Source organism: Xenopus tropicalis, chromosome 8 (genome assembly GCF_000004195.4).
Source record: "Xenopus tropicalis strain Nigerian chromosome 8, UCB_Xtro_10.0, whole genome shotgun sequence".
Lineage (NCBI taxonomy): Eukaryota > Metazoa > Chordata > Amphibia > Anura > Pipidae > Xenopus > Xenopus tropicalis.
Genome location: NC_030684.2, coordinates 86,587,180 through 86,659,268, shown reverse-complemented (window position 1 = coordinate 86,659,268; position 72,089 = coordinate 86,587,180). Strand labels below are relative to the sequence as shown.

General features: G+C 39.3%; 1 protein-coding gene across 1 annotated transcript; it reads right to left on the bottom strand.

The window, feature by feature from the left end:
* Positions 1-15,756: 15,756 nt before the first annotated feature.
* kcnk13 (potassium channel, two pore domain subfamily K, member 13) lies at positions 15,757-66,733 on the bottom strand. The gene is made up of 2 exons (XM_002933200.5): positions 65,615-66,733; positions 15,757-22,030 (listed from the first exon to the last, which is right to left on the bottom strand). The coding sequence occupies exons 1-2, from the start codon at positions 65,949-65,951 to the stop codon at positions 21,138-21,140; spliced, it is 1,230 nt and encodes a 409-aa protein (XP_002933246.1). The 5' UTR covers positions 65,952-66,733; the 3' UTR covers positions 15,757-21,137.
* Positions 66,734-72,089: the final 5,356 nt, after the last annotated feature.

The window sequence follows — 72,089 nt, the reverse complement described above, 5'->3', positions numbered from 1 at the left end:
ACAACTGTGAGGGTCTGAAAAGTTAATTGATTCCTACAAAGAATGAGAAGGCTATAAAAGGTTACAGCACACAATTTTCACTGTCTTTAATGTCATAAAGAAATGGAAGTTAAGTGGAACTGTGGATGTCATCCAAGGCCAAAAAAACTGTCAGAGAAAACTGATTGTATGCTGGCCAGAAGGGCAAAGGCAAACCCTCATATGCCTAAAAGGACCTTCAGAAAGTGAAGTGGTATTGTTCTGTTCAACAGTGTAGCGTTGCTTATACAAGTATGATCTACATGAAAGAATTATCTGTAGGATCTCATACCTGTGCCCTTATTACAAACTTCAACATCTTAAGTATGCAAAACAGCATCTACACAACTTTTGATCTCAAAAATTGATCTCTTTGCCACAATCTCCAAAGGTTTGTTTGGAAAGAAAAAAAGGAACAACGTTTGATGAAAAAAACACCTTGGCAACTGTTAAACATCAAAATGGATCCATTATGCTAGCTGCGCAGGAAACATATGTTTAAATTGAAGAATGGATTCACTAAATATCAGCAAATTCTGGATGGCAATGTGAAACAGTCAGAGTCAGGCAAGAAGCTATAAACAGGATGGCTCTTGAAACAGGACAATGATCTATAGGCATCAGAATATCATTAACTATTTAATCCCCTTTTACAGATCTTTATTGGAATATGCTGGAATGAAGTCAATATGCTTGCAAAAAGCCCTAACCGTGCCTCTAGTAACATAAATCGTTTTACAACATAACCTGCGGTAATAGGAACATCTCCTTTCTTGACCCCCTGTCACAGCAGTGCACTTTTCCTAATACATCATGTGGGAGTATTGGACTATTGGAGCTCATGCTCCTGTAGGGAGAGCGGCACCCAAAAAGACTTTAGAGGCAAAAGTAGCTTTCAGAAGAGAAAGGGGAATTTGTGAAGTGAGAATATGGGAGCAGGGAAAAAGAGGAAACAAAATGGTGAAGACAAAAAAAATGGGAGGTACAAAGAAAAGAAGGGAGCTAGCTGAAGAACAGAAAGAGACAGAGCAATATGTAAAAATGTAAAGAAAATGAGAAGTACATAAATGCTGAAAGAAAGAAAAAGGACAATAGTAGAGGAAAGCAAGACTGAGATAAAAGAAAATAAAGGGGAAGGAAAAGCAGATCATAGAACTAGAAGAGAAGGTTAGTAGTATGTTGCTTTTACATATTTATATATATGCACCTATAATGAATATTGTGGGATTTTGCCCTGGGTAACTTGTGTTCATAGCAATATACTTGTTTCTGGTGCAAAAGTGTCATGTGGGAACTGTACCTTTCCTTTTCTAATGACTGGACAGCATTGTTCTGACCTGCAGGAAGGAGACGCATTTATTGTTAGCTGTTTAAATGTGTTGTTTTTTGGCTGCAATCACAGTGAAGGTCTCCCTTCTGCTTGTAACACAGTACTATACCACCACTATACTATGTATTATATGCACCTGTACCCACTCCCCCTCAATATGCCCAAATTGCTTGGATTGCTAGTACCTAGGGTGAGATTTATTAATGTTTGAGGGTTTTTTTTTCTTGACTCGACTTTTTGCGCTTAAATAACCCTCAAATTCGAACTATGATTCAAAAACATGAATGTCTGGTATTTTTTAAGTGCAAAATCTCAAAAACTAAAAATTCTCTATTATTGGGGTGTGGGTATTCATGGCTTCTGACTATATAACTATCTGTGTATAATGTGTTTGTGGAAACAGTATCCACTGCTATCAGAGTATTATGTGCTTTGGATGCCAGTGGCAGCTTCTTCTCACTGTTGTTGTGCTATTCACTCTGTTTGAGATGTTAGTACCAACTGCTGGTAATGGTATAATATTCTTGGGTGCACAGGACCCACTACTGTCATAAAATAATATGGTAGAGATGCCATTACTCATATCTCTTATGGTATAATTTGTTGAAAATTAACAGTGTACATAAGCTGTCTCTGTGACAGCTCTATACTATATATACTAAAAGATACTTCCCCTCATATGTAATAAAAGAGAATAAGTTTGCACAGGAGCAGTAACCCAAAGCAGCAAATAAGATGTTTGCTTTTAAACCTGTGACCAGTAAAGTCTACCTGCTGATTGGTTGGCATGGGTTACTTTTACACTGTGGAACCTTTCGGGGATTCTCACTATCCCTTGTGGCCTTCACACCTTCACAGTGACTCTCCCACTCGTGAACACTTGGGCTTCCCACTTAGCCCTCCTGTCTTTCCCCTCCTGGGACACCAGCTCACCAGCCTCTGGAACACTCTGGCTTTTCTCTAAGCCCTGGCTCTTTGGCTCTCATACACTTGCTCACAATTCCCTCTGCTCCTTGCAGTGGCAGGCAGCACCCCCAGCCCCTCTGTGAGTTCCTCACATATGCAGGCAGCCTTCCTGCTCTGAGCGACCTACACTACTGAGTGACTCCTTTTACCTCTGCAGGCAGCTCCTCTCTCAGCTGCCACATAATTACCTGACTGAGAGGGATTATTAACCCCATGTGCACTAGGAATCCCTCTGCAGTCCACATCATGCACCTCAAATGCACACTTTTCTGTACGTTTTTTGGCAAGACTGTTGTGTTTCCTAAACACACTGTCACACCCCCTAAATGTCTAATAGCTTGTCCTAACACACATGGATATGTTATGCCCTTATTGTTTTTCCTGCTTGCCTTGAAAGTGTGCACTCAGCTTTAGGCTAATGAAATAAAATGTGCATGTGGCAGCCTGTTAAAAAGTGGGCACGGCGCTCAAGCTAAGGGAAAAGCCGAAAAGCAAGCTGAAGGGTTTGGCAGTGGCGTTACTATACAGGAAGCAGACCATGCAGAGGGCTCAAACCGTTACGCCACTGGGTTTAAATTTTTATTTAAAAATGTATTTTCCATTCAACAGTAGATACTAATAGGCCTGGCATAATGTATTAATTGTTTCAAAGCATGCACAGGGTTTAGTATCTATAGCAACCAATGCCTTCAAGATTGCTTTGGCAATTCTGTTTGATCTTGCTGCACTGTGTGTTGCCAGCAGGGTCGGACTGGGCCACTGGGGCACCACCCAATAAGAAAATAAGAAAAATAGGTTTTTGGCTTCCAGGGTCTGTAAAATATAAATAATTCAGAAAAAGTGAAGACTAGTTGAACATATAGGACATTCTATAACATACTAAAAGTTAACTTAAATGTGAACCTCCCCTCCTTTAACAAGGTACAGTACCTTGTTTGAATACACTTACCTATACATGCTGAATGTCAGGCGAACATGTAACAGCTATAGGGCCACAGGGGGGCCTGTGGCCCTTCTACTTTAACTCCAGAGTTCCATTTATTTTTTCAACAGTCATTGACATAGTGTGGTTTTTCCTTTCCTGATATAAATTCAAATATACCTTTATTATTCAGTGCCTTATTTAAAAAGCGTAAAATGCCATAAATTCATTTTTACCATTATACTTGCCCCAAAGCCTCTAATTTACAATAATGGGCATATTCCCTACACACTGTTAACATTTCTGCTCCCCAAAATAAACTGTAACCACAGCAGGGATTATGTATCTGGGATTTTTCAGATTTCTGCATAGAATAGAAAAATACAATATTCCCTGATTACTCAGAGCAGAGCATACAGGTTTTGTTCAATTTAAAATGTTATGTAAATGTAATGAAAATGAAGAGATTGATAAGATGTAATCATGATGTTTTTGGCATCAGAACAGGGTTTTGTTCATCAGGAAAAACTGGAAGTTGCTTTAGGTAAAATATAATTAGAGAACAAGTGCTTCTCTCCATCCTGTTTCCTTGGTAATGACTTGTGCAGAGGTGAGTGCATTGTGGGTAGCTGGAGGATACCATACAGTTGCCACCAATCATAACAACTCTTCCTTTTGCCCTCTTGTGCTTAGCAGTTTTATAGAGTCATTGTGCAATATACATAGCAAATCATATATCCCAGAAGAAATGGGCAGTAAAGAATTACTTGACTTATAAATTAGAGTAGAATTTGTTGTGCAGGATAACTTTTCCAGGAATGTTAAAAACTAGTTGTATAAAACCTGTTCTTTATTTTACTGAGTGGAATAAGCATGTAAACAACGTACAGTATATTAAAATAGTAGTCATATTAACACTTTAAAGGTGGCCATACACATTAATATCTGCTCGTTTGATGTGGTAGTCAAAAGAGCGGATCTCCTCCCAATATGCCCACCTATGGTCAGTGATATTGGGCTAACTCAGATTAAGACGACGGGTATAAGGGCCGAGGACTGCATCAATGAGCTGATGCGGTTTCCGAACCCATGGGAAAATCAAACATGCCCAATGGACACATGACCGATTTTCAGTCAGATATCAATTGGGGGCCCCATACATGGGCAGGTAGGCTTTGAATCGGTCCAAAGAACGGAGTCGGCATCTTAAATCTGCCCATGTATGGCCACCTTAAGGATATTATAATTAGACAGTAAGTTGGCTTCTTACATAGGGAGTTCTACTTTAGCACTGGTTAGCTTATTAGCAGGGATATTTTTAGCCTTTAGGTAAAGTGATCATCTTATAAAATAGTTCCAGGTAAAGGTTTACCTGTAGTAGCAGTGTTGGACTGGGGCACCAAAGGCGCACCAGAGAACCCAATATCACAGACCCACAAACAGAAGCCCTAAAAAGGTTTTCTTCTTGTTGTTTGAACGGTTCATTGTTCAAGTATAACATTAATATAGCCAAGGTACTGTTTTTAAAAGCAATTTGCCCACTAGATGCCACTTAACTGAAGTCTATGGGAAATATTTGACACATTGAGATATCACAGCAACCAGTTTGACAGCTTCCAATAAGACACATTCAGGGCTAATTTTATGTGGGCAGCTGTGCTCTAATTTGTGTTCTGTTCCTTATTGTTAGTAAATGCTGTGTCAAAACCCAGAGCAATACAATGTGACAGACTGCAGAGGATAGCACATACAGATAGGGTCCAAGTGGAAACTCTTCTTTGCCCATATTATATGGCTGTGCAAATTCTTTCTGAGAAACATCCCTTGCCAGCTCTAAATAATTAACAGTCTCCCTGGATTCTCCTGCTTATCTGTAGCAATAAATTTGGCCTCAGCCATTACCATGATCCCATCACAGACTCCTAAACTAACTATTTTCTGTGTTTAGCACTGCTGGGAATAAATGAAAAAAAAAATAGAACCTGGAAAATGTTAATACTCTTTGTTTCAAAAAGGGCAAATGGCCAGGAAAAATCCTGACCCAACAGACCTGTGTGATAGGCAGTCCTATGTCTGCCAGTATTTAGCAGATCTGTGGTGACCTGTATACAGCTTGCAGTATTTTTAACCAGGGTTTTTTTTTAAATGTGCTCAATCCAGCCTGATATGTTTCTGTCAGTGTTCCAGTTGCAAGATGCATGAAGTATCCAACATGTATTTACATAAATGAAACTGAACAAAAACCGACTCCTTACCACTGGTTTACTATAAAGAATAAAAAACTGTACACCCCAGTAAGAAAACAGTTCAACAGCCCCAACCACAGCTTATAAGACTTTAAAATCACTGTTGTCAAAGGTAATTTCAAAACAGAAAATATAATCGTTACCACAGTAGTGCCTTGGGTGCCCTTGCTGCTCTGTCCTTGCTGCATAACCCCTCACTTGTCTTGCATTCAAAATTCTGTGATTCCAGTGTCGGACTGAGATGGCAGGGGCCTACCAGAAAACCCCGGACCATGGGCCCACTTTCAAAACTCCTCCTCTCCTTACTCTTTATTATCCTAGTCTCTTTTCTCTACATACTATACTATATTCTTCCTTATTCCCGTGCAGAAACAGGGAATGACCATGAAATAGGCTAAATACTGTAGTTAGAAACAAGAGGGCCCACCGGGAGTTTTTCTGGTATCCTGGCAGGCCAGTCCAACACTTTGTGATTCAGTTTTAAAGCTGAAAGTGTTGCTTAAAGGAACAGTAACATCAAAATATGAAAGCGTATTAAAGTAATTACAATATGATGCACTGTTACCCTGCACTGGTATAACTGATGTGTTTGCCTCAGAAAGACTATTATAGTTTATATAAGCAAAGCTGCTGTGTAGCCTTGGGGGCAGCCATTCGAATCAGAAAAGGGACAGGTTACTTAGCAGATAACAGATAAAACACTATTGTATTCCACAGAGTTTATTTGTTATCTGCTATGTAACCTGTGCCTTTTCTCCTTTTTTCCAGCTTGAATGGCTGCCCCCATGGCAACACACCAGCATATTTATATAGACTATAGGAGCATGCTGTAGCAAATACACCAGTTTTACCAGTGCAGGGCAACAGTACATTACATTTTAATTACTTTAAAACACTTTCATATTTTGGTGTTACTGTTCCTTTAAACCCTTGGTGGTCAGGGAGAAGTTGGGCTCACCCGAAACTCTAAGTACACACTCAAGGCCCAGAATGGCAATGTCTGTGGAAAAGAAACAAATGCTTCAGTCTGCGAGGCACAAAACGCGTCAGGTAATTTGTCCTAATAAAATTTGTTATTTTTAATTTTATTTAGCTGCTGTTGTAATTTTTGAATTTTTTTTTTTTTTTTTTAATTCTTTCTCAATATATTTGATATTGAATTACAGTAGAAGCCCCAGCCTTCTACATTCTGCCAGGGCCCCTGTAATCTGAAGCTTTCTATACACAACCCGATAAAATGATACCAAAATGTTGGGATGTGTATGGTGAGCAGACCGTTCAGACAGGTCAGGCAGGTGTACAACTTTGGTTGGGTCACATCCTAACTACTTATTCCTCACTGCAAATTATCCATCCCTCAAACCAATCCTAATCTAAATAATGAGAAAATATAAATTCTGACAAACCTTTGGTGACCAGTTTAATACCCATCCATTCAATCCTCTTTTCCATCCTTTTCCAATTAATTTTACAATCATAGTAACATATGTAGGGACCCATACGGGTAATGTGCCCCTATGGCTTTAAACCCTACTCTTCCTCATTTCCTTGTTACTAGGCAAAGACCCATGTATCTATTTTGGTATTTACATATACCTCTATTATTGGCCCATAGGCTAAACCCCACCCTACCATTCTTGTTTGGAAAGGGGTGGTTCTTCCTTCTTGGTCTGCAGCATATGATCTGTGTAGATGTCTCCAGGAAGCCTGGGGCACTGGCCCAGAAGTGTACCAAGGCCCTAAGGGTACCAGCACCCTTACTGAAGTCAGGGAGCAGGGACCCCGTGAATGAGGCTAGCTAGAGCAGATTATCTATTTCATAGCACTTTCTAGGAAAGTGAGTCAGTCAGCAGCTTTTTGGATCCACCCAGGAGAGGAGAGTTAAAGGAGTAGTCTCCTACAGGCTTGTTGCCTTAGTATATGGACACAGTATTGACAGGGATATCGGTTTAGTCTTTACCCTGCCCACACTTACCTAGGGTGGGATAAACTGGTGGACTCCCTATCTTCCTACTTGCTGTTGGCTGTCTTTACCCTGCCCATACTGTGTTGAGATGGGATAAAACAGTGAACACCATACTCTTATGCTTGATCTACAGTATCATCATTTGCACTGCTGAGAAATTTGCTATACCTCCTCAGTGTGCGTATTGTGAACCCTGCATTTACATCATTTGTCTGGGACAAATAAACAATTATTAATTTGTTTGCAAGAGCTCATGGCGTCCTAAATTTCTTTTACACACTTACACTTGCAGTGGGAGGTGTAGTTACCCAACACCCTCCATCATAGTAACTTCCCCTTAGCGAAGGCCTTTCCTTTGGAAGAGAAGTCCAATCTACCTCGTGCTCTATCACTTTCCTAAATTAGTGGTTTTTATGTCATTTCAAAAAATAGCCTAAAAAAGTTGCAATTTGCCACTTTTATCTTACACAATTTCTTGCGTACAAAGGCAAATCACCCCAAATAGGAACACGAGAGGTCTGCTGAATAGTTTGATGCCCAATATGCATAGATATACCAAAGTCTGCGGTATGTACTGACCCCGAAATGAAAATAGCACATAAGGATTTGTGACCTGCCAAATCAGTTTATGCATACAGAGCCCCCTGTCAGTGTATTATGTGCCGTAACCCCCCCTAACTATACAGAGACCCCCAGAAAACCATATATTTTTGGAAAGTACACATTCTGACAAATCCAATATGGGTAAAGAATCCTTTCTACACCAAAGCACCAATCCACAAAGCTTTCTTAAAGTTAGTGGTTTATATGACATTTCAGAAAATTGTCTAAAAATGTTGCAATTTGCCGCTTTTATCTCACACAATTTCTTGCGTACAAAGGCAAATCACCCCAAATAGGAACACCAGAGGTCTACTGAACAGTTTGATGCCCAATATGCATAGATATACCAAAGTCCGCGTTATGTACCGACCCCAAAATGAATATAGCACATAAGGATTTCTTGCCGGCCAACTCAGCTTTTGCACACAGAGCCCCCTGTCAGTGTATTATGTGCCGTAACCCCCCTAACTATACAGAGACCTCCAGAAAACCATATATATTTGGAAAGCATACATTCTGATGAATTCAAAAGTTATTTTTCTACACCAAAGTACCACATGGCAAAGCGAAGCTAAAAACAGATCAGGAATACTAATACAGGGATAAAAATGCAATAAATTCGCACAAATTGTGCAAATTAGTGAAACGACAAAATAAGTCACACAAAAGCGTAATTAGTGGTCAGAATATCTGATCCAATAGTCACACTGTCAAAATAAACAGTTTTTAGGAAAAAACTAAAGACAAAGGGGTAAAATAAATAAGTAAAAAAAAAGTGTTTGTGTGTGTTTGTGTATACATGTGTGTACACATCTAAAAGTTGTGTGATAGTGTGTAAGTGTGTATATGAGTGTATATAAGTGTCCTAAAGTGTGCAAAATTAAAAAAAAACTGTTCTAATATTTGTGCGTGTGTGTAAATGCATGTAATTGTATGTATGTGTGTGTAAGTGTGTATAAAGGGTAAAGGGTACTTACCTGTCCTGGAGCTAAATGGACAGGTAAGTACCCTTAGTGTAAAGGGTACTTACCTGTCCTGGAGCTAAATGGATGATCAGATCGTCCTGCAGTCTTCCTCTGTGCAGAGCTGCACAGCAGGAAGTTAGTAGGCGTCGCTGGAGGGAGGGGGAGGAAGCAGGGGGGGAAAGCAAGGGGAGCCGAAGGTGAAGCAGCAGATGCGATCGCATCTGCTGCTTGGAGGTCGGTCCTGTGCTGATCGCATCGCAGGACCGACATGACAGCCCCCCTGGCGCATGGCCCAGGGGGCTGTCTTCACTCAGAACTCTCTGCAGAAGCGGCACATGCTGCCTCTGCAGAGAGAAACCTAGATCTGCCAAACAACGTATGACATACGTGGTTGGCAGATAACGCATATTTCTGCAATATTTCTGCCATACGCCGTTGGCAGGGAAAGTGTTAAAGAAAAGGAGAAGGAAAGGCATTTTGGTATTTTATTGGCAACAGATTAGTCACAATAGTGCAAGCTAGAACACTATATTTAGTCTACAGAATTATTTACCGTACTTGAGTAAATAGCCTTAGATGCTCCCTCGGTTTGTTTAAATCAGGCAGCAGTTGCAGGCATGGAACAGCTTTCAGCTCAGATTACACAGCAGAGATGTAAGGGGGCAGAGCAGAGAGGGGAGGGGGAGAGAGCAGAAGGGAGGGGGAGAGAGGAGCAAACTAAGCAGACTTGTGAGTGCTCTGAAGGATTTTTCTGAGAGCAGGAAGTCTGACACAGAAGATCATGTATAGAGCATAAAAGGAAATAAATGTGGTGTTTCTTTTTACTGAGGACTCAGAGCAGCCGTTCTGTAAGTGTTTATGGCTGTATTTACGTAGACCTTTCTGAAAAAGCTTACTTAGTTTTTACCTTTCCTTCTCCTTTGAGACAGGCTAGGTATGATATTAGAATACATTAAATGGATAGGACTTACATCTTTGACAGAAGCACCCTGTGAGAGGGATGATGAAAAAGTCTACAAATGACCTTTCAAATAAAAAGGTAGAATTACTGTAGATTTAAAACCTACCTTTTGTAAATGTTTGACTCATCTTCCCTTTTCGAGAGTAAGAGAGACAATATGCTCTTTTCTCTCTCATTCTTTTGGTGGGTTCTAGTTCTGAGAAATATTCAGCAGAGGCACTTGAGCCTAATGAGGTTTTTAAGGCTGACTCTGAAGGGCTGCAGCTGTTACTGCCGCCTGACTCAAATTGCAGGTTGCTCTGATAGCCTTCTCTGGCCAGCGAGTACTTGATAGAAAGATAATCATCTCTAGATTGGGGACTAAGATGCACCTTATTTAACTGTAGGCATACAAAGGAACAATGTGGGGTGTTCATCACCCCCGCATGGTGTCCATGGTAGCCGAAGAACACTTGAATAGGTTGAAATCAACATCTCTAGTTAGAAAATGCTCATGTTACTTTTATTATTATTATATCAAAACATTTTTTCACAAAGCACTCAGGCAGAGGCAGTACTAACTGAAAAGTATTGCCTAGGTTTAATTTTGTAAAGATCAGTTTGAATGTGGCAAATACACAATCTGAATTATTTTACTGAAGTCAGTTATACACATGGATTAGATTCTACATTAAATGGGTGACATGTGACCCTCACTAGCATTCAGAGGGTTAGTTATACTCAAGTTTTGTGTTTTTGTCCTCATTAAACACAACTAAAGCAACCTATTCTGGATTAACAAAATACAGCTCCATGTAGAGAGCTACAACCCCGGGGGCGCAACTGCTAGTAAATAAGCACTTAGGGCCATGGCAGACGGGGAGATTAGTCTCCCTGATATGCCATCCCACCAGCTGGAATGTAAATCGCCGGTTGGATGGCATACGCGACGCCGAAATCGTCGAAATTGTCAAAATTGCCTTCAGAGGAAGCTTCAGCGATTTCTGCGCTGCGTATGCCATCCCACCAGTGATTTATATTCTCGCTGGTGGAATGACATATCAGGGAGATTAGTCGCCCGCGACAAGGGAGATTTGTCACAGCTGACTAATCTCCTCGTCTTTCAAGGCCCTCAGGGGTATGCATTTGTGCCCCTTAGCACTCTTGCACTTGGGTCGCCCCAGGATTCTAAATGACCCCTATCTATTTTTTTCTCCATTCTACTAGCATATTTTCAAAAACATTTGGGTTTGCAGCACATTTGTTATTTCCACTTGTGATGCCTTTTGGACTATTTTTTTTAACTTTCTGGCAAGCAACAGAATCTGTCTAGATTTCTATATATACTCTCAGGATCTTAAATCCTTTATCTGGACTTTATAGAGTTTTACATTGCAAAAATGTATGATCTTTGAACCTCTAATCTGGCAGAAAATAGCAAAACTATTAAAACTTGTTTAAAAAATAAATTGTAATACATTGTAATGAAAGGAGACAATAAAGTAATGATAGTATTCCTTTTACTAACACTGGATATGAAACAATCAGTAGCAATACACAGGAAAATCTATTTTCCTGTCTACTCCAGACCGACTCAGCAACTTCTGGGACCATTTATGGGGCCCTGCCAGCATCACTACAATGATCGCTACAATGATGTAAGGTAAAATATTGTCTCAAGGAAAAGTTGCTGGGTGCGCTACTAATGTCGGAGAAGCATTTTCAAATCATAATTACAGTTGACTAAAAAAGCAGAGGGAGCAAATGAAATACAGGTTAGATAGCCTTACTATGCTTTTAATAATTCTTTCAGAACTTTCAAGGCTTCTCTATGCATTCAGAGCTTCATGCCGTAACTTGTAATCTTGTATAACAAATTAAGTACCTGACTAATTATCCTAGAAAGATAGACCAGGCACAAAGAGATAAAAGCCACTCACTATGCAGAACTGTGTCAAAATCTCACATCTTTGTTCATCTTGGAAAGTAATATAAAATTGTTTTTGCATCAGACTAACAGATTAACAATATCAAGATTTGTAAAGCGTTGTTACTTACCGCTCCTTCTCTCCAATAATAACACTGATGAGGAATAATCATGCAGAGTCCCCACAATGATGTATTATTGTAAATAAGTAGAAGTCTGAATTACTAAATTGGCCAGTGATTAATTAATTCAAACACTTACCTTGGCTCTGTAAAGTCTTTTTTTTAAATTAATCAATCGTCTTGTGTGTTTACTGTGATGCCACTGCAAGTCAAACATCGAAGACCAAGAAATCCCTGTCACTGGAGTTAAGGGGCCTTTTTTTATTCTAACCTAAAAACATCAAAAGATCAATGAGGGAACAATCATTACAAGAAACCAGATCCCCACCCTACCATCTGCCAATGTATGGTTACCTATTCCACAGTGTAAATATGCTAAACAATGTAGACAATTATGTTGTTATCGGTAATAATGAATGGTGACTGTATAGCAGCAATTTAAATTCTCTATTAACCTTTTTTGGATATACCTCTTTAGTACACTGTAGAACAGTTTTTTTTACCATTCATTGTGCTTGATATTTATCACACTGATGGCTTCTACTATTTACCATCGATGGCCTGTACTATCTACCCCTATAGCCTGGCTTTCTTTGCTGGAGTGGTGCAGTGTTTTCAGTAAATGATGTTTGCACCCTGGAAAGATACCTCTAACCCCTGCACCTGTCTTTGCCTTACCCTTATCAACCTTCTGTTCATATACCCATTTCCCTCTGTCCACATCCCTCTACTCTCTGACCTAATCTACCCCTCCACTGTTTTCATGACACCTTTCCTTGTGTCTGACCCTGATCCAATCCCTACTTCTATCCATAGCTCTGTTCCTGTCCCGAGGCACGCACCTCTACATCTTCCCCTATCACTACTTCTGTACCTCTCCTTGTCTCTATCCTCTGTCCATTTTACATTTTAAACTAGAGTTACAAATTCAAACTCAAAACTTTGGCAGTTTATACCTTTAAGATTCTATGAAAGTAAATGTGGTAACTTTAACAGCTGAATCTTCTGTTTTTAAAATGAAAATATTGCAGAAAGCATGATTTTACAGTAACAATGCAGGTCTCCCTTGTTCCCATTGCTCCCAACAGAAATGAGGTAAGAATGGTGGGGGGAAGCATCTTAGGCAGCACCAGAGACATCTAATGATTTTTATATCCTATCAACTAAATGACAGACCCAATGCTCATAGCCATTTACCTTGTCATGGGGGACAATGCTTTTCTACGTTGGGTAGGGAAACAGTGATTCCGTCTGTCAGGAATGGGCTAAATTGCAAAGAGCTCAGAGAAAACAAAATTTCTACATACCTCCTGCATATTCAATTAACCACTGAACCAGTGGAACAACCGCTCTTAGAAAAACATTAGTAGTAAAAAAGTGCTAATCTTTAAACTGGAGGCTCTCTTGTCCGCTAAAGTGTTTACTAACTGTCTAGTTCAGTGGTTATTCTGTACAGCTGAAAGTGAAATAAGTTGGTGCAATGTGTAAGTTAAACATACTACTCTCATGTGTTGTTCTTCTGTGTGATTCTAGAAAGATTTAAAATAGTTAAAAATGTAAGAACACAGTATGTCCTATGACAAGATATCTATAAAATAGGCGGTAATAATAACTGGAAATATATTCATTCACCATTGTATTTACGTTCCATTTATGTTGCCCAAAAATAATTGTCCAATAATTTTCTAAAATACATAATTATTTCTGAAAATAAAATTTATTTAGTGAATAAGGCATCAATGTTCCTCTTTTCATGCAGGTGGCATAAGTTACATTTGTCATCAATGATCTTGTAGATAGCTTCTCATTCCATGACGTATTGCAATCACGGGCTAGCAGGCCAGACTATAATTTTCATTTCAATCAGCCACTTTCATCTTGAAGAAATCCACCAAGAGGCCAGATGGGTTCTCATTGCTCGTCTACATTTTATAATTATGGAAGGTGGGGTCCTTAGCATTACTTTTCATGAAGCTGAGTCCTTGCACACTTGAAGCAATTTTAAGTCAGTCTAAGTGGAAGAATTAATGAGAGGCCAATCCATAAATATACATCAGCACTCCACCAACAGTAAGACAGTCAGGAAGAAACAATGATGGAAGTCAAACTAAAGGATCCTTGTCATTAGTAACAAGCGGATTCCAGTTGTCACGACTTCAGTTTTATGTGATTAGAGTATGAATCATACAGCAGAATAAAGTTCAACTGAAGTTGTGCATACACAATAAACACAATTCAAAAAAGATCTATTGATCATTTATTTAACCAGCTATCTTGGAAAAAAAAAACCTTAGATTTCAGAATATTATCTCTTTCAGAAACAAAGGAAAATGGATGAAACCAATTCTCATCTTAATGTATAATGCAAATATGGATTAATGCAATGTATTCAAAAGAACTGGGATTTTTAAACGGTTATATTGGGATTCCTAACTTTTTTTTCAAATCTAGTTTTAACTGTCATTTACAATAAAAAAAAAATAACAATACTTTCTTAATCTTAGTTTACATTTCCACAATCTACTTCTCCTTCTTGTCAAGTCAGAATGAATAATTCATAGAAAATAGGAAATCTTTTTGGAGGTTAATAAAGTAGTATAGTTGAAACACAGTTCATTTTAATTGTGCTGGTTGGGACTTGAACACATCCTTAGAGAGTATACCGAGATCCTTAGTTTAGCCACATATAAAAAACAGCACATTTCAGATCTCTGTAGTATATTCCTGAGTACCCTACTATATAGTTATCTAGTTACAATCTGTTAACTATATCTGTTTTATATTTGAGAATTCTGTGCACAGTATATTGGATAAATCATTAAACAAACTCAGATTTTATTAAATGTGTTGGGGTTGGTTACCCTGTTGACATTTGTGGCTATATTCAGAGCAATTACTTACACAGACATAATGTTTGGCTTTTGTTAATTTTCAAAGCAATTCACTGTCTTGTGTATGATGATTAGTTCAAATGTTTTTGTTTTTTAAGTCCAATAAAGTGTTCTACCATACTCATGATTATTCAGCCACTCGGGAGTTTGTAGACAATATTTCATTCTGCACTATACTTGTACATAGAATTCTACTTAATATTATACAGGCTATGACTAATACTATTTGTGCAATTAAATCAGGTTAGACAATGATCAAAAAACAAACTAATGGCTCTACTGGGATGCAAACATTAATAATCCTCAAATTGTGCACATATATTTTTCATGTTTATCCACTCACCATGATCCACAAATAAGGTACTTTTTCCTGCAAAAAAAAAATCCTCTTTCTGTTATCTTTAAGGTTTGTAAGTTTTATTTTGTTTATTTATTTATATTTGTTTCTGAACTATACTGATCAATTTTGTTTGTTAGCACGCTCCCTAATGCAACGCAATGTTTGGTATTTTGCTGTTCTGAGTTCTGTTAGCTTTGCTTATTATCCTCTCTGGGTGGAAAGGGACTTTTCCTGGTAGCCTTAAATCAGGAAGGAAAAGGGCACATTTTGCCTAACAGTTGTGAAGGTAGGAAGTCTAAGAAGTCTTAGCATGGAAAAGGACAGGAAGTTGTGTGGAGGAATTGAGGACTCCCAGAAATGGGAACAAGCAGCATACCTGTAATGCTCAGTACTGGAATAGAAAACTTGTTAGACATCCCTGATTTAGATTTTTTTTAAAAATATCCTGGATTATACTGAATTTATTTCGTTAATGTTATTTCAGATCAAGCTACTGGTAAATGATATACTCAAACTGACAAACACTCTAATTCTTTTTTAATAGAAAAATAGCATTGATATCATCCCTTTTTTGTTTTATAATTTACAAACCATTGAAAGTGGTGAAAATAAATGCGTCACAGGCTGCCAAATTCATTCAAATGTCACAAACATTCAGCCAAGGGATACAGAAAAAATAGTACATTCTCTGCTCGCTCTGTTGGATTACATCTTATTGCTTTCAGTTGCACATTACCAATCAATTGCTGATAATTCATAAACTGCTGGATACCCAGTGAGAAAATGTCAGTGGAGTTACACAATAATTAAATGCCATAGAGAAATCCGAGGCAATGGTAGCCATAGCAATATTAGAAATTATGTCAGACACTCCTGGTACCTGCACGGTGCTAATGAAAGGAATTCACCAGTTGAAAAGAAGTAGTTGTTTTCATGTTCCTTTAGCAGTGGGAATAGTTAGCTTCTGGAAAAACTGTTTATCCTTCATCGGGACTTATAATTCCTTATCTTTAAACTTTGGGGAAATAATGTTTCATTGTCTGCACCTGTTGAGATGTCTGATAGATCCAAAGACAAGGGAAGTAGACTTATTAAAATTTGAATTTTGGAGTCATTTCAAAATGACTTGAAAGCAGTGAAATCTCACTCCACCCTTAATTTTGAGTGAATCTGAATATTAAATTAATCTCAAAAACTTACATTTAAAAATAGCTTCATTTTGAATATACAACAACCGTTCATGCCTATGGTAACTCAGCTTTCAAGTGCCAATTTGTTTACATTTGTGCTTTCAATTTTTTTGCGCTTCATAATTCTTCAATATTCTAATTTTGGAAACTCAAAAGTAGCTGCAATCACAACTTTTCAGTTGTTAAAACCTTAAATTGCAAAAAAATGTAAGTTAATTTAAATGCTGATTCATCTTCTCCCTAGTATTTGGACCCAATTCGTGCAAGACTTTCTGTAGGGGACCATCAGATGTTAAACTTAGGAAGTGGCAAGACAGTAGGACAGGTAAGTAAGAGAAGCAGTGAATGATGCAAATGGGGTGGGAGCCAGGGGGCCGGTGCTCTGGAGCAAAAGGCAAAAACCTGAGGTAGCTTGGAAGGTTGATGGGCTCTTTGCTACTTTGGAGAGTAGTAGTCAGCTTGATAAAAGGTCTTATGTGACCTGAAACGTTGCTGCTGTTGTTGTTTGCCCCAAAAAACTTTGCAATAAAGGCATTTTAATCTACAAAGACAAGAGGTGCTGTTCCTGTTCTTCTGTAGCGGGCTCTTTGCTACTGACAGTTGGCTTTTTAGCTCTTTAGCAGTAAATGGACAGCAATAGGAAAATGTATGCTATTAACGTATATAGGAACTGAGTTTGTATTAAGAAAGTCATAAGTGGGGTATATAATAAATTGTGCTATATTAAAGGTTTGCATTGCTGCAGCCTTTCCTCTCATTCTTATAGCTAACAGTGAGTTTGTTATTGTAGTGATTTGTTACGTGTCTGAATGAAATTGTATAAAATCTTAAGACCCTAAAAACAAACCCCACCACTATACGCTTGGCTAATTGGCACAGATCTTTTTGTCAGTGTCTTGGATAAAGTCTCAAATGAGCAGATCAATGCAAAAGTGAAAATAAATTGCAGGCCTGTCTTTCAGATCTGTCAGGGCATCATATATGCAATGAGAACATGTATCAACGGCACATATGCCCTAATGCAAAGGGCCTGGAGGAATCGTAAATGATCCCTATTATCTCTCCGGCTGCATCAATTGCTATCCAGTGGCGTCTGTGCAAACCTCTGCTTTCCAGAGTGTCCAGAGATTTGTTGAGCTCAGGCTGAAAGTGAAAGCTGGCATGACCCAACATTATATGGTAAAATGAATATTATGTTTTGTGTGTAAAATGTTTTTTTTTCCAAGCACAGTCTATTTTCTCATCTGATCTTTCTGTCTACTGAGAACAACAACACTGTGCCTTGGCACAAATCAACAGCTCATCTATTGGGATTTTCTTGAAATCAGTGATATGTTTGTTTTCTGCTTACATATAAATCCATACATTGATATTTTTCAGCAACAGTTATTATGGCAAATACATACCAATTAAGATGTCATACTATATGACTAATTGACCTAAAAGGGTACATGTTTCCAAGACACAATCACACCATTAGTTACTGATAATCTTGGCTCTGAACATTGTAAACATGGCATTTGATTGTCTGCTAATGAACAATATAAAACCAGAATCTTACTTATACCAATACTAATAATTTGCTATATGCTGCATTAACAAAGTGATCACATGGTTGATTTGTAATTATTTTACATGGACCCCTCAATTTTTCAGTCAGTAATTAAAAATGCCCCACATTACCAGACATATATAATAATATTTAATAGACTTGCATTGTTGTTGCATTGAAAGTAACACAATGGACCAAAGAAATGGCACAAATCTTTAAAATTAAAGTGAGATGCATGCAAGAGAATCATTTGTGCCATGTCCATTTCTGTTCTTTTCTAGTAATAAAGAATTCATCTGTCAGGCTTTGCCTTGGATATTTGACCTTTTCTCTGGTGGGAAATATCTGCTTCTTTTTCAGGTAACTTAAATACTGAAGAGATTAACAATAATGCAATGTATTTAGGACATATTGCTTTTACATCCTTTGTCTTGTGTTAGAGACAAGCACAAATGGGACAGTATTCTTCTTCAAAACACTCACAAATATTAACTCTGCAACATTTTTAAATAATAAAAACAAAGGATTCATAAAAACAAAACATTTTGAAAGCAGAGCCCCACTGACCCACAGTCTGCTCGTTAAACACACACCGGGCGTAATTTAAACAAAACTGAGCTTTAGCACAATGTTCTAGTCTTGCCACTAGCCTTGCACTAAATACTGACCTCTACAAAATTGTAAATACCCACCGGTGTGCCAATGTATTAGTTCTAGTAGCATGAATAGCATAAGTTATTGAACACAGATACATTTATGGCCATCCAGTGTAGCTGACTTGGGTGTACAGTTGTTATAGGGACAATGCAACCTCTTGTTTTATTGTTATTATTTAATGATGTTGTGTCCATATACATTTAAACCATTATGTTCTGTGAATTTTGTATTTTATTAGGGAAGGAGACATTTATGAGCACTATATGTTGTATATTGTACAATACTGTCGCATTGGAACCTATACACCAGATATTGAACAGAGATGCCCCACAAAATGAAGCAATATTTTCCTAACAGAATAAGGCAAACAAGCTCCTTTTCCTCAATATAAAAGGCCAGTCTATTATAAGGTAATTACATCATGTGAAAAATCAGGAACACTTGTAGAAAAGCGAGATAAAAACACTGTACAGATTGCATTTAATGTAAATGTAATCAGTTTGCAATCATTGAAGCCCAGCAACATCCATTTATTAGAAATAACACTGATTTGCAAAACCTCTGGGCCTTTTAGTCTATTATATTGTTTATTCTATGCGTATTATAAATAACATGAGAAACTCAATCATTAAGATTTCCAGATAACTCATCTGTATTGGCAGCTAAAGACCCATAGAAGGTAAGGCAGCAGACAAAAAAAGACTAGTTACTTGTTAGTTAAAGCTCAGAAAAAGTATTTCTAGTATCTGGGGCTTCACTGGCTGCATAAAGTCTATGTGACACTTGCATCACATTGGGTACAGGGCAAGACATAGATAATAATATCAAAGAGATGTTCAATATCAAAAGAGAGAAAATTGGCTCACTAGTAGGAGTGAATGCACAACAAGCAATTTGGCACAGAATCTGGCTATCCATATTGGAACCATATTGGCCACCCTACCTATCAGGATTGAAAATCACATTTGGGCAAGGACCACATTCAATCATTGATGTGGTCCTCCCTCGGTTTGTCTGAATATGAATGGCCACCTGGCCCAATGAGTGCATATAGCTTTAAGGAAGCTTGCAGCCGGTGCAGTTTAAGAGGTAACACCGTATTGCTGTTTTTGTAAAAAGAAGGTTATGATCAGAAAAAGCTCCAAATCACAAAAATACAAATAACTTATCTGTATAGGTAATTATAGACCCATAGAAGACAAGGCAGAAAACAAAAAAAAAAGACTAGTTACTTGTTAGTTAAAGCCTATCAGAAAAAGTATTTCTACCCTCTGAAATTTACAGTTATTAAAAAGGGTTAATAATTTAAAAGCAATCTGCTTATCCATGCTAAATACAACATTAATAAATAAAAGAAAAGGCTGCACTGTCCCTTTTAAAAGTACATGTAGCAGCAATATGGGGTCCGTCTTAGATCTAATGGACAGTGCAAAGGGCAAAGTCTTGTCACAAACTATGTAAAATGTTGCATTCTTTATTCTCCTTTGGAGAAATATCAATTATATCCTGAAGGACCTGTTGAACTGCGTTGTGGCTTTCCATAGAAATATGATCTGTCTAAAATGTTTCCTTTATTAACTCTCTAGGCTTCCATGTCAGCTGTGTTCTGATCACACAGAGGGTTGTTAATAAATGGGTTATAAAGTGCCCTATTCTGGTACAGGGTTATAAATATTTACTGTCAAGTTGAGCAGTTGGGTAATAGTCATAAGGTGCAAAGCCAAAATGGAGTAGTTACAAACAGTAGTGAGAGATCTGTAAATACAACATGGTATGGTAGGTATAAGGTGCTCTATGCACTCTGCAGGTAGGTTACCAGGTAGATTACCAAACTGTGCCTAAAAGTCAGAGTCCTGGTAAGGTACCTGCAAAAGAGCATACATGTGCAGTGGCTTATCTCATTGTACAGTATTTAATAAATGTAACTCACAGTGCTTTATGTACCTAACTAAAATAACTCCTAAAGTGCTCCTCGTTGCAGTACAGTATGCCAGAAAATGCCTTCCAAAATAGCATTGAACCAATTATGCATGCTACACAGGGAAGATCAGAGGGTGCAACCCATTTTCAGATGACTTTACAGTTGTATCAATAAAAAAATATAGGTCAAACACACAAATGGACAGTAAGATGAGAGATAGACAGATATCAGGACTTTTTCTCCCCCTAACACTAGGTGCATTTTCCTAAATAGGGATGGTGATATGTTGCTACCTGCTACCTGTTTTGTATGCCCATCTGGTTCCTGAGCTATTTCGGGAAGGCATATTCTGGGATAAACTCTACTGGTGTCTCGGTTCATCTTTGCATGCTGTAGTTGGCTGGAGGAATAACTGTAAAAGGATGACATGTTATATCCATACCCACTTTCACAGATTTATCTTTAAAGGACCACCAGTGATTCTCATTCATGCATCTAAAGAATGTCACACCCAAAATATGGCACTTAGCATGTATATTTTCAAGAGTCCTACTTAGTTCTGGAATCCATATTAGTTATATTCACCTGTCCACACTAGTCTCTGCCAATCTGTTATTCATAATTGCTAATGCCCCTATACCACCTGAGAATCCATTGTGCCTGGAACTTGTGCCAATTTGTCTGGGGCAGCCATTGGCAGTTTCTGAAAGCTGTTTCTGCATGATAGCCAAAGAGACCTTATTGGCAGCCAAGAAGTCTTTCATGGAGATCATCTCACCAGACATTCTCCGTCCATCGGTTTCACTTTCATACACACCATCTGTTTCTATAGAGATGTTCCTTCTAGTTCGAACATTTCCTGGCATAACCGCATTTCTCTTAGGCCTAAAAAGTTTTCTTTGGCATCTCTGACAGCACCTGCACTCTAATTTCCGCAATATCCAGTTAACACATTGTTTAATGACTATAGATATAACATTAAATAAAGAATAAATACAGCAAACTCCCATAAGTATGAAGATAAAGTTTCCAAATCGGTAAAGCCCCTGGTTCTCGTATTTGGCTTTTTGGCTACTGACCATGTCCCCAAAACCAATAGTGCTGAAGGCAACAAAGCAGAAATAAAGGGAATCAAAGTAACCCCATCCTTCAATAGGAGAGAACATTGCTGAGGCACAACAGGATATAATAATTGATGCCACACAAAGTATCAGCATGACATAATATACAGAAGGTTTCCAACCAGCTAGGCTGTCTACTTCTGAGTGTCCAGATCCCCGCCTTGTTTCAGGAGGGAGCCCCCCCTTTCTTTTTAACTGCCTCTCATGGAATGACTTCATTATGTAGGCAATTACTGTGATCAGCCGCTCCAAGAAGAGGTTGAAGAACAAGATGGTTGCTGCACAGCCAATCAGGCCATAGAAGATAAGAAATATTTTACCGGCAATAGTGGCCGGAGTAGTCATACCAAAACCTAGAAAAGAAAAAACAATATTCAGAAGAACAGTAAAAACACAGGTGTAAAAATTGGCTTTCAAACAATTGTGAAATTGTCATTTAATGATTTTCTGGTATAAACAAACATTTTACTCCAAAATTCATCAATGCAATTTTCATGAATAGACAAACCAATTCACATCAGCAATAGGCAGAGCTGAAATAGTCCTGATCCCGTCAATATTCAACTATTCCATTTTTCAATGGTTCACTTGCTGCCATTCTCATTTTCACTAATTTTTGGGTATATAACATTTATTTATACTTTTTCTCAAAAGCTCCAATCCATTTGACTTGTGCTCACCCCTATGTGCTGTAAAATTATTCTGTTTGTGATGTCTAAGTTAAAATGAGAGGTCTCTGATATATACAATCTGCACACAGTGCTTTTACTTTCAATCTGGAATGCAGTCCCTTTATATCTGTCTATTTTTTTTTCGTAATCCCTACAAATTTTCTGGAATGTTCATTTTTGCCATCATGCTGTATAACTACAAACATTTCTTAACTACCAGGATGATAAATACCTTTCACTTTCCCATGTATTTCCACAATAGCAGATGGCTCAAGTAGGACTGAATGTCAGAACAAGAACAAGCTATTTAATGCTAGGAAGGTATGGTTGCATGTAAATTTAATATGTCGCACTGAAAATGAATACATTTAAATGAAAAATAAAATAATAATGGCAGAACCAATATGAATTCAAAGAGAAGTGCCTGACGCAAAGAGCTCCTATTCATGGATTAACAATAGCAATGATAAAAGCTGATGATGATTTGAACATGGATAGAGATACCTAATACTGCAATCATAGCATAAGTGCCTTGGTACACAGGCAAAAAAAATGGAGAAAAAAAATATACAGTTTTTAATTTGCATATAAGGGGGCACTGGCCATTTAGATAGAATGTATGTTAACAACCTAAAGGAAAGAGGTTGATAAAAAGCAATTTTTCAATTAAACTGTAAATAAGTCTAGTGGCAATGAGGAATACAGGATGCATAAGAAGCAATGTATAAATGTCTGCTTTGATGTTTGAGGTTTAGGTTTAGTCAAGGAAGTAGATTCAGTGCAGTTAGGATGCTGTTGTGACGATAAAGGAAGTTCTGTGTCCTTGTACATACATTGCTGGGTAAACAGTCCATAGTCCTTGTTTATTGTTGTTACTGAAACAATATTGCCTAAAGGTGGTCATGCACAGGCAGATTTAGACTGATTCAGCAGCTTATCTGCCCATGTATGGGGACCCCACATGGGCCTACCCCAGGTTTGATTTTCTAATCGGATCAAGAACAACCTATGCTTTGGGTCAGGAGCTTTGTCTCGGACTCCTAAATGAGTGCCAGGAATTATGGATCATCGCTTGGTTTTTGGGAACCTAAAGATCACACCAAAGTTTAAAGGCTCCTAACTGAACTAATGCTGAACTGGCTATCCTTGTAACTACAATAATACAAAGATAAATAAATATTTTTAAATTCTACTCTTGTAGTAGTTGGTCATTAACAGTTCATTAGAAGTTCATTAGATTTAATCAGTGATCCTGTAATTAATAAAAATAATATTAATAAAGATTCACCCCTTTATCACACCCATGGACTGCATGGGAGGCAAGTAGGTGGATTTATCAAGGAAACAGGATGAACTTGAATGTTGGTGGAATGACGCACACTGTTGTACCAAGGACAGAATAAACAAGAGAAAGCTGTCAATCAGGAATATCCAAGAGAATGTTGGCAAATCCAACAAAGAAGGCTTGAGTAATACCCAGCAGATATTCAGCGCTTAAAAGACTGACTTATATTCAGTTGTTATTGTGACTGAAGGCTCTTTGATATGCTACATACCACAGCAACAACAATATATATGCCAATGCTATAAAGCAAAAAGCTGAGAATTCTCAAGCATTAAAAGTGAGTAACATGGACTCACCACATTAAAGGGACACACAATTACCATCAACTGAATCAGAAATTGCTCCTGGCCTTTACTGGAGACTATATTAATTGCCCTTATGTGACATGGTCAATATTATCAGTTATTTATATAACATATGACATTACACACAATGACACATCAGTCCTTGTCCCAGTGGAGCTAAAAATCTAAGGTCACTATCACATACACACTATGGTCAATTTAATGAAGAAGCCAATTAACCTTTCTCTATGTTTTTGGAGTGTGGGTGGAAAATAGAGTGCCCAGAGGAAACCCCCGCAAGCACAGGCATTCATGTCAGTAGGACCCCAGTGCTGCAAGGTAGAAATGCTAACCACTGCACCACTGTGGTATTTTCAGGCATCCCTGTCATCAAGTGACAGAAATGTTGATAGATGCCATCAGATTCTCATTTATCTTATGTGCTTTTTTTTTTTAAGGTCTCCAAAAACAATGTTTGTGATACACAAACAGGTTAAGTAAAAGAAATGAATGACTATAATAACTATATTTATTATTAACAATCAAATGGAGTGTTATCTATAAAACAGAGTGGATCCTGGCAGTAAAACATAATGTCCCTAATAGTGATGAGCGAATCTGTCCCATTTTGCATTGCCTAAAAATTCGAGAAACGACAGCCAAATTTTAGGGAATCTTTCCCGTTACGTTCAGAATCAAAGTTAAGAAAACCCCCAGATACAATCATTCTGCTCATGTATCAAGTTAATCCAAGTGCTAATAGCTGATATACTTTTGCTATAAACAGTATACGCCTCCTTTTGGTTCTCGTTCCTTGAATAGTTCAAATATATATGGTTTTGCACACTCACCAAAATAAATCCCACTGGGTTTTTTCAAGTTATCATAAACTTGCAAAATTGTTAATTTTGAAGGCAAGAGTAGCTGTATCTAACTACAGGAGACCAAAGTGATCTAACTTCCGGAAGACCAAATGTGACACAGTTTCCCAGAATTTAGCAATTAACATCTTTCAACTGTGTGTAGCCTATAATTATCTCAGACATTTCTGAAAGATAAGGCAGAAGGACCAATGAATTCTGGGCTGTACCTGTCATTGTGCTGAAGCACAGTTTGTGATGATTTACTTTGTTATTTATTGGGACAGTATAGATTTTCTTTTCCTTCTGTGGTTTTCTAAATAAAATATGAAAAGCTAATTATGTAATTATTTTTTGGTTTTTCCTAGTTTTTATGATGAACAGCTTTTTATTTCTTATCACTGTGAGGCCCAAATATCCTTTTCATATACCAGCCATACCCACAGAACATCAGTACTGTAAATATTCTTTAATTGTTTATTGAGGGGGTAAGGTACAACATATTTATGATTCAATTGCAAAATGCATTCAGGTCTTTGTTACAATCCTGATGCAATCATCAATAACATAGCATTACTTTGATAGCCACTAATTTCTACATTATTCTGATTTTTTTTTTAGTAAGAACCAGCAAATGTATAGACCTTTAAGGCCAATGTTCACAAGTTTGAATGATCAAAAAATCACAGATGATTTCCTGCTGTCTTTCTATGAGACTGACTACTGCCAGCCCAAAAAGCAGCACCAGACCAGCAGCAAAACCAGATCCTATAGAATACACCAGTATGTGCCTATTAATACTGGACACCATAGATTAGAGATATTTAAAAACAACATAGAAATAAACACAAGGTATACAAGCATTAAGAGAGTGGCTGTATATAGAGGTACATACATTAGGCAATGACAAAAATTGCAGAGCAACAAAACCTCCAGCATTCATTAGCTGGTACACATATGTACAGTATTAAAATTGGCTAAAAGAAATGCCACGATAAAGGAAATATTCTGTGAACCATATATCAGTAGGCTGACAAAGAAAGTATGCATGGTATCCACATATTTACTACTGCAAGTGTAACTATGGCAGGCTGCTATGTAAAAAGATGCTATGCCCATGTCCAAAAGACTTTTTTTTTGGAATTGCCAAGCAGCCTATTGAAGTGCTGCCATACTTGGATTTTAAAAGCTGGTGGCAGGGCCGGAACTAGGGGTAGGTAGAAGAGGCAGCTGCCTAGGGTGCAACGATTGGAGGGCGCCAGGCAGCCTTTCCTGCCTACCCCTAGTCCGCTCACTTTAGTCATTGCCACTGCTTGTCATTAGCATTGGGGGCAATGATCTATTGGATTGCGAACGCGCAGGGGGGGGGGGGGGCCAGGTGGCTGACCGGGTTGCCTAGGGAGCCCGGACGGCTTGGCCCACCCCTGGCTGGTGGCCACATAAATTGTTCTGATGGCTGCATATAGGAATCTCTGCTTTATAGTGTGGTTCCTTTGGTAGAGTTTGCAGTGGTTTGTGAATTGTAGAGAGGTGAAAAGACAAAAGGGCTTTAATTCTCTGCTCTAGGGGTTACAGGATAGATGAGATATTATTCTGACCTGAAGGCAAAAGCTAAGCATTGGTGTCATAAGAATGAAGTGCAGAAATGCTGGAAAAAGAAATGCAGAGAAAGGAGAAAATATATACTCACTCTCTCATTGAGAACATGTTGCTTTACAGTATTTAAAATAAGCAAGCTATGCTATTTAGCAATAAGAGATAAGAGATAAAACTGATGCATTGAGAGATTAGGTAGATCTGGACAATATTACACCCAACCCCCTAAAAAGATGCCAAGAGAGAGATTTAAGCAGAATATAATATGTGAAATATGAGCAACAGAATGCAACAGACTACAGCGAATGACCATAGGATACTCTGAGATCATTGACCAAAACATTGCAATAGTCTACTCTAAAAAAAGTATTTGTTGCATTCTCAGGGTGGATGGACACTTTTCATTTCAGGACCGTATCTGACATATCTCCTTACCCTTGATTTAAGTAGAAAAGAGCATTTCCTCCATGCTTATATAGAAATTATATTATGAACTAAGTTCAAGTTATGTATATCTCTAAGGTAATTATCTTTTGTCTTATTTTTTTCTTCTGTTTGGTATCTGAGAAGCTACATTTCCCTGTGCCCCATTGGTAAAGATGATTAGCATAACCACTCTGTACAAATTTCTCTTTCGTTTGCTCATATGCTGGATATTTAACTTGCTATTACTTGCGGTACATGTTTGATCTCATTAAACTGACTTTGCTGAATAAAGTGAAGGAATACATACTTTTGATTTTGATCTGTAGTGTGTTATATATAAATTACTCATGGAGCCACCACTGCCTCTACAACTGGAAATGAATTTTAGATTTATCCCAGCTCAGTATAAATAAATGTAATATCAGGAAATACATTATTTATGTGAGAATGAAATTCTTAAGGAATTCATGTATTCCCACAACATCATTAATATGTCATCTATATACCAGGCACATACACTGACATTCCAACAATAGATACCAATTCTGGCCCATACAGATGACAGAAGGTAGTACCTGTACTGCTTCCTGAGTCTGAAGTAATTGCAACATAGCATTATCTCTAAAAGACTGAAATGATTAAAGCTGTAAAAGTGTAAAGAATAAAGATATATTGAAAACAGTTACTGATAATGCATAATATGCATCTTCCATTTACATAATAATTAATGCAGCAATTTGCTCTCTACATCACCTAGGGAACAAGCATGCCTTTACTTTTCCAGCATGCAGCCAATGGGCAAAGATGGGGATAGTGGGAAATGATAGAGATGAGACAGTTGTGTCAAAGCATTGCTTTGACAGTATTCAAAACCAAGGCCCAGTACATCAGATTTAAATGACCTTAGATTTCAAATTCTACTGGAGCAGGAAAGATGAACAATCTCTGTAAAGTGGTAAGTAAATGTGTTGGAGATGCAAATAATACAGGATAATAAGTATCTGGGCTGTGTGCAGTATAGTATATGGCAATGTCATCTTGTCACTTGCTTGTAAGTGTATAAAGGAGCCATATCTTGGGTATCCAACAGTAGAAGTTCCTTTCTTACTTTATGGCAGGGATATTAGATATACTGTACACTCAGGATTACAGTCATGTGCAAGTGTGCCTATTCAACAAAGGAACCCTGGAGCTTCTTCCACCCAGAACATGGTAGTATTTCCAGAGCAGGCTGCGTCACTAGGTGCAACAGACTTGCATGCAAAGAATCACATGCTCAAGGCTTTCTAATGCCAGCTGCTGAAAGTGGCATTGTCCCTTCAAAAATTTTAGTCCCAATACACACCCAATTAAGGAGCACTTACTCAAATATAGAACCTTCTGCATATATGCTGCACTAGGCCACGCTGATGCTGGAACTATAAGAAAAAATGCTGCATTGTTGGTAAAAGAAAAAAGGTGATTTATGTCCCAAATGTCACTTTGCACAATGCACTTTCACAGTCATAAATGAACACTCTTTTGTGATGAAAATATCCCCTTTAATTTACAGACTGATTTGAGTCTGAATGATACAGCAGCAAATGAAACAACCAGCAAAGTAGATTTTGATAAGAATGTGGAAATTAAGTAAATGTGGAACTCTGGAGTCACATTGCTGTGCCCTGGAGTGTGGATAATATCTTTTTCTTTGTATCTTCAATTAATTTGTTTAAAAGCTTGGCTTGGTTTGCTAGAAGGATTAAAAAATATGAAGAAATGGTTGACAAAGCAATTAAAAAGGCAAATGGAACAATAGCCTCTACATTAACAGTTCCCCATCTCTCCCTAATTATGTAGCATTTTAGCTATAAATTTATTATATTCCTTAAAATCTCATTAGTTACTTAATATATTTCTATCCAGAACTGATGCTATAGCACTTTGCTGATGGGCACCTTCTGCCATGTCATGAAATATGTGTAGACTCAAGATAGACTCAGACCCCCATACAGAGTGGAGGGAATCACATTAAGTCAGGGATGTACAACCTGTAGCCCTCCAGCTATTGTTAAACCAAAGGCTGACAGAGGGACGTTGGGATTTACAGTTTAACAGCTGAAGGGCTAAAGGTTGGTTTTTAAACAGCATACTTGTCTCCATTAAAATGCTTACTTGCACCTCTGCATGTTTCTTGTACTAATAAGACAGCGGTGTCTGTTTTGCTGCATAAGATGCAAGGTGCACAGTACAGGGCTCATGTTCAAAAAGAAGTGTGTTGCACCTACATGTGCAAGTGACTTGTGCCTTCCAGCAAGCACTGCTGCACCAAAACTGACCCCACCAAAACATGAATGTAATTTGGGGACTTAATTTGGATAATAATTTTTATTTGCATTAGTGAAACACACGGGAGTTGCAGTGCAAACTAGTTGTGCATTCATGCATTGTTATTTCCTTGTTTTTGTTTTGTTCCATGTTTCTGTCTGTAAATATTAAAGATTGTTTTCAGGAGGCAATAACTAAAAGAGAAGGAAGTAAGCTGGCGAGTCTAGCAGTGATAGCAGCACTACTGAATGAGAGAATAGGCTGAAGAAAGAAAGCCAAAGGGACAGACCGGAGACTACACACTCAGAGTGAATTTTTAATTGATTATATTAAAATGCAGTTTCTTGGTTCTATAGTTTTTTAAATCAACTAAACTCATTTCCACAAATGTTAGTAATTTATCAAAAGATCTGAATTGAAAATGAAGGAACAAAAAAATTTGCAGTAAAAAATGCGAAAACCATGACTTTTTATTTTAAAGGACATGTAAAGCCTACATTTGCCTACAATGTATATCAGTTGGGCACGTCTCTCCCACCCAAATGGCATCATTTGTACTGAGTATATCCCCTCCGCTTGCCAGCACCATCACCAGCAATGCCATCTCTTCACTGGCTGCTAGACTGGGGGGCGTGTTTAGTAATCTGAGCTTAGAACAACTGAGCATGCCCACAAGCCAGAAATCAAAGCAAATTCCTGAGGGAGGGGGCCAAGTGGGTTACAGGAGGAGAAGGAAATCTTAGTGATTAAGGAGATGTTGCAGCCTTACTATTAACCTCTGGACAACCAGTGTGGCAGGTATTGAAAGATTTCAAAGAGGCTGTTCACTGATTACATTTTTGTGTGTGGGGTTTACATGTTCTTTAAATTGTTTCACTTCAAATCTTTCATATTGTCGTATAAAAGCCAGCGTAAAAAATCCCCCAAAACTTCTAAAACCATGAAGCAAAGTAACATTTTCCAGCTGTAAAAGGGACATCTTCGATTGGCTTTTACACAATCTGAACATGTTTTAGCTGGCGTCATTTTGCATTGGATTTGTTGAGGTTTTGTCATATAATAATAAAATCATGTTTTTTACAAAAAATCTTTGTGGCATCAAAAAACTTGAACTGAAAAAATCAAGTAAATGCCCCGGTTAAAGTTTATATGTTTATATCCAGTGCCCACAAATAAAATAAAACTTGGCAACAAATGTCTAATTTTATATGAGAAAGGATATCAATCCATAGTCCTAATGGTGTTCTACAGAGCTGATCTGTTATCTGTTACATGTAAACCTGTACTTTTTCCTACTCTACTTGAATGGGTGCTACTACACAGCAACTTTCTGAAGTGTTGGTCTAAAGTTTCTCAGGTCTATAGGTAGCCTCTTGATTTTTTTAAACAGGCAAAATTATGTTTTCATCCCTTTTTTATAAGACGCTACTTTATTTGCTTTAGTTTTCACTGAAACAGCTTGTTATCTCAAAAAAAATCCCCAAATCCTTCTTAATTAATAACCCCTCAACCTCTTAATCTAATAGTATGTTTTTAATTAGAGAGAAGTCAAGCATTACTTTTTAAAACTTGTTTTTTTTCTTTAAACTACTCGCACTACTAATAAATATTCCTATCTGCTAAAAATAGCAAATGTAACTGGAACAAAAAAACAGAAAGGAGTTAATATAATCTACCTAGGGAACAAAATCATTTTTTCAATCAGATTTAACAAACCTTCCATTTAATAAAAATTATGCAATCAAACAAATGTAAATTCAACTTTAATTAAACAGTTGAGAATCATGCTTAATTACATTACTTATCAGTAAAATGAGGAATACTGGTTTTTGTTTACATTGGATCTCAGAACTGTAGTGACCTGTTAATTAAATTACCTATTGAAAGAATGTCCCTTGGCTCAATACATTACTGAAAGAAGGGCAAGCAATGACAGTTAAATTACCCTTCAGTGCTTTGGACATTGGAAGAACATATCTGCTGGTTGGTGTTTCTTATTTCAGAGTGAAGAGCTGCTTTAGATTTGTACTTGATTTATCAGCATAGAGATATTTAATGCTACAATTTTATGTAGCTGAAAAACACCACAGAATAAGAAAGGGATTGTATACTAAATCAGGTAGCTGAAAATCCCAGGTCCTTTTATAAATCACCTGTAGCTTCTGACTAAGAAACAAGCATAAGTTCACGTGAAACACAACTAAAACAAAACAGTAACAAAAAAGCTTGAAGCTTTTACTACATTTTTTGATTCTCTTCTGTCAGCAAACATTTTTCTTCTTGTCTCATTGAAAAGGTTTTTCTATAAAGCTAAATCTAAACTGAAAGATTTGCTAGTCATTTTAGCAAGAAAAAAAAAAAGGCAAATCTTTATCCTTTTCTGCCACCAGAATGCTGTGCCAAATCTGTGACATCCAGTGATCTTACAACCATATTGCAAAAGGGACATGTGTAGTGCAGTCACATCACATGCACTGCTTGGTGCAGTGTTGGGCGATAAATATTTTTGCCCAGTCCAATCAAAATCTTAAAAATGCCAAATTACCTGTCCTAATTAATAAGGAAAGGCAAATATTTTGACTTCATACAGAGATTGATGAATGACACTGCCAGCTCAGTCAGTGTTGTAGGTTAATAAAGGTGAGAGATCTGCATTAGGTGAGGCCTCTGCAGTGTCAAACAACTACTGTCAGAAACCATTACCCTCTGTTCACACAGTGAATAAGGTTCTGATTAAACAGTGAATAAGGTTCTGATTACTGCAGGACAGCACTGTGGCCTGCTAATGCGCCATTGGGGGACAGGCAGTATCACAGTTGCAACCCCAATAATGCTACTTTTTTCCTACAGCAGTAAAAATGACTGTAGGTAAGAAGGTTGGAATCTGGGAGACTAAGTAGTGGGAATACATAGGAAGGACCAACCATGGATACAGTTCTAACATCCCTAACATTTCTTTCCATTTGCCTTCTGGAGAGAGTAAGTATATTGTCCATACTGCCCATATTTCTCAGCAGAGATGTCTAACAAACTAAAAATCATACCATCATCCAAATCCTTCAACACATTGCAGTACATCTAGATCACTGTCAGCTGAAGTGCACAGAGTAGACATCACTGGAGCACAATTAAACAACAGTGCTTGTTAATATAGCACACATTGCCCAGAAATCCACAACATGAATGTCCAACGTGCATTCTTTGAGTTAAGCTACAACTCTGAGAATTCTTAACTGCATGTGAAAATAGACAATTACAATAGACCAGTGCTGTCCAACTTCTGCAGTGCCGAGGGCTGGAATTTCTCTAGCATACATTGTGGAGGGCCGCTAATGGAAGCCAGTTTTGACCACTCCCTCTTTTTAACCCACACCCACTTCAAACCACACCCATTTTATCACAATGGTGGTAGTGCAGCTAAAGCCCAAATGTTTGGTCCTCACTGCAGGGATATCAACCGTCATTCATATGTGAAAGAATTATATTATGTCATATTAAGACATACCCTTAAATCCATATGCCTCCTCCTCTGTGGATAGCACAGCAACCCCCAAGCACATAATTACACACTTTAGGGACCATTTAATGGCTATTTACAACTTCTAACAAACTCCCAGAACAAACCCCTGCCAGGTTCACCTCCTACAGGCAGCATAGGGCAGGCAGAGTATGGCACACAGGCAGTACTCTGCCTTTCCTATGCTGCCTGTGTGTGCCATACTCTGTCTGCCCTACCCTGCCTATGTGTGCCATACCCTCCCTGCCCTATGCTGCCTGTGTGTGCCATACCCTCCCTGCCCTATGCTGCCTGTGTGTGCCATACTCTGCCTGTCCAATGCTGCCTGTGTGTGCGCCATACTCCAGGGATCCCCAACAATTTTATTTGTGAGCCACACAAGCAAGAAAAAGTTCTTTGGGGATACCAAATAGAGACTGAAATTGGCTATTTGCATACCTCCCAATTGTCCTGATTTCCACGGGACAGTCCCGATTTTAGCAGCTCAACCTGCAGTTCCTCGCAGTTCCAGATTTTTATTGAAATGTCCCGCATTTGCTATTGATCTCCTGCTCTGAACACCAGAAAAAGGCCCACACATCACTAATAGGGAGGCTTTTGACAGAGAGCCCAGAATATTCAACCCCTCCATTTAGATACAATTGTAACTAATAAGATAAGCAGGTATCTTGGGGGAACTGCGACTTGCCTCTTAAAGGGGTTGTTTACCTTTAAATTACTCTTTAGCATGAAATACACATTGATAGTCTGAGACAATTTGGAATTGTTTTTCATTTTGTTATGGTTTTTTTTAGTTATTTATCTTTTTGTTCTGCAGCTCTTTAGTTTGAAATTTCAGCAGCTATCTGGTTGCTAGGGTCTTGCTTACAGCCAAAAAACACATTCTTAAACCAGATCAGGAAAACATTCAAGATAATTTCTATATTTCATGGACACATAAAACATAAAGGACATTTCTAGCATATCTGGGGAAGATTAGCACGAGAGAGAGAGAGAGGGAACCTGAAAATTTTGCAGATATTTGGAATAGATCAGGCAAATTAAAGTATATTCTGTATGTAAAAGAACAGGAAAATTGTCAGGGAAATTATCAGGAAGGATAATTTGTTCTGATCATTCACAGCAGGGAACAAAGATTAAGGAGAGATATGATAACAGTAAAGCAATTTAGACTGAGTTGAGCAATCAGAACTATTTCACTTGAAGATCTGTGAGCACTCAGAAGCTGAGAAATGCAGTTAATAGGATGAATATATGAATACATATATATATTGCACACATGGATATTTCTTATTACTGAGCTGCCAAAATCAGAAGGCATGCATATCAATGATAACAATCAATAATGTGAACATTTTCTTTTTTTTTTTTTATTTTATTTTAGTTAAAACAAAGTGTATATTGCTTATCTGGTCCGCCAAGTTCATGACCTATTTGCTCTATTCCCTCTCGACACCCCTCCTGTGGTTTATAGGTTGAGAGACACACAACAGGGCATGGGTACTTAATATGAAACTTGTCTACATTAGGCAAGAATTTTGCCACAGTGCTATGCTTTAACTTGCTGTTTGGATGATGGCTCAACTAACATGCTAGAAACTAGACTTGGGTGAAAGATAAATTAGGGTTGGTCTCCTTAGAAAAGAGGCACATTAGCAGGAATATGATCAATGCATACAAATATCTAAAAGGTACTATACAAATTTAAGGAGCTAACGCATTCCCATAGGATGACACAGGAATGGAGTGGGGGCAGGGGAGCATGCAAAATTACCACTTGATGCAAGATCATATTACCTTACACATATGAAGAGTTTACATTCAGGCTGTGAATACCCTAGGTTGCAGAATATCCTTCCAAGTATGGCAGAATTGGTTGATTCCATGGTGGGTTGAAAAATAGGTTGGTTGGGGCTTAATTAAAGTGATATAGTGGCAGAGTTGTTGAATATCAACTTAAGCCTGGACATCCTTCTATAAACCTAATATGAATACAGCACTTTCCAACTGGCAACCAGTCACTCTCATGCAGCCCTTATCCAGTGACTGTACTGCAACAGCCCCTTCTTAGTGAGACTGCTGCACTGATTTTGTATTTTACTAATAGCCCTAATTTCATGTGCTCACTTCTGATTGCTGGCATTAACTCTTCTAATGTATCATTGCTAGGAATGGCTCATTTCTGCACAGTTGCAACCAGACATGACAGAAAAAAAGTGGCAGAGTAAAAGAGAAAACAAAGGTGGGGGTACAGGAAAGAGCAGAAGAGAAATGAAATGAGAGAAAACATTAGAATAGAAGAGTAAGAAGTTAAGTAGGGTACAGCAGCACTGGAAAGGCAAACTGGCTAGCACAGAAAGGAAAGTATAGATAGACAGTTGGAAAGGAGGAGGGAAACAGGGGGAGTGTGAGAGAAGGAAAAAACTAAAGTTAAAAGGCATAGGTGTAAAAGAAAGAAAAATGGGAGAGTTGTGCAGCAGAAAAGAAAACAAAGATGGGCATCAGAAGAAGAAGGGAGAGGAAAGAGTAAGATAATGGGAGATGTGGAAAACAAGACAAAAAGCAGACAGGAGGGGGAGGTAAGGAAAACAATGATGACTGAGGATAAAAGGTTAAAGGGATACTAAACCCAGCTGCACTGCTTAACCAAATTTTATTCGGCTGTTGCTGGACTACAAATCCCAGAACAATGTAACATATAGTGAAGGTTGAGGCATGCTGGGAGCTGTATTCCAGAAACATCAGGGTTGTATTCTAAAGCAATATTGCAAATAAAACTTATCCAAAACTTTCCCGAAATCCCCAGGGCTAGCAGCTGCATTAAAATGCAAGAAATCCTCCAATGAGAATCCCAGCAAATCTGTGTATCTATCTGGGGGGAGATTTACTAATCCACGAATGCTCCGAGCATATTTACGACAACTTTTTCGTACCTTGCGTGACTTTTTAGTACTTTGCAACAAAATTTGTGCGAAAAAATCGTATTGTCGCGCCAAGTTTAAGATTCATTCAAGCTTCGTTATCGTGACTTTCCTTGGGCCAGGTTGGAGCTGCAGAGTGCCATTTATTCCTATGGGAGACTTTCCTTGGGCCAGGTTGGAGCTGCAGAGTGCCATTGAGTCCTATGGGAGACTTTCCTTGGGCCGGGTTGGAGCTGCAGAGTGCCATTGATTCCTATGGGAGACTTTCCTTGGGCCGGGTTGGAGCTGCAGAGTGCCATTGATTCCTATGGGAGACTTTCCTTGGGCCAGGTTGGAGCTGCAGAATGCCATTGAGTCCTATGGGAGACTTTCCTTGGGCCAGGTTGGAGCTGCAGAGTGCCATTGAGTCCTATGGGAGACTTTCCTTGGGCCGGGTTGGAGCTGCAGAGTGCCATTGAGCCCTATGGGAGACTTTCCTTGGGCCAGGTTGGAGCTGCAGAGTGCCATTGAGCCCTATGGGAGACTTTCCTTGGGCCAGGTTGGAGCTGCAGAGTGCCATTGATTCCTATGGGAGGCTTCCAAAATCATACAGAGAAGGATCAAAGTCAGAAAGGTTTCCTGCATTTTATGATCGTTCTATACGAAAATTTCGTAACTTTCGTGTCACCAATACAATATTTGTGACTAATACGATTTTTTCGTAAGCATATTCGTGAAATTTGTGATCTTAAGAAATTATCGTATCCAATCCGAATTTATCCCATTCAGGATTCGAACTAGTGATTTCATGAATCGGCCCCTTAGTGTTACACAACACAAGAACTTCAGGTTTAAGGCAAGACCATCTGCAGCACTTTTCAGAGCTATATAACCATTCTATCTGCATGCAATTAGCAGCTGTTTACGATGATGCTGGTAGTGTATTGTACTGATAATGAGAAGCCCATTGTGTATTACTGCATAGTGATAATAAACAAGTTATTCTGTATTACAATACTGTGAATCAATAATGATAACGAACACACCATGATGTACAAAGATGCATGGTATCTCTACTGACAGAACATAAGCCATTTAAGCACAATTATAATTTATGATGATAGTACTTTTCAGTATTCATACAGTTTTTCAGGCACGCTATCACTTACAAACCTAACAATTGAAAGCACTGCAGGCAGAGATGGATAAGTGGCTCAAGGCCACAAACAGCCATGAAAAGCATCATATAAAACTCTCCCTAAGTCAGGGACCAACAACTTAACCACTATGCCATTTACATCCTCTTAGATAATGACTAAATAATTCTGACTTTGCCAGGAGAATGAATTATTCATGTCACATGTCTATATAGGCATATTCATGTGAGGAAAGATTTTATTTGATTAGGCGTTTATGCTAAGCAACACATTTCCATTGCATCTCTTGGAATTGAATGAATTCATACATTTTTTGTGTTGTGTAAATAAAAAAGATTCCTATATTAAATGGTGATTGGTATATTTTGGAGTTGAATTTATACGTCAATAACATACCTGCTGTTTACAGATATTCTCTTGACTGTACAATCTGCATTGCAGTTTTCGGTGGCTTGCAGTTCTATTTGCACTATTAAAGCATTGTAACAAATGCTGCATAGGGAAGTAACACCTTAGAATAAAAGATATTCTTACATTTATTCTGTGATTAGCATATTCTACAGTAGGTATTCTTTGTAATCCATGGAATGTACATTGGGCTGATTCTCGACCTAAAGAATCAGCCCCTACGCTGCCACTAGGCTCCTACCTTGCCTGCACCAAGAAGCATTGTCTCCACCCAGATGTGGAGGATGTCAGCCAAAAAAACATGTGACTTTGCATTTCCAGTCAATATCTGCTTTACTGTGCAGTTAAGCCTGCCATATACATCAAGATTGGGTACAACAGTTTTGCTTATTTTGAGCCATACCACCTGACCATTTAGCACATGTGGCATGTTGGGGGGCGGTTCAGACCAATAGCCCTTGATCTACCAGTTCTCGATAAATAATTTCCATCGGTCCGATGAAAGAAAGTGAAGAGCAGCAGCTCCAATTCAAAGGAAGCTACAAATACTGTATATATGCCTTTTTGTACAGCATCTGATCAGTTTGCCCATACAGGTTAGTCTCTATATGGCCATCTTTATTATGTGAATTTCACACTCTGTAATGTAGTTTTTCTGTAGAGTGGAAGGTCTGCATTGCAGTTATTTTGTGGAATGGAACAGAATTAAGTTATTGTTGAATGCACAGTCTGCTTTGCAGTTATTCTTAAGGCTGTACCCTATGCAGTGAACTCTGTGAGTTGCATGGTCTATAGCAGTGGGGTTTTAGCATTTTTGAGTTGTAATCTCCCTTGGAGGATCAATAATTCAAAAATAATTCACTCTGCCATTTTAAATGTTATTCTTGAATCAACAAATGTTTTTTTAGGTATAATATTGGTGTGTAGGCAGCCATCTCAGTGCATTGTGCCTGAGTCTGAGCTTTCAGAAGAAGCCAGCGCTACACATTAGAACTGCTTTCAGGCAGCTATTCAAACACTCCCATGTAACTGGAGTCATGAGCCAGACTTGTATTTCTTACTACTGAGTGCTATTCTGATATCTACCTATTTTAGCAGTACAGGTGTCAGGGAGCTGCTTTCTTGCTACTTTCCCATTGTTGGGCTGCTGGGGCGGAAAGGGAGGGGGGTGATATCACTTCAACTTGCAGCTCAGTAAAGTGTTACTGAAGTTTTCCAGAGCACAAGTCACATGGCTGTGGCACCCTGGGAAATGAAGAATATGGCTAGCCCCATATAAAATTTCAAAATTAATCTATTTGTGCTTTTAAAAAACTGATTTAATGCAGGATTCTGCTGGGGAATCTCTTTTAACTGATGAGCTTTGACAGTTTTCCTTTAAAGAAATGGTACAGATTTTCTAAAGTATATAGCAAATCAGCTACTTTTTAGGTGGAGAAGCAGTAGATGAAATTTATTTTGCCTTTACATCCCCTTGTATAAGTGGCTTGCATATTTTTACATGCCGGTTGTATAACCTACATTTGTTACTGAATCTTATCTGCCACTCAGCCACCCAGATTGCCAGATTGGCAAGATCCTGCTGCAAGGATGCCACATCCTGAACGGAATTAATTGGGCTGTATAGTCATCTGCAAACATTGATACATATAATACAATATACTCCTAGTAATTAACAAATTATATAAAAGTAGCCTAAAAAACAAGGACATACAGATGAGTTGGTAAAGACATGCAGGGGTTGTGTTTCAATAGCTTATCCCTTGGGAAGAGCCCCCAGGGATCCAAAGATGGATCACTTCTCTAAGTTTATGAGGCCAATGGTGATCCATTGCCTTATAATATCAGTACTGTATAGAATTAGAATTCAAGAAAGCACTTTACTCCTATCCCTCTTACTGTTTCACGGTTAATAATGTTTGGATTGTAATTTGTCACACTGAAAAATAATGCGCTTTCCCCCAAACTTCTCTTGTATGCAGCAAATACATAGGAAGCACAATAAAACCAAAAATTAGTATGGGGCCCAAAGCCAAAGTTTGTTCTGTGAAATGGTCCAGTGGAATTCAGTTGCTTTTTTTAATTTCTAGGAGGCATTGTTAACCAATGAAATGATCACCGTGGCAGTATGTGGGATACCTGATGGTCTGTTAGGGACTTAACAAGGAGGTAAAATAATTAATTGTCTTGCAGTGATGCACAAGTCAATGGCAAACTCCACCTCTAATAGAAATGACGCAAAGTTCACACAAGAGGCATCAGCTCGATGAGCTTTAACAACGTTGTGTCACGTTTCCAGAAAAAGCTGCACAAATCCTTTTTCCTGTGATCAATTTGTCTTCTGTTTATTCAGGCTAACAACCACAAGAATAAGTAATAAATCTATGAGCCTTAATTTGATTAAAAATTTCTGGTGTATGCCCAGGGCAGGGGAAGAAGGAAACATGCACAGCACAATAAACAAGATATCCAAACAGAAAATGATCAAGTAGGGCAGAGAAATAATCTTGAGCTAGGTTTAAGTTCTTTAAACATGTTCAACATTTTTATTCAAGAAACAGCCTCATACCAAAATGTTATGTTTCTCTCTCCTATACCCTTTTAAACATGTAAAATTTCCTTTTCAGAGAATGGAAGGGAAAGGAAAGAAAGGTAAGTCAAAGTGGGAATGCAATGAAGGTTCCAACAATCTCTAGTAAAATTATATTTCTATAAGAATGAGCCTGCTGTTGTGTTTTGATTTCCCATGAAACACACAAGTTTATATTTCTATCCCAAGGCTACAAAATTCTAATATTATTATACTGAGCAAGTATACATAATTATAATCTTTGTGGGAAGGCAAGTTTGTTTAGATTTATAGTTGTGAAACAGCTAAAGAGCTGCATTTTCCTTGCCTACAGCATATCAGTCCATGCAGTACAAAGCACATGAACATAGGCCGATGAAAATCCTCCTCACTGGAATACCGTTTCATTCTGTACAAGGGAATAGGTTTTTTAGATGATATATTCTTGTGAAAGCAACCTTGTCAGCCTTGTGGCATTGCCATTCCTCTACATGAACTGGTACTAGCCCGGGCCTGAATTTATATGGTGTTAATCTTTACAATGTAACACTAATAATTACTGGTAACATCTCCTATCCCCCGAGAGAAAGAATCATATATTTCTTTGGATCCCCTCAGTGCCTCAGTATTTGGGATGTATAAATTAGTAACATTTTTCTTTTATTGAAGAATTTATTTTATTTTTTTAAACAAATACAGCCATTATTAATGCAGCTCTGAAATGTTCAGCCAAGCTTCAGTACATTGCCCAAATAAAGGGTCAATTATCTAACAGATTGGTTTCCTTCTGAGCAAATATTAGTTCAGTTCAGAAAATGATAGTAATTCTCAGCTCTATGTTACCCTGTGTGCATTTCACATGCAGATTATATACCTAGCCAAGTGCATAATGTGTAGATAGACACATACAGATATACATGTCTCACAACATGTTGCTCACCCTCCCAGTGGCCTCAAAGCAGGTGCTCATTTTTAAATTTCTGGTTAGGATACAAGCTTTGGAGGCATAAAGACCATGTGTACTGCCAAACAGAACCTTCTATAGTCTTCCAGTCCACATTGGGCAACCAAAAACCAACAACAGCCCTTATTGGTCACCCCTAGGAACATTTTTCATGCTTGCATTGCTCCCAAACTTTTTTATGTAAATGTTGCTCACAGGTACAAAAGGTTGGGGACCGCTGGGCTAGTGAGTATTTTGTTGTTTGTATGAGGCTTCAACAGTTACAAATATATCAGGGACAATGTCATCACTTTAGAGCAGAGAAATTACAAATTACCATCTAGTGGCCAGATGAATTAGCAGAGATGCCAACCCTCTAATATTCCCCTTTTCACTCCACTATATCAGATGAATATCAGAGGGCTTGGGATACAAATTTCAATGCAGCAGGTATGTTAGGTTTTGGGTGCAAATTACCAACAATGGAACTATTACTGTGGGTGACTAGATGAGGGGGCTTAATTCAGGGCCATACTGAGATGCTGTGCAGAGATAAGGGATAAAGATAAAGCACTTGCACAAAGACGAAAGAAGAAATTCTCAGAAGAGTGTATTATAGCAAAAATAGGTACAATCCTGGTTTAGGCATAAGGTTCAGGTTTCTTGATGGATTTAGTAATAAAGCATAGATAGACAGCAGATAGATAGATAGATTGTAGATTGTAAGCTCTTTTGGGCAGGGCCCTCTTCACCTCTTGTATCGGTTACTGATTGCTTTATATGTTACTCTGTATGTCCAATGTATGTAACCCACTTATTGTACAGCGCTGCGGAATATGTTGGCGCTTTATAAATAAATGTTAATGTAATGTAATAGATAGATAGTGTATGCTGCCATACTAAATCTTATCTTACCTTAATAAAGCATATGTTCTATGTATAATTTACAGAAAGATGAAAGCAGAAAATTAGGAGTTAGTATTAGAAGTCTTAAATGAGAAGGAAAGGCTAGTAAAGAGTTAATCTCAAGCTGCAGGCATACCTTCAGTTCTCTCAATAGTGCCCTTAAGTCTCCACATATTTCACCTGTTCAGATGATCAGAAGCCTCATAGGAAAAAAAAATGCTGAGCTCTGTAAAGAAAATTCCCATAATGCCTCGCTCCTGCACCGAGACCAAGACCGGTGTACATGCTCAGTTAGTAAGACTGAGGAAGCTGCCGATTGGCTCAGATCCACATTCCTAAGGGGGGGTTCTTAGCATTCTTGGGGGGGGGGAGCAGGAGAGGGGAGAGGACAGAGCTGTGCAGGTTTTGGCACAGGAAAACAAAGAGACAAGAAATCCTGTTTCTTTTGAAAGAGAACTCAGTGCAGCGTTTCTGTGAGTGCTTATGGCTGTATTTACATAGACCTTTCTGATAAAGCTTACTTAGTTTTTACCTTTCCTTCTCCTTTAAGTAATGTTTTTTTTCATAATTTAGACTGTATTTCAAGAAGGTTAAGCTGTAGGGCAAGATTTAATTGAAGGAGAAAAACATTTCCCCTAATTTAATTCCAGATTTTTCTATAGAAGAATGGAGTTTTCATGTGATTAAATTATGAGATAACTGTTTCTGGATCTTTCTATTTAAACAGGTCCTCCACAGGCTAAGAACATATAATTCATTACTTTGCAGTAAATGTTAATGAAAAATGTTATTGGTTTTAATGTTATTTATAATTGCTATTGAGAGCAGTCTCTGTCTGTTTGTTTCTATTCTCTGCACTCCTGGCTGTGACTCCTGACCAATGTTATAAGCCAGCTGATTAACTGACCCACAGGAGATCAGGCTCCTCTTATGATGCTGGGAACAGTCAGACCCAGAGAGCATAAAGGGATAGACTTTCAACTGCAATATTATTTACAAATAACATTAAAATCAGCTTTAAGGTATATTAAAATATTTAGGATAAAACTTAAAATCTTCCCGGCAGTTCATACCTCTGAATGATGCGCGTGGTGTGCAAGGTATGGGGTTGGGTAGTGGGTGGGAAGGATGATGCCTAACACAGGCGTGTTCCATTCAGGGAGTAGTGCACAGGTCTCTCTGCTCTAAGGAGTGCAGAAGCCCGAAGCTATTTACACAATGCCCCACGCAGTGAGCAATGATAAAAAAAACTAACTACTAACTACTTTTTTTGCACTCTGCACACTGTTGGGCATTGTAAATTAGACCTTTCTTGTTTAATGCATCACATGTTTTTGGCGACTAAATGTTTGCTTTATCAGTCTTGGCTAAGCACAGTTGCCTGAGATAGGTCATTGCAACAGGTCACAGGTCATTGCACACAGGAAATAATCATACACCAATAATGTGCCTTTGCAAACCCCCTCCCAGAAAACAGAGCATTAAGTTCAGAAAGCAAGTGCTAGAAGCAACGCACAGCAGAGAGCATCAGAAGGCTGAGTCACAGTCTTATCTCCTACATGTTGTGACGCAAGACACAATTTTTAATACAATCATGAAAATCACAATTTGCTTGAAAAAAAACAAGGTCAGTCCAAGCAGTGGCTGTTCAAATATCCAGAACTGAGTGCATACAAATATGCTCTACCAGACCTATTATCAGTGGCCAGCATTGGCTGGAAAGTAAGTTGAAATAAATAAATACAAGAGTTGCTGTATTTAGATTTTACTGGATTTCATGTATTTGTGCTAATATTTCACTAGTTCTTTCATGCTATAACAGACACATTGCTTAATAAATAAAGTGTGCAGTCTTTAAACACATCTCTTTAATGTAAAGTACATTGTGGCACCCAAACTAATTTAGAGCCTTTGAGCACTGAAATACTTCTCTAATTAAATTTTCTTTCGGGAAAGGCAATTCGCAGTTTTCACTGAAGACAGGAGTAGGCAGACTAATGTTATTGCATGAAAAGGTGTGATACCAATTTCCAGATGACCCATGCTAGCTTTGCTGAAAGTTCTAGCCCTCGACAATATGTGAGAAGCGATTAAACAGAAAGTTGTATTGTGTTCTGTTTAGTGACACCAGCAGTTATGAGATGGTCACATATAAAACAGTTAAGCTGTATAATAAATATATTAATATCAAAAAGTGAAAAGCATATAAGTTTTTTAAGGCTGTGGCATCCTGTACTGTACATTTATTCTTTTGTTTTGATTTAAAGGATATCACCAAAAACTCTGTTTTGCCTAATGAAAGAAAATGTAATTCTAAGCAATTCCAATATACATCAATGTACAATCATTTTAAAGTTTATCCTGCATCTAAATGTATTTTTGGTTAGGCAATAAGATAAATAGCTTTCCCCATGTCCCTCAGTAACTAAGGAGTTTTATTACTTTTTACATTAATATGTTTATGAGTTCAGTTAACAGAAAAGAATCTAATTTTAGATGGATAATCTGGCAACCCTATATTAAGCTTCCATACTAGTATTCTGCTGTACAAATACATAGTATATATTGTCATACCCCAAATTTCTGTTCTTGGTTTTATGTTTGCTGCAATTTATGCATTTTTGTTCTTGGTCCCACTAATTTCCATGCATTCCTATGGACACTTTTCCCATTTTTTAAGTAGTGGTTTCCAGTATTTTATATCACAATTCTGTCATAAAGTGCTTAGCTTTGGTGGCGAATAAGTGCTTACTCTTTCTATGTCAGAGCCAGGATTCAGTGTATTGAAATGAGATATTCTACAATGTGTGGTGTGCCAAGACACTGGAGGAACAGGCAGTAGCATGTTTTTTAATAATTAAGTGACATTTAGGAGTCTTTAATACACTTCCCTTATTTTCGATTTTCTCAGATTTTACACCATTTTTTCAGAAATTGGGGCTTCTACTGTATGCTGAAATATATTTAGCCCCACATTAGGCAAATGTCTCCTTCATTCATTGATCACGTGAAACCTTACTGATACAATCTGCATGCTTTATAATGAAGTTCATTTGGACTGGCTAACAGGTTAAGAGGGTACATAGCAAAGCTAAAAAATCAAAAAGAGAACTGTGCCAGCACAACTCAACCTTTACAGACAATAAACTGTATGCTTAATGTTAATCTGTAGTGCTTAATGTTCAAAAAATTAAGATTGTCTTATATTTACAACATGCTACAATGTAATTTTAGAATTAACTATAAAACCGATTCTTTAATCTACCTTAGGCGCTGCTTTTTTCTCTAGTAAAACATTGGTTAGTACTAGTACCATGTACAGTACATGCTTTCTTTTGTTGAAAATCACTACATTTATTTACATGTCACAATAAACTTCCACATTGGTTAGAAAATGCTATAATTTTGTTCCAGCTGACACAATGATGAAATTAAACTCCAATTTTCCCAATTCAGTCAAAGTCTCTACAATTAGTAAGGACATGTAATTACTTGAGAAATAGCCAAAGGGCAATCTCTGATGGATAGTAACAAAACATGCTGATTATATTTCAAAACGCTTCCAAAACAAAGAAAGATTTCTCAACCAAATATGTTGCAGCACTGCCCATCATAATGTAATGTGAGAGCTTACAACAGTAAGGGTATTTATTTGCTGTGCTTATTTTGTAACCAGGGAGTACACAGTCAATAGTGTTTCTCAAACACCTTCTGTACTCTCACCTTAATTTCTTCAATTAACAATAGTCCCACCATAATGACCAAATACAACAGGATCCATACAAATGTCTGTGTGTATGTACATATTCACACAGAACTTTGCTGCATAGCCTCCAATCCAAGTAATTATAACAGTTTTTAACCTTTTTCTCAGGGAACCTTAAACCAAGTTGCAGCATTGCCTTTTACGGGCAGCACATCTTTACAATGGTTCCTATGTTATCCTTTGTAAAATCAGCCTATTGACTTAGGCAAGTCAGATTCAAATTTTTTAGCGCTAAAAGTCACCGAAAAAAAAGTTGCAACTTTTTCGAATTTTACTATGCGACAAAGTGGCTAAAATTCGGTATCTGACAATTCGCCAGCTAAAACTTGTTGAGATAATGTAGAAGTCAATGACAGATGTCCCTTCCCTGGAAGATCATTTCCCTCACATGCTTTGTCAATCACAGACAAAAGATGGGAACAGAGTTTGTGTATAAGCAAATAAAGAATACATAATGACAAATGTAAATGAGTGCTGCAATCCCCAATACAGTAAGAGGGATTAAGGTGTGGCTGAGGAACAAACTATGTGGCTACAGATTTCCCCTGTGTGGTTTTGAAGTACATTTCCTTTAGTGATGAGCAATCTGTCCTATTTTGCTTCGCTTAAAAAAGCACAAAACTGAAAAAAATTGCGCAACTGTGAAAAATTTGTGAAACGCTAAAATGATGTATGCAACAATTTTTTTGGCACATGTCATTTTTTTTTAATACGCTGCAAATTTTTGTGAAAATTCATTGCCTAGCAAAAAAATTCAGTCATCACTCATTTTTATTAATTAAACCCCTCTTTATTTTAGTTCTAACTATATAACATATTGCTGTATCAAAAATACTTTCATTTTTTAGGTATACTGCAAAAGCAAACAAAGGGGATAAAGGAAAAGGGATATTATTCTTTTCCCTTCCTTTAATTACATCCTACATTTTTATTGCAAGAAGCTTAGTTTTTATTTAAATGCAAGGCACTATCACAAAGTAATTACTGTACCTACCAAGTGAATATATGATAACTGGTTGATAACTATTTTTGAATGCAAAGGTCAGTTAAAATCAGCGCATCCATTACACACAACATGAGGATCTTATCTGTAAGTTTGCTAAATGTTGTATCAAATAGAATAAAAACCCAGATGGCTAAGATATTCCAGCTTGACCACCCCACCCCCACTCAAAGTGATATCTTATCTCCTACCTTCTGCTCTTCTGTCTTTTAGAGGCCAACTGCATACACTACAACATACTAATTGATGCCCCTTGCACAACTGTTCATACAAGATACTCCTTCACATGGAATAGCCCTGTTGTGTGAAGGTCTCTCAACAGTATTTTAGTCAAGTAACTGTAACTGTTTCATTAACATCAACATTTTTATTTGGGTCTGAAAGCAATAAAAAAAAAAATAATTTACACTTAGGGGCAAATGTATCAAAATGTAAGATGAGAGTTCACTACAGAACAATTTGTCCACTTTCTATTCATTCCTATGGGAATTTTAGAAGTGTAATTATCAAATGGTAAACTCTAACCTTCACCCGTCTGTAAATATGCTCTAAAAATTATTAAAATAGAAAGTGGCCTAATTTTCCTGTGGTGAACTCTAAATGATTGCTGCATAAGCCAAGTTGTCTTTTCTAACCTATAGTTTCCCTATTGCATCATTTTTTATCTTTCCTCTTGTTATGTTACAGACACCTTTTTGTCTTTTGTATATTTGGTAGGTTTTCTATATACAAATTTCACATAATGTGGTCCTAATATAACAGAGGAATGAGGAATTCCAACTCTATACATTTCACATTTATATCAAAGGTCCACTGCTAGTTAATATTCTTTACTCTGTTTATAAGTAGCAACAAAAATCTTTTACAACCATTTTATAGTAATTCTGTTTATCATTTTTTGGGGCATGTGGAATATATTTCCACTTATACTTCGTACTCCATACATGGCATATTACAAGAGTTTGTTTCAAGTCCCCTAGCAGCAACATAATCTATTAGCTATTTCAAATATGTCCAACCTGAGCACTAATAGAGTTAAAGAAGGTAAAGCTAGAGGATTGTTGATGTCCAAGGAGTGGTCCAAAAAAAGATAATTTCAGGGCAGAGAATCCACTTAAACCTCAGTTGCTATAGCAATCAAGCCCTGTGTACAGTTATTGGCTTAGGTCCGGGAGATAACGCAGAGCAGAGAAGCCTTCTCATTTTTTTAATAAATTAAAGTAATTCTGTACTAGAAGGTAGAAAAGCATCAACCTGCTTGATGTTTAACCATTTTTCTGTCTGAGCGGCAAAGCTCTGTTAACAGGTCTCTTAGGAAGGGTTTTAGGAACTGATGTTTCATAGGGCATGTCCACCTTCATTTTAAAAGTTTCTTCAATTATACAATTGCCCTAGTTATTCTGCTATTTAATTCTTTTATTTTGTTTTTCATATATATGTGTGTGTTTCTGTTTGGGTAGCGGAGTGTGTGTATGGGGTAAACCCAAGAGGGCATTAGTGATTTCAATAGATATTTCCCAGTAAAGAATCTTAGTGATCATACCCTTAATGTTCCTCCAAAATTCTGACAGTTAAGGGCAGTGCCACATGATATGAGAAAGTGAACCTTCCTTTCCGCAGGCCCTCCAGCACATCAACGAAGTATTGGGTGTATGTTACTAAGCATCACTGGGGTATAACACCAATAGAGTATTGTCTTATAAACGCTTTCTTCCCATTGTTCTAAAGATAGAGTGGTCAAGAGTTCTCTCTCCCAGTGTATTTATGTTTGAGAAATGGGTCCTCTATCACTGGAGGATGGAATCTTGGTGATTCTAGTGGCTATTTTATGAGCAGCTTATAAAAAAACAATTCTCTCTCTTCATTGGGTCAAGTAAATGTGACCCAATAAGAATTATTGTTCAGTGAGGTATATATATGTCTTTAAATAAAATAAAACAAACTGATAAATTGTCATAAAAAACAATATCCAAAATTAATTTTATGGCTACTCTTAATTTGTTCTTGTTCAGTTTCATTTGAATTAGCAAGGGGGTGATACACAAATAAATGCTTATTCCTATAAGTGCAATTATATGAGTCACTGCTGCTTAGACCTGATGAAGTTTTTTTTGTAAACATGAATTGTTAGCCTAAATAAAAAGGTATCACAGAGTATAGCTGTACTTATCAGCCAGCAAGTAGGCCAGTGATGTTACTGTGAATGTACACTATCATTTAGATGCCCTATCTTTCATTCCCTTCGGAAAAAACATTGGCCCTGAATCACAGTATTCTTAGTGGAAAGTGTTGTCACAACAATGTAAACCAATCTGCAAAGCCTGAAACTAATTTGATTAAATTGCTGTTTTTGTCTTTGCAACTCTCTGCCCTGTGTGGTACTTTAAGTGTTCCCAGAACTGATTAGTTCTCATTATGTTCATTTCCAATTAGAAAGGTAATTTTCTTTGAGGCACAAGTGCAACAAAATAAGGCTGCTAACAAAATAGGTGGCCAGTATAATTTACTAGAGAATTGTTTGTTAGATACCAGTGCTCACATACTACTGTATACTTCAGTAAAGGTTATACTTCTGCTATAAATATTAGCAGAAAAATCAGATACAACACACATGCAGTTATAGCAGGATCTTGGTAAGGATCTTTATATCATGTACCATTAGCCTTAAATTAATGCCATACGTGTAAATTACAATAATTACAAATAATAACATCAATATAGCCCAACACTTAATCAGGTGTAATCCTTACAAAAAAATTACTCTAGTGCAAATAGTCAATGATATTTTCCCAGCAACCTGTCTGGGATTGTTTTGATTTGCTATACAGATATAGGATCCATTATTTGGAAACCAGTTATCCACAAATTACAGTAAGGTTATCTGCCACAGACTCAATTTTAAGTAAATAATTCTAATTTTAGAAAGTAATAATAGAACAGTACCTTGTACTGGATCACAACAAATCCATACTGGTTGCAAAACAATCCTATTGGGTTTGTTTAAATGTTTGAATGGATTCTATTATGATTTTTAAGGTATAGCTTTTATTGCTATATTATACTGTTTACATTGCAAATAACCATTTAAAATGGTATTCCTGAACCAACATATGTATCTTTTTAGTTGTAATATCTGTGTCTAGGCAGCCTCTTTAGTGCATTGTGCCTATGTCTAAATTTTCAGAAGGAACCAGCGCTACACAATAGAACTGCTTTAAGATAAGATATTGTTTACCCTACTTAATGTAACTGAAGGAGTCATAACTTGGCTGCACGAGACGTGGGTGTTTTACTATTGAGTCCTATTCTCATATCTACCACTAGGTGGGACATGGGAGTATTTCTAACTGCTTCTATCTTGCTTGCTATTGTTCTGCTGATCGACTAATGAGGGGGGAAAGGGAGGGGGTGATATCACTCCAACTTGCAGTTAAGTAAAATGTGACTTAAGTTTATCAGAGCACAAGGCACATGACTGTGGGCACTTGGGAAACTAAGAATATGGCTAGCCCCATGCCAAATTTCAGAATTAAATATTAAAAAAAATGTGTTCATTCTTTTGAAAAATGGATTTCAATGCAGGATTCTGCTGGAAAAGCTCTATTAAAGGATGTTTTTGTAAAAAAAAATATGTTTTCCCATAACAAAAATCCATGTCCCAAGCATTCTGGATAATAGGGTCAATACCTGTAACTTTCAATGGAAAGCTCATTGCCCTTCTCTATACTGGACTGAGATTTACTTCGTGAGCCACAAGACAGAATGATTGATTATAAAATAATTTTCTCTAGACCCATAAAATCCAGTGAGAAAAAACAGTTTTTCATAAAACAGAACAAATGTATACAGTAAGATGTAAACATTACAAAGGGCAGATGACTGATGTAGAAAGAGGAACAAGCAATAGAGTGGAACAAGATAATGTTACAAGTTTAATCTGGGAAATCAGCAATCCACGAGGTTGGCTCTTTGCAGTGACCCAGAAGAAGTAGCATTTCCATGTGACTGCCTTCCACATGGGTTCACTGGATGCCAGTTAGCAAGCTGCTTGGATTCTCTGGATTTGTATGTCACAAACCAGATGCTCAAGTTAAAAAAAAAACAGTGCAAGGTTATAAGATGTAACTTGGCTATTTTTGTGCACAATTTACGCACATTCTCCCCATTAGTGGAGGAATAATATAGGTAAGATGCACACTTTCCTCTCATTTAAGCACTTGTATATAAATTACATGACTGTGAAAACATATACACCACTTAGCTGTTTTATTGGTACTGGTATAGAATCTATTATCCAAAATGCTTGGGGTCTGGGGTTTTCTAGACAAGGGATATTTCCATAATTTAAATCTCTTTATTTTGTCTATTAAAAAATATATAAACATTAAATAAGCCAAATAGGATTGTTTTGCCACCAATGTGGATTTATGCAGCTTAGTTACCATCAAGTAAATGGTACTATTTGATTATTACTGAGAAAAATTAAAAAGGGCCTGGAACTAGGGACACATACCTCTTCTAGTTGCCACCCCATACAGTAGTTTAGGGGATCATCCCAGATGTCAGCGATTCTCTTCCCTACCTCCCTCGTCACTGCACATCTGCGGCTGTCTGGTCATGCGCATGCGGCTTGTTATACAAAAAGTACACAAAATTTATGTATTATTCCACTGCTGGGTTTATGACACAAAGATTTTGTGACAGTCACGTCACTGGTTGCTCTGGTCTGGCTGCACTTATTTTGATTTGCAATGTACTATAGCCTAAATTACGGCACAAAAATGTCTTCATTATCAGAATCTGGGCACATGTAATATTTAGAATTTGGGTGCTCCTGACACTGGCTGAGAGTTAAAATTCTGCCACAGTTAGAAGTTTATTACGACATACATTTACATTTACTGAGCATGTGCACAGATATACTGTATAGTTTTTATAACATTAAGATATTGCTACTACAAGGTACATGGCAGGAGCAGCTGATCATGTCCCCTTCTATTTGTCAAAAGCTCTGCTGCCTGGTATGTGAGCCAGCTGTATACTAAATGATGATAAGTCATCCATTTGATTGCACTGAACTTGCTGCTGGATGGTTTGTGCAGAAAAGGTGGCGCTGCCGGTGGCACAGAGTTATGTGTTATAAGTTACATAAAAATGCTACTTGATTTCAGTGTAAAGATAAGCATATACTGTATGTTGGCCAATATTTTTTTCCAGAAAAAGCGGCAACCCTACAGAAGAGCACTAGGGCCACCAAAAAAAAAATCTGTTGAATTATGACTTTTAAATGTCATAATTATGATGTTTAAACTTATAATTATGACTTTAAAAAGTCAAAATTCTGACTTTTAATCTCATAATTATGACTTTAAAAAGTCAAAATTATGAGTTTTAACAGCAGGTTTTGTAGAAACAGAAAAAAAAATCTTCTCTTTAAGGGCTGTGGCCCGCGACAAATCTCCCTTGCCGCGGGTGACTAATCTCCCCATCTGCCACGGCCCTAAAAAGTCATAATTTCGACTTTTTAAAGTCATAATTATGAGATTAAAAGTCATAATTATGAGATTAAACGTCAGAATTATGAGTTTAAAAGTCAGAATTATGACTTTTAAAAGTCAGCATTCACCAGATTTTTTTTTTTGGTGTCCCCAGTGCTCTTCCGTACAACCCTAACTGCAAATATAATGGAATAAATATGCTTTTTTACCGAAAAAGTAAAGTGCCCTGTCTCAAATTTTTTTAGACTTTTTTGTGATGTATCTGTCTCCATACCTAATTTCTTGTTTCATACAAACTACACTATACTACCTTAACCCTAGGTGTGATCTAGGTCCTAGATTGCATGTCCATAATAATTTAAAAGTTCAGGCTTTTTATTACACTGACTTTTGCACCATTCTGCACAAAAGGGAAAACACTGGAGTGAATTAACTCTTTTACTGCCAAGCACATATGGCATACGTGCTGACAGTAAAAGGGCTTAAACGCCAACGACGTGTCTCATACGTCGTTGGCGTTTAAGCTTATCTTCTAACAATGACAGCCCCCCTGGGCAATGTGCCAGGGGGGCTGTCATCAGGGTCCTGCGAGCCGATCGCTCACAGGACCCTCCAGGAAGCAGCAGACGCGATCGCATCGCGTCTGCTGCTTCCTGCTTCCTCCCTCTCCCCCAGCGCCGGCCCAACTGAGGAAGGAGGCGATCGGGTCTTCAGGAACAGGTAAGGAGTTTTTTTTTTCTTGCATTTACACACTTTTACACACTTATACACACATTTACATACATTTATACACACTTACATACATTTACACACACTTACAGCACACATTTTAGCATTTTTTTTTTTATTTTTTTTTTCATTTTTCACACTTATACACTTATTTACACTCATACACACTTACACACTATCACACAACTTTTACACATGTACACACATGTATACACAAACACTTTGGTTTTTTTTTTGTTTTGCTTTTTTTTTTTTTTTCATTTTACCACTTTGTTTTTATTTTCTTTTACCTAAAAACTGTTTATTTTGACAGCGTAACTATTGTATCAGATATTCTGGCCACTAATTACACTGTCATGTAACTTATTTTGTTGTTTCACTGATTTGCACAATTTTTGTGGTTTTATCACATTTTATCCCTATATAAGTGTTCCTGATCTGTTTTTAGCATAGCTTTGCCAGGTGTAACTTTGGTGTACAAAAATAACTTTACCTATTTTGAATTCATCAGAATGTGTACTTTCCAAAAATATATGGTTTTCTGGGGGTCACTGTATAGTTAGGGGCGGTTACTGCACATAATACACTGACAGGGGGCTCTGTGTGCAAAAGCTGAGCTGGCAGGCGAGAGTTTCAGTACATACCGCAGACTTTGGTATATCTATGCATATTGGGCATCAAACTCTTCAGTAGGCCTCTGGTGTTCCTATTTGGGGTGACTTGCCTTTGTACGCAAGAAATTGTGTGAGATAAATGCGGCAAATTGCAACATTTTTAGGCGATTTTCTGAAATGTCATAAAAACCGATAACTTTAGGAAAGCTTTGCGGCTTGGTACTTTGGTGTAGAAAGGACTCTTTACCCTTGTTGGATTTGTCAGAATGTGTACTTTCCAAAAATATATGGTTTTGTGGGGGTCACTGTATGGTTAGGGGAAGTTTTGGCACATAATACACTGACAGGGGGCTCTGTGTGCAAAAGCTGAGCTGGCAGGCGAGAAATCCTTATGCGCTATTTTCATTTTGGGTTCAGTACATACCGCAGACTTTGGTATATCTATGCATATTGGGCATCAAACTGTTCAGTAGACCTCTGGTGTTCCTTTTTGGGGTGATTTGTCTTTATCTGATCTTTATCAAGAAATTGTGAGAGATAAATGCGGCAAATTGCAACATTTTTATGCGATTTTCGAAATGTCATATAAATCTGCAAACTTAGGAAAGCTTTACAGCTTGGTACTTTGTAGCAATAAGAAATATTTACCCATTATAGATTCGGGGGGATGTGTATTTTCCAAAAATATATGGCTTTCTGGGGTGAATGTACTTTTTTTGTAGCATTATCCCACATAAAGGATGTAAATGTGTTGATTTTGCAGGAGCTGAAATGATAGATCATATGGGGGTATGTTCCCATTGGGGCCCCTACATGCCACATACTTAGGTAAACCTATACATATTGGGCATCAAACTGTTCAGTGGACCCCTGGCGTTCAAATTTAGGGTGTTTTATCTTGGTACCTAACACTATGTGGGAGATAAGATGCTGCAAAGTGGAAGCTTTGAGGGGATTTTTGGAAATGTCATCAAAATTGCTAACTTTAGAAAAGCTGTGCGGCTTGGTACTTTGGAGTAGAAAGACATGGGTACCCATTTTAGATTCGGGGGAATGTGTACTTTCCAAAAATATATGACTTTCTGGGGTGAGCGTACTTTTTTGTAGCTTTATCCCACATATAATGATGTAAATGTGTTGATTTTGCAGGAGCTGAAATGACAGAAATGACAGTATATATGGGGGTATGTTCACATTGGGGCCCCTACATGCCACATACTTAGGTAAACCTATACATATTGGGCATCAAACTGTTCAGTGGACCCCTGGCGTTCAAATTCAGGGTGTTTTATCTTGGTACCTAATGCTATGTGGGAGATAAGATGCTTCAAAATGGAAGCTTTGAGGGGATTTTTGGAAATGTCATCAAAATTGCTAACTTTAGAAAAGCTGTGCGGCTTGGTACTTTGGAGTAGAAAGACATGGGTACCCATTTTAGATTCGGGGGAATGTGTACTTTCCAAAAATATATGACTTTCTGGGGTGAGCGTACTTTTTTGTAGCTTTATCCCACATATAATGATGTAAATGTGTTGATTTTGCAGAAGCTGAAATGACAGAAATGACAGTTCATATGGGGTATGTTCACATTGGGGCCCCTACATGCCACATACTTAGGTAAACCTATACATATTGGGCATCAAACTGTTCAGTGGACCCCAGGCATTCATATTTAGGGTGTTTTATTTGGTTACTTTATGACCTGTAGGAGATAAGATACTATAGACTGGAAGCTTTGAAGCGATTTTTAAAAAAAATCACAAATTTTGATAAAAACCAATAACTTTAGGAAAGCATTGCGACTTGATAGTTTGGAGTAGACAGACAGTTGTGCCTATTCTGTATTCCCCAGAATCTGTTCTTTCCAAAAATGTTCAATTTTCTGGGATAAACCTTCTGTTAGTGGAATTTTGGCCTTGAAATCCAAAGTATGCAGTTTTTTTGGAGCAGTGCTTTGGGAATTTGGTAGTGTACTGCTGGGAGTTTTTGACCTATACAAGTGAGAAATCTCCATAAAACTATATATATTTGGTATTGGCACGTTCAGGAGACATGGGACTTTCCAAATCAGTTGTATATTCGTGCATAAAATAATTTTTGTTTCTAGTATGTGTGATTATATTATGGAAAATTTGATTTTTTTTGCATTTTTAGACATTTAGAAGCCTATATCTTGTTACAGAATTGGAATTACACAAAAATTTTACCATATTTTGAAAGCTTAGGTTGTTCTGAAAAAAACGATATATTGTTTTCCTTGGTAAACTAAAAGTCCCCCCGAGGAAAGGCCCCTAAAGTGAAACAGTGCAAAATGTTCAAAAACTGTCTGGCAATACAAGTTCCGCTTTGACCAAAATGGCTGGCAGTAAAAGGGTTAAGCTAAAAATGTTTTGTTTGTTTGTCTTTAAATGTTAATTTTACTGGCCAGTAATTCATTAATTCAGTAATTTATTATTTGTGTGAATAGCTATGTGTATAATCTGTATATATATGTGGTATATATGTGTGAAAAGTACAAACTGTGCAACAGTATTAGCTTTGGGTAACAAACTGAGGCCTACTTTGTTTGGAACATGTGCCTCAGCTGTGCTGGAAGTATGTTTTAAATGGTGCTGAAACTACTGCTTATAGAAAGCTAGGTTTACCATAAGTGTATATAAAAGGGTGTGCATAAAACTACTTTGTTTCTATACAGAACATTACAATTGCATGTATAAAGTAAAGTTGAATAAAGCACTTACCTGGAGCTCTCAGAGAAGCCACTTCCTAAAGGGGTGGGCTGCCTCTCTGAATGAATATTTATAGAGTAGATGCTGACCACCAGGGGCAGCATAGAGCAGTTTGGAGGCTATAAAAGCTGCAGACTGGTTTCTTTTGGGAGTCTGTGTTAAGCCTTTGTAAGAGGTAGTTATAGAGCTCCAGGAGTGTGCTTGCAGGGTTACTGTTGACCCCCTGCTGGTACAAGTTGGCATTGCACCATTGAAAAAGCACAATTTCCACTCAAGATCTGTCTGGCTACTGAACCTGCACGCGCCCAGTGACAACTGGCAAAAGTAAGCTTTATTAAACTTGCTTGCTTTGCGGAACATGCAAAGCTGAAAACCCTCAATGTTGTTTAATTCTGTTTAAAGGAGAAGGAAAGGCTAAGTCACTTGGGGGTGCCAAAATGTTAGGAACCCCCAAGTGACTTTAATCGCTTACCTTGTACCCCGGGCTGGTGCCCCTGTTAGGAGAAAACTGCACCAGCCCGGGGTACCTGCGAGCGAGCGCTTCCTGCTTCGTTTTGCCGGGACCCCACAACCGGCGCGTGCGCAGTAGAGTGAGAAGCCGAAAAGGTAGGCGATTTAAGTCACTTAGGGGTGCCTAACATTTTGGCACCCCCCAAGTGACTTTTCCTTTCCTTCTCCTTTAAAGGGATTCTGCCACAATTTTTTGGGAGTACTTTTTATTTCTAAATTACATTATTTACATTGCAAATACTTCACTCTACCATTTAAGATGTTATTCTTGATCCAACAAATGCATTTTTAGCTGTAATATTGGGTGTGTAGGCAGCAATCTCAGGCTATTGTCCCATATCTGAGCTTTCAACTGGAGCCAGCGCTACACAACAGCACTGCTAAACTCCTGTTTACCAATAGCAATGAAAACCATTTCTGACTTCTCCAGCCTTCAGGGACAGTTTTTCCAGTGTATTTTAACTGGCAGAAAAATGTCTTAAGCCACCCTAAATTATTGGGGGGGCAGTATAGGCAGTTTTGCCGGTTTACCCACTCGCTAAAATTCAGTACCTGCAGTGCTATTAACCATGGAGGCACTATCAGTTCAGGCACCATAAAACCTTTAGCAGAGGTGTCAGAGAGCTGCTATCTTGTTACCTGCCCATTGTTCTGATGAGCAGCTGTTGTGGGGGTGGGGTGGGGGGGGGGGAGAGGGGCATGAGATCACTCCAACTTTCAATGCAGCAGTAATGTGTGACTAAAGTTTAATAGCGCACAAGTCACATAGCTGTGGGCACCTGGGAGTGAGTAAATGGATAGCCCCATGTGGGCTTTTAGTTCTGTAACTATTCTCACAAATCATAACACATACTGGATATCAGTTCAGGTCAAAAGGTAAAATTTCAGCTGCTACTGAATTAAAGAACTTGAGCCCCACCGATTTGGCAAGGATTATCTAATACAGTCCTGTCCAACTTCTGCGGTGCCGAGGGCCGGAATTTCTCTATCATACATGGTGGAGGGCGGCTAATGGAAGCCAGTTTTGACCACTCTCCTTTTAAACCACGCCTACTTCAAACCACATCCATTTGATCACAATGGTGGTAGCACAGCAAAATCCCAAATGCATGGTCCTCATTGCGGGGATATAAACAGTCATTCATTTGTGAAAGAATTATATTATGTCATATTAAGACATACCCTTAAATCCATATGCCTCCTCCTCCCCTGTGTATAGCACAGTAACCCCCAGCACATAATTACACACCTTAGGGACCATTTATTGGTTATTTCCGACTGCTAATAAACTCGCAGAACAAACCCCTGCCAGGTTCACCTCCCACAAGCAGCATAAGGCAGAGTATGGCACACACAGGCAGTACTCTGCCTGCCCTATGCTGCCTGTGTGTGCCATACTCTACCTGCCCTACCCTGCCTGTGTGTGCCATATTCTGCCTGCCCTATGCTGCTAGTGTGTGCCATACTTTGCCTGTCCTATGCTGCCCTTAGCTGTGTGTGTGCCATGCTCTACCTGCCCTACCCTGCCTGTGTGTGCCATATTCTGCCTGCCCTATGCTGCTAGTGTGTGCCATACTTTGCCTATCCTATGCTGCCTGTGTGTGCCATACTCTGCCTGTCCTATGCACCATACTCTGCCTGCCCTACCCTGTCTGTGTGTGCCATACCCTCCCTGCCCTATGCTGCCTGTGTGTGCCATACTCTGCCTGCTCTACCTGTGTGTGCCATACACACAGGCAGCATAGGCCAGGCAGTACATACAATGTCTGAGGTGTGAAGAGGTGAACAATGTGAGTGATTACAGCCTGAGCCTGAGGTCTGAACACTGCAGGGGGTGAACAATGAAGGGATTAAAAGGTGTGAACAATAAAGGGGATTACATTTTTAAACAATACAGGGGGGGTTTACAGCAATGTGAGCAATGCTCAGTACTGATACCATTTAAAGCTAACACAAGAGTAAGCCATCAAAGCAGCTGGACAGGTGGGGGGCCACACAGAGGGGGGTCGCCAGTTGGACAGCACTGATCTAATAGAATGCCCCACAGCCCATGTGTCCCTATGTAGATCACATGGTTCACACACAAGATAGATAAGCATATTTACCTATTATCACTGACCTAGGTTTGCTCACTACACTACACCTCAAAAGCAAAAACCTACTACCCAGTAGAACAGTGTTTTTCAACCTTTTTTGGGCAAAGGCACACTTGTTTCATGAGAAAAATCACGAGGCACACCACCATTAGAAAATGTTAAAAAATTTAATTCTGTGCCCAGCAGCAGTGCCCCCTAGTACATTGGTGCCCAGCAGCAGTGCCCCCCTAGTACATTGGTGCCAAGAGCAGTGCCCCCCTAGTACATTGGTGCCCAGCAGCAGTGCCCCCCTAGTACATTGGTGCCAAGAGCAGTGCCCCCCTAGTACATTGGTGCCCAGCAGCAGTGCCCCGCTAGTACATTGGTGCCAAGAGCAGTGCCCCCCTAGTACATTGGTGCCCAGCAGCAGTGCCCCCCAGTACATTGGTGCCAAGAGCCAGCCCCCCTAGTACATTGGTGCCCAGCAGCAGTGCCCCCCAGTACATTGGTGCCAAGAGCCAGCCCCCCTAGTACATTGGTGCCCAGCAGCAGTGCCCCCATAAGTCAGTGTGCCCCGTGGCCCCCCCTTATACATTGGTGCCCAGCAGCATTTTACTTCTGCTCTTCGGCGGCTTCTCCGGTGGCTTCAGCAGCATCTTCGTATCCCTCAGGCGCGCCGCCTCTGCACTTCTGCCTACACGCGACCGCACACAGGCCCTTTTATAACGTTGCGCCCCGTGCGTACTGACGTCACCCGTACACACGGGGCGCAACCAATGACAGGGCCCGGATTTTATTATTATCGCCGGGCCCCCTTTGAAAGTAAAAATTGCGGCCCTGCCTACGGCACACCAGGCAACATCTCGCGGCACACTAGTGTGCCGCGGAACAGCGGTTGAAAAACGCTGCAGTAGAACATGCATATATATGTTTAAATCATCCTTTTGCTTTTAATAACGTAGACCTTTATTAATCTTGTTCTCTGATCTAATTTCTCTACATTGTTCTCTGAGAAACATTCTTTTGTCATTCCTTCCTTAACCCCCAATGCCTTCTCTTTTCACTGAGCTTAACCCCTACTGTGTAATAGCATTTTGTATTTCTGTAAGTCACGCCCAACAAATGTTGCATAATTGCCCCTTATTCTGTTGTATAAAGGTGCATTCTTGTGCCCATACATAGGATTAACAAGCTCAGTGACACATACCCAACAACACTATGAGAGGTTTAATGTACCCACTTATTCTGATATCTTTCCACATCTTTCAAAATCTCCTTTGGTTTTCCTCTTTCACACGCCCACATATATAGTACAGTTACACAGCTTGTATCATGCTGTCAGCTGCTTGCATGTGCATTGAAACTGTCACTGTTTGCATAAACGTTAACTCTAATTTTGCCATACTTTATAAAATGTGACTTGCTCTTTTTGTAAAATATTTTGTAATGCCAGATGCACAGTGGAAACAGAGAAATGCACTTTTCTCAGCACTGTATCTCTTTATTAAAAGACACAGAATTTAGAAGTGCTACATCCACCAAGCCCTTCACTGCTCAGATGCTCTAACAATAGCCCAACCAGTCATTTATAGTTTATGTAAGCAACTAATAATTATAGTTACCAGGACAAGGACAAGGGATTTAGTTGCTATTGAAATCTTTAAATTGCCGGAAGGACACGTGCTGACAGCTGCCATTTTCCAAATGATAATGAATCAAAGAATCTTGGTTTCAATACAGCAGCAGACAAATGCTGAAAACTCAAGTACTATAATGTACAGAAGCTTAAATGGATAGTATACAAACTATACAATTTTATATGGGTAAGAAGTGTGGAAAAAAAACCCCAGGGGTGGCAAATTTGCATTACTGATATAGCTTCTTCTATTGCAGTAGTGTTAGTGACAATACACATGCGTTACCATGGACATCAATGGGTAGGTATCAAAATGTTCCAAATAAGCACCACATAAACAGAACCTCTAACAGAAACTGCAATTATAAGAGGAAAATGTATTTATTTAGATTACAAATAAAGCCCTTATATTACAAACTCTCCATCTGCAAGCCTGAGGCAAAGACTACATGCAGTTAAAGGTAGGACTTTTATGCAGATCTCATTATCTGTTATTAAACAAACTCTGCGGTGAGGTAGTAATGGTAACAGCAAAACAATAATTCCCTAATTCATTATAATGGCAAATATATAAAATATCAATTGTTTTTTGTAAAAAAAAATACGAAGAATACATTTTCAACACATCCTATTAATTGTGTTGAAGCTTAGCACTGGTGTTAAACTATATATTTCTTCCCCATAATTTTTTGAAGGTGCTACAATTAAATATTTAAGGGTTTATTTATCAGTGTTTGATTTTTCTTCTAAGCTCCATGTTGACTAGTAAGAAAGCTTTTCTTCTTTTTGGGCATTTAACACTTTTTATTATGTTTTCTTTCCAGCTTTTTGTCTTAGAAACATTTTGGGAGCCGAAAGAGCCATTAAAAACAATGGGCACATCACATGGGTTTAAATTCATTTATATCTCACCATTTACTTGAAAATTCTCAAGAATTCTTCATGCTCAGGAAAACTGATGTGAGAATTGATACAAGAAATAAGAGAACAATGGATTTAGGAATTCTCACTGGTGAGATTAAATGAGAAAAAAAGAATGTTTCTGGTACATCAGGTACTGGGTTTCTTATAAATATGTCGCTGGTTTCAGACCAACTAAAACACTTTTGGTACAAAAAAAGGTCGATGAAGGCAGACAAGGAAGTGCGCAAGTGCACCCAGCTACTGGCAGATGCAGATTCCCACATTTTTAAAAGAGGTGCTGCATTATAATGGAATTATGCATTACCATGAATAAAGGCATTTCCCACCTTATGAAAATACTACTGATATGTTGTCAAAAGTCAGGAGAAAAAAAACACATTTTAAAATTTTCCTGCATTATTCATACTTATAGCATTTTCTTGTAAGTAAAAAGAAAAAATTATCTGTTAAGTGAGTTTCCTATATTATTATTATTTATATAGCTCTATTTTCCCCTGCAGCACTTTAAAGAGTAAGGAGAAACAAGCACAGGGAAATTTGCACACACAGAGCAACGGTCTAGAGAAACCAGACAAGATACAATAAGAGGCTTAAAGGAGAAGGAATGCTAAATTACTAGGGGGTGCCAAATGTTAGCCACCCCCACTGATTTTAATCACTTGCCTGATACACCGAGTTGGTGCTCCTGTTAGCAGAAACTTAACCCTGCCCGGGGTTCCTGCGAGCTCAGTTTTGGTGGTACATTTGGCAAATTTTGACCATAATGCCCAACCAGCTGGACATGTAAGGCCACTGAGGGGGTAAATTGTACCCTAGCAACCTGATAGCTAATTTTTAAAAAATGCAGACACACAAAAAATGTAAATATTAATGTCTATATTATACTAAAAGTACATTTAAGGTGAACTAACCCATTAAGAATGCATTGGGTTGCATTACATTCACTAAATTTTATTTCAACTGGCTTATGTGAAAACCTGGGTAAAGTTTCCTTTAGCAAAGTTAATTTTCATATCTACAGGTAGGTACCATAAAAATGTATCTAGTCTGTCACATAGTGTCACTCAGACATTCTGTTTTTCAAAAATACACTGTAACTCCCTTTGCTATATTATTTTAGATTAAACGTGACACAAAATATCAAACGATGTACATACATTCATTACAATAGTCATAACTGAGGCAGCGCAGGCCCGAATCAAGAAAGGAATGTGGGGTTTAAGCTGGGTTAAGGGGGGTGTCTGGCTATAGCTAGGTGTGGCCTATATTATACTACTTTTGAATACTGATTGTTAGGGGCAGATTCATCAAAGTGTGAATTAGAAGTCCACTACAGAAAAACTCACCCGCCTTAAAAACGCTTCTAAAAATCCCCTACTAACAGAAATGACTAGAAAGCAGGTATGCTTTTCTGTAGTGAGCTCTAAAATTACACTTTGGGACATTGTTTAAAATGTAAATAAAAAGGGAATGGGATCATTTGCAAATCATTTAAACCCTATATTTGATTGGAAATAGTACAAAGACAGACGGGGAGACGGAGAGATTAGTCGCAGGCGTCTAATCTCCCTGAAATGCTATCCCATCGGCTAGAATGTAAGTTGACGGTAGGATGGCATACGCGGTACGGCGATTTGCCGAAATCGACGAAGTTGCCTTAAGAGGAAACTTTGGAAATTTCGGCGCCGCGTATGCCATCCCACTGGTGATAAACATTCTAGCCAGTGGGATGGCATTTCGGGGAGATTCGTCGGCCGCGACAAGGGACTAATCTCCCTGTCTGCCACGGCCCTTATGCTCATTTTAAGTTTGATGCCAGCAGTATGTTTCAGTATAGTTGGGACAGGGCAAAGCAAGACTGCAAACGTTGTGTAATGCCTAAAAAAAACACCTGGTGGAATATCTTTCTTATTGGCAACGGGTCACTAACATGACTGGGTATAAAAAAAAAAGCATCCCAGAGAGGCAGGGTCTCTCAGAAGGAACGAAGGCTTGGGGTACAGCACTCTGCAAACCATGCAACAATTTAAGAATAATGTTGTCAACATAAACTTGCAAAGAATTTGGGGATTTCATCTCTTGTACAAGAGACAAGGTCGAAAGCAAGAAACACACCCCTGTCCCAACTTTTTTTAAATGTATTGTTGGCATCAAATTCAAAACAAGCATATTTTTTCAGAAAACAATAATATTTCTCAGTTTCATCATTTGATACTATTACAGTTTTTCCAATTAAATACAGGGTTTAGCTGATTTGCAAATCATTATATTCTGTTTTTATTTACATTTTACACACTGTCCTTACAAGGTTGTAGATGTAAAATTGCAGTGCCTGCTCTCATTGCCTCTCTCTTACATATTTTCATGAAAATTTGGATATGATATAAAGGATAGTTCAAAAGTGAAGTCAAGGAAACTGGAGGCTCGTGGATGAGTCACAAAGATTTATTTTACAGTGCAATAACCTCATGTAGCAGCCTTCCAGCAGCGCAGATACAAACTACGCCTACAAATCCGAGGATGATCACCTCCTTTGATGAATCTCCCAGTGGTGTAAAATGTGGCAGGAGGGAGGACACTGCTTTGTGGTGTTTAAGATAATGATTTTTTAAAAAGCTTTTATGCTTTGATGCGTTTTGCTGCAATGATTTTGCACCTATAAATGCTTTGCTTGAAATGTATGAGATTGTTAGATATAACAGGACCCGTTGCTTAGTACTCATTCATGAACATATATCCAAAATGATAATTGAGTATTTGAAATAGTTCATGTTTTCAATAAACTCATAATGCCATATCCCCAATTCACAAGCAATACACTTAGAACAGTCCTAATTTATATACATAAAAGCAATTTACCAAGCAATAACAAAAAAAAGCAGCAGAAAGAAATCATCCAGATAAAGAAAGTTCAAGCATGGATTGGATAATAAGTGTTGCTACAGTCTTGCAGTGTTGAGGTTAGGAGCAGCCTTACATACAGTACTCAGTTCTAGTTGCCTAGAAGATTTTATGCACAGAATAAAAATATACCAGAAGTTATAAAGCTAGAATGTTAGATTATAAATGTTAGGAATAGTCCTCATGAACTATTTATAGAATTATAGGTTCAATTTATTGCTTTTAGGTCATTGTATACATTTATGGAGGCTGGCCAGCCAGATAGATACAAAATTATAATGTATATATTACATATGTGGTTTTAGAATTAGATCTTTTTATCACTTGTACCTCTATCGAGTTGACAGTAGTAGTGTTGCCTTAGTAGGAGACGTGCTAAGGATCTTGAAAAAGGGAAGAGAAAAAGCAGGCTATGTTTCAATACCATTCTCCACAGGGATTCACTGAATAATTCTAGGTTGAATTATTTAACTATTCACAAAACAAACATGACCTTTATTATGTAACTAAAAGAAACACACAACATATATGGCCAGGAGAGAAACTTAGAGATCAAAAACCCACCATTTTTTTAACTTTCTAAAGTATGAGAAATACCCTGCCCTCTCTGCCCTGTGAAACACTGTAGATCCATTAGGCAAGAGTATCACTTGGCAACACTGATCAAATGTCCCAAGTGACACTGCATCTAATTCAGCAAAATAGGTGTAAAGTGCTTTAGTGTCGTAACCCATAGCAACCAACTATATGGCTGCTTTCATTCTCAGAATTGCAATAGACTGACAAAAGCGAATGTCTGGCTTTAAAATGACAGCACTTTCACTTCACTTATTTACATTCACTTGTGTAAATAAGTTTTATAATTTCCCTTGCAACTGCTCAGAATGAGATATCCTTTATTCTCCCTGTAACTCTCACTACCATCTTATACGCTACTCCTTTCTCCACCAACTCTAAGGCTTTTTATCACCTAAGCTGGCCACATATGATGCAAATGGCCATTTAACTTTAATCAGTTAAGCCATCACTGTGTTTGGTCCTTGCATGATCAGTCTAAATGAAATAATTGGAGCTGTTAACTTAAAACTGGAAACCTGTGAGCTAATTATCTCCATGGCATGAGAGACAGGTCATCAGCTGACTGGAAAATGCCAGGGGCTGTACTTCTCTACATTAGCAATGCAGACTAATGCTTCACCTGAGTTTTTTGAGAGAAGAAACACATTATGCTGAAGTGTGTGTAAGTTTGTGTGGAGAAACCATACAAATCCTACCTGCATGTCTCTCTTCCTATTACACCCTGTTACTGCATTACAGTGAGTCATTTTTAGTGCCCTAACATAATTCTTTTGATACTCAGTAGTAAATTTCCATTCTAGTAATTATTTATGTGAATGTTTCTTCTTTTTCTATAATTTACAGGTTACTATATGAATATAATACCAAAGTTGCTAATTTTTCTATATATACTACTTGTCCAACACAATCTGTTTTTTTTTCTTCTTCCACTGGTACCACACTTTTCCACAACAGCAGAAGCAAGCAAGCCCACTATCACACCAGTGATTACATATGTGAGTATATAATGTATAAAAGACTGCCATTTTGACTTTAGCAAACAGTATATATTAACACAAGCCTCTATGTAATCATTAAGACTTACCAATAGTTGAGACAACAGTTCCAACAAAGTAGAATGCTCCAGTAAAATCCCACCTTGGTCTTATACTGTCAACCCTAATCCCAGCAACATTTGCCTCCTCATAGTCCCGTAGAAAGTTTCGCAGATCACTTACGTTGAGATTGTACTTTTGACTAAAAGTGTCAAATTTTTGCTGCCATCTCTCCTTGGCTTCCTTCTCTTTAGGTTGTTCAATGGCAGAGAAGACAGCAGCGCCACACAGCAAATACAGAATGATCAGAATTGCCAGCAAAAGGAACCGACCATTGTCTTCATTTATGTGACCGAATCCACAGCAACAGCAACCTCGACAAGCCATTATCTGCCCCTTGGCAGCAAGAACCAGAACCCAGATTTTAACCCAAGGTCTCTACGTTTGATTCACATAAATTCATATATTAGGCACTCAGCATGAAAATTTGAGGGTGCACATAATGTGTGCAAATCCATAATACTTTAACCTTACTATGCTTTGGGGAATCAAAAAATGCTGACATTTCTATTATCCCTGGACAAACTAGATTTTTTTTAATTCAATGATTCTGTGTTGTTCCAAAAACTCTAGCACAATGAAAAAATATATAATTGGAACCAGACAGTCTAAAAAGGCAGATGAACTTTAGGGCAATTAATGTCCCCCTTTGCCTTTTGTTTACATGTATTTGGCTTGTGATTCCAAGAAGGGAGCTCATGATTTGGACATATACAGAGGAAATCACCCTAACTCCATGCTGAGGTGAGGAAGGTGGCTGAGGTGAGCCCTTGCACAGACTGGATCACAAAATAATCGCCAAGTGACAAACTCGCCTGTGATAGTTTCAGGCATCTGCTCGGGGTAATTCTAGTGGTTTCTTTCAAATGAACTGGAAAGGCATGACTGAAAGTCAAATAATCTCTTGGTGGGTCCGGCTGTGTCCAAAGCTGTGCCGTATCTTTAATAACAACATTGTCGTTCATCCCATAGTCACCAAAGAGACACAATATCCGTCCTCATACATAGAAAGCAGTCACTTGCAAGCCTACTGTAGGCAGCACGACAACTCACCATTGTCTGTTGTGCAGAAGAGATGAATAAATAACTAAGAGAATAGATGAAGGAATATATCCAGCCTCTTAGACAGCGCTGAAGTAATTCAGGAAAGCGCTGAGGGACTGTGGAGCTAGCCAGGGCATATTTCCCTCCAGTGCACGAGGAGTTAACTGCTCAGGTTACTGGGCGGGGAAAAGAATCACTGCTCATCCCCCCTCCCCTTTGCCTGCCAGCTCACACAGCAGCGTCTCACCTCCTCTGCAGCAGCACTGAGCATCATCTGCAGCAACTAGCTTTCTCTGCTGCATCTCTCCTCCCTGCTTCCTCCAGTTGAACTGCCTGGCCATCGCAATGAGCGAGGAACTCCTGGAGCAGGTGCGGTCCAAGATCGCTGCCGAAGGAGCCGTCTGGCTGCGCCAGCTACTTGGCTCATTCGGCACTCAAGAACAGGGGGGTCAAGCGGCGGGCAGTGCCGGTAGATGTCCGGCCCGCCGCTCCCGCCTTCCCTCCCGCTTGAGCCCCAGTCCCCCGCGCGCTACCCAGTGCACGTCCTCCGCCGCCTCCCAAACCCAGACTGCCGCGTCGGCGAGGCGGCGCGTGGAGGTCAGGACTGGGGCCCAGGCGAGGGCGCGCAACATTGCCACTGCCACCAATGCCCCTCACGTGCAAAAGCCCTCTGCCAGTACCAATAAGGCAAGGAGGGCTGCACATTGGCCCCCACTACCAGCTCCTGCCCCAAATAGCCCCACCAACTCAGTAGGGATGGCCCCCCACCCCATGGTACCTCCCAGCCCAGCCTCCCTATTTGGCACCACCAACCCCCATAGCAGCACTGGGCCTGCAGACGCCATGGGGCATAGCAACCTACCCATGGTAGATTTTGATAAGGGGGAGCTCTCACAGGAGGAGCTGGTGGAGACATTTTCCAACCCAGGCAGCTTGTCCCCAGACCACTTTTTCTCAACACAGCTACCCCCTTCCCCCCCCCCCCCACTTTCCCCACCCGAATCTACTATCTATGAGCCTCCTGCTCACTATGCATATAATGAACCCTTGGCCCAGAGGCACTCCATTTGCCCCCGGCAACTTGGGGGTGCACCCACATCAGCACCATTAGCGGGGTGTCAGCCAGCCTCCAACCTGCCACCACCCAAATCAGGAGCACGGTCGTTCGGAGGGCGGCCTCCACATGATCCACCTCACCAGGGGTACCCTGCCACTATGGCAGTCCCACCCCCGCTGGCACAACCTACCACCACAGCAGAGCCAGGCTACACGGCACATCTGGGCATAGCCCGAGATCTCATCCGGTAGCAGTACCTGCAACCCCCCTTCCAGCTAATCGCAATGTATCCATGCAGGACCGGAATCCAACGGGTGAGTTTTCATGCATCAGGGCATGGAGCCAACAGGCCCATGGCAGCGCAGAAATCTTGGCTGCTTTGCATACCATTATGGATAAGATAGGTCCCTCCAATTCAAACACAAATATCTCCTCTCCTTGTCCACTGAAGGATACTTACTTCTGTGGCGTATCCCCCCTGGGCTGTCACCTATCAGGGGAAACTAGAGAAAAAATTTGGCGGAATGAGTATAGTGACATTTGGTCCCTCATCTCACCCGAGCAGCCTACAGTGGACAAGGAAAGGAGATTTGATAGATCAGAGGACAAGAAGCCAAAGGTGGCCAAGACTTTTGGCAACTGGTTACAGGCATTTTCTGTCCTCGCCTGTGTTATAGGTCAAAAATATCCATCCAAATGTTCAGAGCTCTTTGTCTATTTGGATTCCATTTACGGGGCCTACAGGACACACGGGGGCGCCTCATGGTGGCGCTACGACGAGGAATTCAGATGCAGGCTGGCTCTAAAGCCAGAGTTGGGATGGGATATGAAAGCCACTGATGCATGGCTCAGAATCATGTTGACCCCTAAGCCGCCCTTTCAGTATAGTGCCGCTGTGCCCTCCAACACCGGGTCCCAAGGCGCAGTGGCAGCAAGACGCCCGAAGTCTGCTGGCTTTTTAATGAAGGGCACTGCAGATTTTTCGGGACATGCAAATTCAAGCATGAATGTAACTTCTGCAGTGGGGCCCATTCGGCCCTGCGATGCTTCAAGAAAACCAGAGTGCCACCTAAAACTCCAACAAGCGTTCGTGGCGAAGACGCCGGTGAACGTCCGAAAGATGTCACCATGGCTAGACCAGTACCACAGGAAGGGGGAAGCCGCGTTAATTAGGGATGGTTTTACATACGGCTTCTTTATCCCCTTCACACCAAACTCCCAACCAACTTTTGCGGAAAATCTGAAATCAGTCCCAGAAAATAGGGAGATAGTGGCAGCAAAACTGTGGAACGAGGTAGCACTGGGCCGCATGGCTGGCTCATTCCCATCCCTGCCCTTGCCAAATTTACGGGTTTCCCCTTTGGGTGTCGTTCCAAAAAAGGAGCCGGGAAAATTCCGGCTAATCCACCACCTCTCCCACCCAAAGGGCAAATCGGTGAATGACGGGATCAGCAAGGAAGCTGCGGCAGTTTCATATGTGTCCTTTGATTGGGCGGTATCCCTAGTGTGGCAGGCAGGGAAGGGTGCACTGCTAGCTAAGTCAGATATCGAGTCCGCCTTCCGCCTGCTTCATATCCACAGCGACTGCTACCATCTATTGGGTTGCCAGTTTGAGGGCAAGTTCTATTACAATATGTGCCTTCCCATGGGCTGCTCAATATCATGTCGCTACTTTGAGTGCTTTAGCACGTTCTTAGAATGGATAGTAAGGCACGAAACTGGGTATAATTCTGTCATCCACTACTTGGATGATTTCCTCTTCATAGGCCCACAAAAAACCAACGTGTGCCAACTGCTGCTGAGCACATTCCAATTCTTCATGGATAGATTTGGAGTGCCCTTGTCAAAGGAAAAAACGGAAGGTCCAATCATCGTTTTATCCTTTCTGGGCAACAAAATCGTCACGGTATCGCTAGTCTTCCGCCTCCCCGAAGACAAACTGCAAAAACTAAAATGCACAGTAGCTGAAATCACAGCAGCAAAAAAAATAACGCTCCGCAGCATGCAGTCCTTACTGGTTTTTGCTTGCAGCATTATGCCAATAACACAGGTCTTCTCGCGGAGGCTATCCCTATCCACGCGGGGCATTAAGCCACCCCATCACTTCATTAGGATAACGAAACAGTTACGGGAAGATCTGAAGGTCTGGCAAACCTTTTTAGAACAATACAACGGGCACACTTGCCTCATGGACACAGAAGTGTCTAACGAGGAAATGAGTTTGTTTACGGATGCCGCCGGCTCCACGGGTTTCGGAGCCATCCTTGCCCAGAGCTGGTGCGCAGAGCAATGGCCCGATAACTGGGCTTCGGTTGGGCTATGCAAAAACCTGACCCTACTGGAGTTGTTCCCCATAGTGGTAGCGGTGGAAATCTGGGGTCATAGAATATCAGGAAAAAAGATCTGTTTCTGGACAGACAATATGAGCGTGGTATTCACAGTAAACAGGTTAACTTCCGCTTCGCTGCCAGTGCTTGCTCTATTGCGACAGTTGGTTCTGCGCTGCCTTGAGTTCAATATATGGTTTCGCGCCCGGCATGTGCCGAGACGTGTAAATACTGCTGCTGATGCCCTCTCTCGTTTTCAGTGGTGGACCTTCAAAGAATTGGTGCCAACTGCGGAGCTGGAGGGAGCAGAATGCCCAGTATTCCTATGGCGTCTGGTGGAGGACAACTGCTGAACCTGGTTAGGTCCTCGGTAACCCCAGCAACGTGGCAGGCATATGGTAACGCATGGAGCGAGTGGTTACAGTTTGCTAAGGGCAGGAACGGCGGGGATAATCGCCAGCTATGCGACAGCACTATTGAATACCTACTAGCGTTGCGAGCCAGGGGCGGGTCAGCCGTTTCCACGCAAAGGCGCCTCACCGGCCTGGCCTTTTTCTTCAAGCTTTTAGGTTGACAGGACATCACTAAGCATTTTATAATTACACAGGCCCTCAAGGGCTGGAGGTGGGAAGGGAAGAAGGGAGACACGTGCAGGCCGGTGGATTTCCAGCTGCTACAGAGTTTGCTAGCCCCACTTCAGGCAATTTGCAAGTCTCCATATGAGACTGCGCTATTCCGGGCAGCGCTCAGCCTTGCCTTCTTCGGGCCCTTCGCATGAGCGAGCTCGTTCCCCCGAGCGCCAAAAAGCCGGGCGGTCTGAAGCAAGGTGACATGATAGTGAACAGAGATTTCATAAGGTTCCGGATAGGCAGGTCAAAAACCGATGTCCTGGGGAGGGGCTGCTGGGTGACCATCTCCGCTATTCAAGGCCATGCTTGCCCAGTACACTTGATTAGCACCTTTGCGGGGCTGCGGGGCTGCGGAGCATGGGCTCAAATTTCCTCGTCCACGAGGATGGCTCCCCTCTTACACGCGACCAGTTTAGCCGTCTGTTCAACAGATGCTTGGAGAACCTGGGTCTGGATATAAAGGAGTTTGGTACGCACTCCTTCAGGATTGGCACTGCGACTGAAGCGTGTTTGCAAGGCCTCAGCGAATCAGAAGTAAAATCAGTGGGAAGGTGGAAGTCAAACTGTTTCGCTGCATATATCCGTCCCTATCCGTTAATTAGTTCTCTCCCCCTCCAGGTTCCAGTGCGCCAGTAGTTCTTTTAGTTGGGCACTCCTACCTCCGTCGAGCAGAGAGGCGGGCGGATATTCATCTAGGCGGCAGAAACCTCGGTTTCCATGGGGTTGATATGGTTTGGGTTTGCGGTGGCTACAAGTCCTACCAGAAGTGTTCACCTTCAGTAGAGTGTATAACGGCCCCCTGGTACTGGTCATTCACGCAGGGGGCAATGACCTAGGCGTGGTTACGGTAGCTGAGCTCATAACACTAATCAAGTCGGATTTAGAACGCTGCGCTTCACTGTTTACTACCCCGATCATTTTATGGTCGGAAATTGTCCCCAGACAAGCATGGAGAGGGGCTAGGGACCCTAGCTGTGATCGATCGCACGCGCAGGCTCCTTAATATGAGGATATCCCACTTCGTCAGAAGTAAAAGATGGGTGGCATGGCGGCACAACCACCTTGAGGATGACACATATAGATTCATGACACAGGACGGAGTACACCTTAATGACATAGGTCACGATATTTTCTTGTCCGGTTTGCAAGACGGCATTGAGAGGGCCCTAGGGCCCTTGGTGGGTGGGCGTCGGAGTTCAAGTAGGGATACATGAACTCTTCCTGGTGGGGATAGTCCTTGGCCATTTAATTTCGGGTTGTTTGGTGGTTTCCACATGCCCACTGCATTCGCAGTGGCCGGCATTCGTTATAAGAACAAAAAAGTTTGTTGTGAAGTTGGGATAAGTTTGGAATACATGGCAAGGACTATTTCGGAAGTTGTGGCCGAACCCCACCCACAAAAAAGGAA

Excerpts from the sequence above, each read along its gene's own strand:
- kcnk13 (XM_002933200.5), bottom strand. The coding sequence starts at position 65,951 with ATGGCTTGTCGAGGTTGCTGTTGCTGTGGATTCGGTCACATAAATGAA. Across the intron at positions 22,031-65,614 it reads AACTGTTGTCTCAACTATTG|GTTTTGGTATGACTACTCCG; the intron begins GTAAGTCTTAAT and ends TTTCTTTTCTAG.